Source organism: Diadema antillarum, unplaced genomic scaffold (assembly GCF_040938485.1).
Source record: "Diadema antillarum isolate AM-2024a unplaced genomic scaffold, OU_Dant_1.0 seq00000705_RagTag, whole genome shotgun sequence".
NCBI lineage: Eukaryota > Metazoa > Echinodermata > Echinoidea > Diadematoida > Diadematidae > Diadema > Diadema antillarum.
In genome coordinates, this window is record NW_027271610.1 from 641,370 (window position 1) to 704,493 (window position 63,124).

The 63,124-nt window shown below is 38.8% G+C and overlaps 2 protein-coding genes across 2 annotated transcripts; one reads left to right on the top strand and one right to left on the bottom strand.

Annotated features, from left to right (window-relative positions):
• The first annotated feature begins 2,522 nt into the window (after nt 1–2,522).
• On the top strand, nt 2,523–15,790 carry LOC139737791 (uncharacterized). Its single transcript, XM_071648468.1, has 12 exons — nt 2,523–2,589; nt 3,673–3,826; nt 4,666–4,751; nt 6,842–7,087; nt 8,185–8,427; nt 9,903–10,184; nt 10,741–11,028; nt 12,122–12,451; nt 13,069–13,371; nt 14,037–14,146; nt 15,023–15,228; nt 15,748–15,790. The coding sequence occupies exons 1-12, from the start codon at nt 2,523–2,525 to the stop codon at nt 15,788–15,790; spliced, it is 2,358 nt and encodes a 785-aa protein (XP_071504569.1).
• Nucleotides 15,791–20,680: 4,890 nt separating this feature from the next.
• LOC139737808 (ras-related and estrogen-regulated growth inhibitor-like) lies at nt 20,681–38,444 on the bottom strand. Its single transcript, XM_071648485.1, has 5 exons — nt 38,344–38,444; nt 27,279–27,335; nt 26,332–26,405; nt 24,123–24,327; nt 20,681–20,868 (listed from the first exon to the last, which is right to left on the bottom strand). Exons 1-5 carry the CDS (start codon nt 38,441–38,443, stop codon nt 20,681–20,683), a joined length of 624 nt encoding a protein of 207 aa, XP_071504586.1. The 5' UTR covers nt 38,444.
• Between the last annotated feature and the right edge of the window lie 24,680 nt (nt 38,445–63,124).

A 63,124-nucleotide genomic window follows, 5' to 3' on the forward strand; every position in this document is an offset into this window, starting at 1 on the left:
TTTGTTTCTCTCAATAAGCTTACCTATACATACAGAAGGTATAAATTACTTGAAATCTGGTTCTTTTTTTCGACAGACGAGTACTCGTATACACTGCATTCTGCAATAACGGATCGAAGTCGTAGCCGCAATAGACGAAAACTGTGCGGTTTGTAAACTAAAATGCACTCAATAGTTTCACACATACTGATGTAAATGACGTTTAATCCATTGTGTACAGGAGAGAGCTATACTATGTCGTGTAAGTGTGTCAAGGTGCTTACCATAAATGTGGTATGTAAAGGTTGTAAGCTGGGTTCATCTTGTGCGCGATGGGGACTACTACCGTATTATCCAGCATATTCGAGTTGATTTTGGCAAGAGACTGGAATACAACCAATAAAACAGTAAAAGTTATTCTTAAATCAGACAAATACAATAACAGCAAAAATGTGGAAATTCAACTTACATTGTTTTGCGAACATTGATTGATCATATCGATTGATGTCGTATGCAAATTGAAGTATAAAAAAAGAAGGGAAGATTCCATCACCTCAAAGAAAAAATCTCGCATTGGTTTGCTTTTTAAAGATTCTTATTTGGGGGAAGAGGAAGGGTGTTTGTTAAAGGTCTACGCCCCACCCCTTCACAGAGTCCTCATCATTTTGTTCATTGCTTGACGGTAGTCATAACAGCAATTTAATCTGCTTGATTTCGTGTAAAACAACAAAATATTATAGTGAAGAATTGTATGAAAACGAATGAATGCGAGCCTATGTGTGACAAATATCATTTCTCTAAGATAACGTTCAAAGCTTTCGATTTCTTAATTCTTTCTCATCAAGGATATTTTTACTATTGATTTACTTTGATGTTTCCTACGTGACTGTTCATTAAAATACAGTCTGCTTACAGATTTAAGTTTGTCCTAAGAGGTTGCCTGACTTTTGAAATTATAGTGGGAGGTCCTGAATAACAAAAAGGTTATTGCAGCTTAAAAACAACAATTTGCATTTGATTAACTTATCAGAATATTCGATCTGTACAGCGAAAATCTGATTAAAACTCTGCTTTCAAAATCCCTATATAGATAGGGGAACAAAATCTAACCAGTGTTTTTCTTTCTCTCCCCTCCCCCCCCCCCCCCAACATGTCGGTAGAGTTTAAAATTAACACGCACTATCCCGACACGAAATTCTATATTTAGTCAAATATCGCTCTAAGAGGGATTGACAACGCCACTGGTGTTGGGTCTCACTGCGTGAAGAGTGAACAATGTGTCAATGTGTTAGACAGAACGCAGAAAAGGGGAGATAGCGGACCTATACGAAAACCTACTGCATGGATCATGTAAAAAATAGAATATACTATATGGGAACTTTATGATTCGATAGGGAACGACTTAACCATGTACAGATCCGTGAGTCATTAGGATCATGCACGACTCTGGAGACATCCTACTCAAGTTTCAGCGATGATAGATCTTATCATATCGCGATGCGATAACATTCAAGTAATGGTATCGAACATTAACTGATATCTTGAAGAGATAGAGTCGCGAAGTAGTTATTTTAAACCATTTCTCAATTCGATAAGGGGGATAGTCGGAAAAATCATAGTAGAATTTAGAATTACAGTACTTAACAACAACAAACGAACAAAGTAAAAATTACACACAATTGCATGACCCTTTGTAATCTGCTGTTGGCTCTTCATATAAGTCACGTGTCTTCTGCGTGTCCAGGCGTTTTGGAGACTGCACGCAATGGTAGAAACAGGACTCAAAATATGCGTATACAACAATGAATCCTTTCTCGCCACTATTCCCGCCCCCGTGCCCGACGGAGCCTTCGGAGTTTTGACATCTTCACGTGCTAACTGTGCTTAAATTTGAGACGATAATAATTGTAATTCAAGTTGTTATCGTAGTTCGCTAATGTTCTTTATAAGTTTGTAAATGAGAGTTGATTTTGAATATTTTAACCCCTCGCGTGCGGAAAGTGGACGTGACATGTATGAGAAACTGTATTATTATGATATGAAACTATGCATAGCGGTAAACAGGGCACCGTAATGCAATGAGGTAGGTTTCATACATTCATTCATTCATTCATTCATTTCATTTTCCATCTCCAACAAAATATGTAAATACAATTTCTTTACAGAAGATGTAAGTGCATTATATCGACATTACAAAATATGATAAGCGAAATTTATGAATACACCCTTGTATACCATAAATACGGTAAAAAGAAAACCACAAAAAAAACCACTCTGAAATTTTGAAAATGCTGGAAATGGAGAGGAATGCTTAAAAAAGCAAAGCTTGTAGGGTGTATTGCCCCGAAACATAGTAAAACAATATACATGTATCACTGACTTTCTATTTTTGTACAAAAAGTGGTATTACGAAACCCAATTACACGAACCATTGTTATTGATGGCTTTACACTCTCTCTCTCTCTCTCTCTCTCCCTCTCTCTCTCTTTCTCTCTCTCCCCCCCCCCCCTCTCTCTCTCTCTCTCCCCAGAAATCATTTCATCATGACAGATTTCCTGTGGAGAATATGTATCCTCGTGGTTCCTGCCATCACCTATGCCTACGCAGTCGGTATGTTTGTCAAAATTTCAAATCTCACAGAAATTCATTATGTGTGCGTGAGTATGTTCTGTATTCACGTCCAAAGAAGAAATGAAGAATAGGCCTAAAAATGACTATCCATTTATTGTCTATAATATTAGTATACTTTTTTTTTTTGCAATGAGGATTACAATATTGTATAACATAACATTGGTAAACTATGATATACGTTATATCCATAAGTTTACATTGGCAATGTACATACATATGAATTCAAATATAAATATGCCCAGTTACCAAGTTATAAAAGTTTTCGATTTTACCATACTAGCAGACATATGTATATTTTTTTTAAGATGGCCCGAAAAAAAAATTCCTCCGATTTTTCCTTCACGAACATGTGTCATAAGGTCACACACAAAATATGAACTGGAAAGTTTAGTTTAGTTTAGTTTATATGATGCGAGGATACTGTCGGGTGTACATATTGTCGCCAGTTTCTGTAACTAGAATGATTGTTCAAAGTCAAAGTATTTTTATCAGCGATGGCGGTGTCAGTAATTATATTTTGTTTTCTACCTTTTGTATGTTATGGACACTCCATGGAAATTACTCCGGACAATTCTTTGGGGAGTTTCATCTTTGCCAAGATCATGTGATATAGGCTTTGATGTTACTTTTCTGTTTTGCTTTCAAATTCATATTATTGAACAATTTGAAAAAAAGAATCAAATCATTAATTACTTAGTAAAAAATATATAATTATACGGTTAACTATAACATCGGAAAAACAATGTACACTTTGCAATAGAAACCAAGAATAATTAAAGCAATGGAAAAGAGTGATCCACTTAGAAGCAAAGCTTGTAAAATGTAAATCACTAAAAAAAGAATATGCAAATAAAATGTAATATCCAACATTACTCTAGATATGTTCCGTTAAGGCATTTCAAATTGATCATGATGCTACTGATATCAAGAATATCATAAACAGTATACTTGTTTTAAAGTACAAGAACACGTAAAATTAGAATAACATAATTCTAGGAAGACTATCAGGTTTTCTCTTTTATATGCAAAGTAAAATCAACAGCTTTTACACTATTTATTCAGGTCCAGAGATCCAGGTCAGGGGTTGCCCTGGGAATCTCGTCGTCGGGACCGACGCCGGACAGAGTGCGGCCAGCGTGGAGTGGCCTGAGCCAAAGTTCCTCGATAGCGATCAGCAGAGAGTGGTCCCGATCCGATCACACTCACCCGGTGACAAGTGAGTCATGGACACCCCTTCCCCCTCCCTTCCCCCTCCCCCTCCCCCCCCCCCCTCCATGTCTATTCCCGTGAAATATACTCAGGATATCTCCGCTCCACCTCCACCCCACCCTGCACACACACACTTTCATGTTACGGTATAATATGCTCCTTAGTGCTACCAGAGTGTTGGTCTCACCTCCCTGGTGCTATCAGAGTGCATGCGTCACAAACCGGACAAGAGAATTATGACGATAACACCAAAGAGATATCACACCAAAATGGCTCCCCTGTATCAAACATTGTTATCAAAGAATTGGCCAGTCCGTCCTTGTGAACCTGATAATTTCACTATGCATAGATGAATATAATATACATAATTCCATCAGCGTCTTGCGTAAACGACCCTTATTTAGATATTGTTGTCTTAAATCCTTTGTCACTGTCAAGTGGTAAGTTATTTGTATTGCAAACTTCCCCTTACGCAATTTTTGGATGATGTAGCAAATCTTTAAGACAATGCATCGAAACTTTTCCTTTGTTGGTTTCACTAGAGGAATGAAATCCTCAGAATCCAGCTGTTTTATTGCGTGATTAAACTCATATATCGCATCAATCAACTTACCAAAATGGCAGAACATGTGAAGCTTTTCCTTCGCTTGTACACTGATTCGCATGATATCACAGTATTAAACAAACGTGTGATACTGAAAAAAGTGGTCTTGTTCTTAATAGTTATCAAAGGTTGCAGAATACGAGGCTAAGCCGTTAGATCTCGTACATTTCATCGCCTGAAATTTCAGATCAGTTATGCGTACAATACATTTTAACCGAATCGTTATTTTATGACTGTTTCAGATTCTTCCTCGGTGAAACGACTGTCCGCTACACTGCCTACGTCATGGGATCAAAGGCAACGTGCTTTTTCAAGGTAACTGTACAAGGTAGGCAAATTTTGATTAGTTGTAATGCCAGGTAAATCTATAAGCTGTTTTGTGCTTATAATCAATCATAAGTGCCATTGAAAGTCAGATCGGCTACAAGCACCTATCTTTATTACCCGGCACAAGTGCGAATATACATAATTAGGGAAGTGATTCGGGAATAAGAACTTTGAGGAAAGAAACCAGCCATCCTACGGAGTTCCAGCCAGTTTATTATACTTTTATTACTAGTTTGAGCTTTCGTGATCTTGTTGGTTCGACCGAGTGTGCGCCAAAGAGCGATTGAATTGTCTTCCATATGCCCTGTTTTTCTTGTGCAAGTGATGTGATGTGTGTGTGTGTGTATGTATGAGTATTATACACACTTTGTGTGTATGCGTTTGTCTATGTGTGTGTGTTGAATCTTTGTGTTGGGGGATTATCATCATAACAGAAAGGCACTGATTGGACCGTTGAGATGCTAGAAAGGAATTGGTATACAACCTTGTCAAATCTTCTTGATATTCGGAGAGGACTGAAAGATAAAGAAAAAAAAAGAAAAGAACAAGAAACCAGCCCACCTTTTCTGCCTCGTGCAGAGCCGTACTGATACAAGCGTAACTACATTATCACTTGATAAGTAGGCTTACGTCATTACATTCCTTACCAATATCGTGAGTGAGTTTAGATTCATTCTATGTAGTTACCTACATAATTATAAGGAAGCACCTAAATACTTATGAGCAAATGACGACGGGGCAGACGGATATTAATGTCCTTCTCCGAAGTAACTAGAGAGTAAGAAAGTGAGATAGGTATTGCGATACACATCTAATTTCACTTGGTCTCCGTTGCCAAGAAATTTCGTCAAAGTAACTCGCCATACGTATAGGATATCTGAGTGTACAGCAATGTTAGGAAGATGGGAAATTTTCAGCGGAATTGAACTGATGAGAGATAGGAAAGCGTTGACAGGTTGTTGGCTGGAGAGAAAGAAGGGAATTGATAAGGAATGTTTTAAAGATCCATTCCTTCATGATAATTTTACTTTCTCTCATGTATAGTGAGGTACCCGCACCTCGTCAGGGGCCCTGATACCGTCACCCTGCATAAAATTGCTACAAGCGCACTGAACAAAATTGTACGCAATTGTATTGTGTTCTACTTCAGCACGCTTGAAACTTTGCAGGGTTACCACAACCAAGCAAACTGAGTTGAAAACCGAACAGGTTTTCCTGAAAATCTTACATTTATATTAGGAGTACGTGTTATAAGTATCATCACGGTAACCCGCACACGTATTTGACGTGCTTTGTCTATGGAAGCGCGGGGTGACGAGGTGCGGGCCCCTTATTCTGCGTCGTTCGCATTTGACGACGATGGCTGCAAATTTCCGTTATCGATCATTGAACCTCTGGTTCCATTTGAATTTTCAGCATTTTCCTTTATGTGAGTGGGATTTCATAGAATTTCAGTGACGAAATGTGATTCAAACATGCATAAACATTAACTATGACGAGGTGCGGGTCACTCTACTATAACTGATAGCATCTTTTATCTCGATCACATGCAGTCAATGCACTTTTGGGGCATCCTTCTTATCACCGAGTTGCCAATGATTGTTCGCAAGTGCAACCTCCGCTTCTACTTCTACGTCTGCTACTGCTCTACTATTACTACTACTACTACTACTACTACTACTACTACTACTACTACTACTACTACCACTACTACTACTACTACCACTACTACTACTACTACTACTACTACTACTACTACTACTACTACTACTATTACTACTACTGCTACTATTACTACTGCTGCTACTACTACTACTGCTACTACCATAACCACCACCAGGGTCACAGAACGGTTTACAAGATGGGGGTTCAAGGTCATGGTCATGGTTCGAATCCTGCCTTGGGCTTACATGGTCGGTCAAAGTGATTCTACCTACCATCTGACCATGTTCCTTTGACCACCTTGCTATACTCAATTAATGATTACAATATTTTCGAGTAGTAGCAGTCCTAACACTGCAGTAGCCATTCATGGTAGATAAGACTATTATGTCATCATCAATAATATCAAGTCCCCCTTTTTCCTCGAAGACAATGAACCACCCGTCATCGAAGGCTGTCCGCAGCGAGTCTTCGTCGTGGCGGACCCCGGCCAGAGGTTCGCCTCCACCGTCATGTGGGATCCCCCGAGAGCCGCAGACAACATTCGGCTGGTGGAGTTTCGCTCGCGTCCACCGATGGGGGCGCGCTTCCTTCTAGGCGTCACCAAGGTGCTCTACTGGGCATTGGATCCGCGGGGAAACAGAGCCGAATGCACTTTTAACGTTATAGTAGAGGGTAGGTTGTTGGATTCTTCCATCCATGTCGATTTTTTATCCCTTGTCTTTGCATATATTTGAACTGAAATGATAATTACATTTAGATTGTAATAATCATGACATCATGTTCACTGAATCTTTCAATTATTTTGTACTTGGGCGTATGTTAGGTATTACAGAATTTGATTACAAGATCGTTGCTGATAGCAACTATGCAGCAGTCAATTCATTAAGTTGCATCGCTAAATGCGTGCGAGAAAGAAAATAGACATGTGGATGCGCTGTTGGTATGGCGAAGAAGGCTCTAGACTAAAAAAACGCGAGATCATGATTCGAATCCTGAATGACGCGTAAAATCGTGGACAAGATGTAAAAAAAAAAAAGTGTCTGGCAATGCTGTAATAGTAATAATAGCAGGACTCTGTATAAGAAAGCGATACTCCAGCATTACTGAAGAGGCTAACCTTGCAAATTCAAGCATAATTCACCATATCGTATGTACACCTAGGGGATAGCACTTGTGAATAGTGTTGAATTGTATGTATTTACCGTTCATCTTTAATAGTATTCATGGTCTTCTTTAACCAGGTTATCCTCAAAAGTGTTGCCACTGCTCTACCAGAGGGCACTGTCATTATCATTTCCCTAGCGTTGCCAGGTGCCCAGATATACATCTGGATCGAGAGGCTACATGGTGGATAAAAACATCTTGTCCAAGGACGTCGGCACCTAACGGGATTCGACATCGGGCCTGTGGTTGAAAGTCAAGAGTTTTATTCACTATGCCATAGTTTTATCCACCGTGACAGTTTCACTGTTACTCTATCAATGTTTTACCAATTTTTTACCATAGCATGTCTTTATTATCTATTTATTTATTCATCTATTTATTTATTCATTTATTTATCTATTTATCTATCTATCTATCTATCTATCTATCTTTCTATCCATCTATCTATCTATCATTTATCTATCTTTCTATCTATCTATCTATCTATCTTTCTATCTATCATTTATCTATCTATCTATCTATCTATCTATCTTTCTATCTATCTATCTATCTATCTATCTATCTTTCTATCTATCTACCTATCTATCTATTGTGTTTTCGTGCAGACAGAGAAAAACCGACATTTCATCAATGCCCAGGAAATATCATCACAAGCGTAGATCCGACACAGACTCAACAGAACGTCAAATGGGCCGAACCCGATGCTCGGGACAATTCGGACATCGCCAGAATATCTTCGACACACCGAAGTGGAGCGATGTTTCCACTCGGAACGACGAGTGTGATGTACACCGCCGAAGATTTCTGGGGAAACGTCGGGACGTGTTCGTTTTCAGTAATTCTTAGGGGTAAGAAAGGGCAAGTGTTGGTACTAAATTGACAAGAACATTCACATAGTGTATTCTCAAAGTTTTGTGCTAAACATGTTAGACTGCGAAAACTGTAAAGCAGTATTTTTTTTATGTAGACCTAGATTGTTTCATAAATGAAATGAAATGAATGAATGTATATTGCAATATTATTACATTATCACACATAATAGGTACCAAAGGCTTCCATCACGGCTGGATTGAAATGTACAGTACAACGCTGATGATAATGATAATAAAATGGACTGTCTACTTTCGGGGGATACGACGTTGATTGTCCTCAGTAGAATGTTGCCCTCGTCTTCCAATCATACAATATAATCATAGCTCGGGCAATAAATGTCGTTACCCCCTCAATGCTAGTCCATATCATATCGATATTTTCAGATTATATTTAATGATGGGTCCGAGCCAAGTAGTGTGTCATGATATAAAACAGATGTGTATGATTGTGACGTCAATATGGTAGTTCCCTCAGTTTAACAGATGAATGTTATGATCTGATAAAAGGACATTTCATCACTCTTCACCTTCAAACCTGTTCTGTATTAAAATCACTAGGCCTATAGGCCTATAACATACGACTAGGCTTTCAGTTCTTGACATTTATTGGCTAATTTCTTGTACTTAACAGTAGACGGTTTTCTCTGCTAAGAGGGAGTTTTGACTTTTTTATATACTGGATAAATTGCTTGAACCTCAATCCTTTCCAAATAAGGCTAAAGTGTCACACTATCATGTGTTTGGATCTCTATCTCTATCCGGGGGCTTCCTTGAAGGGCTCACACAGGTAAATAATTCCCCCGCAGAGACGTGTGTTAAAATTCAAAATAGTTATTCAATAAATTCTGTAGAATAGCTGGGAGAAATGAGGTGTTTCATCTACACTAACCTGGACAAGTGAGATATATCCTTTCATTCATCAAATTTCCAAGGCGGGTTCTTCAGTTCAAACTTTGTCCAATTAGGGTTCGCAAAGCCAGACTACGAGTTCTTTTCACTCAAAAACTCAAAAACTCAAAAACTATTTTCTTTACAATCATGAACCCGATGAAATATAGTCCCTTCAAATTCCATGAGAAAAGCTTTCATCTTCCAACCAAACTGCGGTTTGTAGAGGAATTCATACTCAATATCTGCAGCTATTCAGTTTTCCACCAAACTGTATTTCTGATTTTAATTGATTTTTTTCTTTTATTTTGGTATCTTTGGTATGATTTTGTGAAGGGGTCAGGGACATTCCATTTCATTTACAGGTGTGAGCCCTGAAGTGTATCCCTCCCTATGTCTTCATCATAGAGGGCGCTCTACAAAATCTTTATCACTAACTCTCTTTAATACTAACACGAGTCCTTGTCACTTCACGTCTATAGGTCCAAGGCAAGGGAGGAAATGGCGGCATGTCGATAAGCTGTTTAGACTTACGATCTCTATCTCTGACAAATTTCTACTAGTTAGGATGCCAGACAAGCAGATATTCATCCGCAACTACACCACCAGCAGTCTGGAGCTCGCCTGGCCGGAGACGGAGGACGTGAAAGCATCGAGCTACCTTATCTACGTCTGGCCGGTCGGGGAGTCGGAACCTCCGGCCTCAAGTCACCTGTATCAGGCGATCAACCGGCACGAGGGTTTCGCTTCCAGGCGGGTGGGTTCGCTCCTACCTGGAACGGAATACAACGTCAAAGTCGCCGTATCCGGTACCGACAAGATCTTGAGAACCACGCAGGCAACTGGTGAGTGTCATGAGGCGGGAAAATTGAATTTCACAACCAAACATTTTATTAAGCACCTTTTGTATTAAATCCTACCAACAAATCATGCATCTATAAAATCATCGATGCAATAATTATTCATTATTGAACCTTCTTTAAGACACTCTTGTTCGCTCCCGTACATTCATTCCTTGGCTTTTTTTCCCCATTTCACTGAGCCACTTTCTATTTCACTTTCCTATTTGATTGCACTCTTATTTTATGTTAACAGACCAACTATTGTGTCATGTGTGCACATGCAAAGAAGTAAACCTTTCAAGTGTTTAAATGCGTAAAGCAACAATCGTTTTAACACTCCGATCCCAGTACAGTTCACTCTTATAGTCCTGCATCGAGATGTCACTGCTGCAAAGTATACACCCCCCTCAAAAAAAAAAACAACAACAACAACAACACACACACACATACACACACTAACAAAAACAAAAACAACAACAAAACAATAAAGGAACATTTCTCCTGATGGCACACCGCTGAAATAATTATGATAATCGATTGAAATTTGACTTGGTTACAGAACCTATGCCTCCAGGACGCGTGTCCATAAAACCTGGTACTCTGACACCAGTTGCGTTCACACTGCTTTGGAAACCCGGCAAAGGGTCTGCCTCTAGATATGCAGTCTCGGTCCATCGAACGTTGGATAATTACGCCGTTCTGCAGACTACAGTTGGGCAGGAGACCACTCACTTAGAAGTTTCGGGATTGGAGCCGGATACCATGTACGAAACCTCCATCTGCGCTCTCAGTGGATACTCCGATGACGCAACGAAAAGCGAGAATGTCACCATCTTCGCTACAACTGGTGAGGATGAACGCAGTTTTTATGCTGCTAACAAGAGATATTAAAGTTCGCCAGGACTCTGCTTTCTCCCAGTCAGTGTTATTGTTTCTTCATAGACTGCTTGCAATTCAAATTTCTCCAAACAAAGAACCAATGATTTTAAGGGTATATTCAGCATGAGATATTGCATTGTTTAAAATTAAGTCTTTGATTTAATGTTGATAATGTTCTGATATAAAAATTTCACTTACCACACGCCTAAGTGTCTCCTTTTAAAACTTCATGGAGGGTTTTTGTGTTGCACCTAGGAGGTACTAGGGGCTTGTCTTGTGCCTCCGTGGTTCCACTATAAGGATTCGAATTCGAATTCACTCAGCCCAACTAAAACCGGCCCCTACAGATTACGGACTAAACTAGCTTAATTTGGTACTATTGTGTCTTTTGCAAAGTCGCTGATAAATAAAACACCTTCATCCAGTGAGTAAGAGATATCAAACTTTGGTTGGTCAACTGCAAATATTGTCACGACAAGACACAAAGGCCTTACATCAGAACCGGTAATATCATGTAGCATGATTTTCAAGGTTGAAACTTTAACGTTCTAACCATTATAGTTACTTCAGTAACTGCTGTACTCGCAGATGATTGGTCAATGTTCTGCCATGGATGGTGCAGACGTTTGATACGCCAATGCAACACTTATTTCGATGTCTTCGACAACCTCTTTTCTCAAACGCAGTATATTATGGTCTAACATCATTCATTCTTCAAAGCCTGTGTTTTAATATTTTGTGCGCGTATCCCGAACCGGTTTGTATTCTGACACTAATATTTCAATTCAATTCAATTCAAAGTTTATTTCATTTTTCGACAAAACATATAAGTTACACTTCTTTTGACAACAGAGAATAAGGTAAACAGAACCTCATGTATCGAAGAGAATGTAAAACGATTGAGGAGGACGTTATAGTAATTATACATTGTAGTTAAAAAAAAACAGAAGTGATCGAAATAAAGTACATGTATAACTTTGCTTAAAGTGCGAAAAATGGAGAGACCCACTAAAAAGACAGAGCTTGTAGATATGCTTGAACACTACATCCCTTTTAAACAGAACCGATGCAGACATCGGGTATTCTAGTCCAGGAAATAACATCGGACACCATCACCATCATGGGAAATCTACTTCCGCTTGATGAACAGGGAGACGAAGAAGATGACGATGACGACGACGATGACCTCGACCCACAGCACCACTCGATGCCGAGCGATCACGCCAGCATCCTGTTCATCTACTCGGACAAGACGGATCTCTTCACCGATGTGATATTCCTCCGCGATGTTTGGAGCTATACTTTCCCTCGCTTGAAGCCCGCCACCAGCTACACGATCAGGGCTGTCAACAATCACAACGGAATCGCCTTTGAAGCCAATGCGACTACGCGTAAGTCTAGTCAGTTCCCTCATGCAGAATCGGCCAAATTCTGGTTCTGAAAAGCATAAGATTTATATTGCCAGAGATGGCGCATTCAGCTTGCACTGTTATGCCTGCATGCAGTTATGAAGGTGTATTGCTGTGATTAAGATGGACGAAATCAATGTAATTTGTAAGTGAATTTATGAGCAAATGATGGACTACCAGTCAATATAGTAGTTTGACGCCTTAGCATGGTAGTTTGTGATATGAGACTGTACGTGTCCAGCATTGTACCCAAGATACCTTTAAGTCTAAGCGATAACGGAATGTGACGTTTCCAAGAGTATCAAAACTGAAAGTCATAGCAGCTGATTTTGCGGTGCACGCGCATACACACGCATACAATTTTTTATGACTATTGGAAAGAGAAGCAAACACTTTTTTTCTAGGTATAGAAATAATTTGATATCTTTTGATGTATTTTGAGATGAGTCATCAGCATCTCTATCTGCAGAAGTCATACTAGTAGAACTATTATTGTATTTCCATAATTGTAAAATAACCGTTGATATTATTGAGTAGCTATATCATCATTATCATTCACTTGATAGAAAACAAAAACAAACTCTTCTGATCTCTTCCAGGACCGGCAGCAGTCACGGATTTACATATTTCGGCCATAACACATTCGACCGCAACCGTTCACTGGAGTCACGCCATCGGACCTCGCGATCGCTACGAAATTACTTTTCGCCCCACGCCAAAGCACATGCAAAAGTCTCTACCAATTATGACGAGCAAAAACGTCTTCACTTTCACAGGCTTGACGGAAGGGAAGACGTATACGATGTCAATTAAAACGATCACGGGAAAATTACAGAGCAACGTCCAGACCTTGCAGATAACCCCTGGGGAAGACCAAGCGATAGCAATGTATAAACTCAAAGGTATAAAATATGTGACAAATATATTGCACGCATCTACAGAGAACATGTACGTATCATCAGACAACAAAAACAGAAACTAGTAACCTATACAAGTGCATACTGCCTGCGTTCTGCAGTCGTAAAGGCATACAGACATACCCACTGACAAACACATCCACTGGGGATGTCAAAGGAGTTTGGGTTTAAAAAAAAAATCCCAACAGAAACGTTTGTGAAAGCCAAGGAGTCATTTTCCTCTCTCCTATAAGAAAAGTGATAGACTTCTCATCTCCTTAAGTCAGTGAACAATGCATCTATACGATTTATTATGGACGTAAATGCAAATGAAATGAGAAAACGTGGGCTACTATTGTCATACGAATAATATTGTTATGTACTTTAGGTACTAAGCTAAATAGAAGCGCGTCAAATACTAAATCATGTATCGATTGTTCAACTTCTTCACAATGATAGCGGAGATATGATCGTCTTGTAAGATTTTCATGTCGCTAATCTGATGATCACTATTATTCTAGCATCATACTCTTGCACATTGATGTCAGTGTGTTAGTTATCATTTCAGCATAATTGCAAAAGTCATTAAATCACCTTTGTGTCCGTGTTTGCATATTGTTCTCATAATATATATTCTTTTCATTTCATTTTCATTAAATTGATCTTGACAGAAAAATCGTGCTTATCACCACTTATAGCGTGTGGGTTTCTGGGATCCGCCCTACTACTTTGTGTACTATCATTCCTAGCAGTGTTCATCGTCAGCAAAAACATACCTGCAGTAAGTATCAGTCCCCACTATCTTGTTGAACATTGTTCTAGATCCATGAAATATGATTAGTCAAATGATTGAAAATCATCTGATGAATCAAGTATGCGTCTTCGCCTTATTGCTCAAAAAGAACCCCCCCCCCTCAACAAACAACTTCCTAAACAGTCATAATGTATAGTTTTTCTGCATTGGCCCCTGATGCAAAAAACGCCCACACTCGCACTGCCGGCCAATGTCGTATCAGAGAAGGCAGTTTCACACATTCATGGAGTATTCGAAAGACGATGATCATCAGAATAAGTATAAAAAGAAATAAAAGGAAAAATGTTGGACAGAGCAGCAAGTCATTCCACTTCAGACGTTTAAGCAGGTTTTTTCCGACCTGCGTTAATTCCCAGATTCAACAGTTTATTGCTTCTCCATGCTTAGAAAGTGGATTTCATATCCCCAAAACAGGATAAAGGAAATCTAAGGTGCATCGATCAAAACTTAATCCGTTTATACACTTTTCGATGCGAGCGATATCAAAATGATATAGATATTTTCTTTTCTTAGGTGTTTACTCTTTTGTTCTTCATTTCACACATGCAATGAAGGTTTTTTTTTCTCTCTCTCTCTTTTGTAATAGGGCATTGCAGATCTGTCTAGGTAACATATATTTGATGTTCTGTTTGATGTCCTTTCCACAAGATCTTTCTGCATTTTCTCTTTCTGAAAAATGTTATGACGATATTTCAGTTACCATAGATAGCTTATGTAATTATCAACAGCAGTGTTATCAAATCAAACATGTTCTCTTCAATTTTACCACATATAATGACAAAGCATATTTCCTTTTGTTGTTGTTGTTGTTGACACAAATGTCATAATATGCTCTCTCGGTAGAAGTTACGTAATCGTCGCACGTCGGAAAACGAATACGAGAACCCCTCCCATCATCAGTACTCGTCCTACCTCAACTCGCTCAACAACAGAATAGCGCACATGAGGAGACCAGAAAGCAACACGTACAATTTCCCGCCACTCATCAGGTGCAGCAGGACATTCAGCCGGCAGCTCGGGAGAGCGAGATCACACGGCACGCTGCAGAGGTGGGTTAGACTCTCTGCTGATAGATCAGTTATTGGGTACCAGAATTATGCTATGAGCCTGGCTACTCCCGCCAGTCAGTTTACCAGCTCGGTTGATTTGTGCCGCTGCGCTGAGTACTGTAAACTCACGAGATGAAATTCGAGGAAAACTTCATCTAGTGAGATTCGAACCCGAACACCTACAGCACTCAGCGCAGCGGCACAGACGAACCGAAGTAGCCACAGGCGAGCGCAATCATTCTGTATCTGTACGGGAAGCGACACAACATTAACCTCCTGCGCAAGCGCAATTTTCTGGAGATGACATACGGTTATTCCAGTAAACAATGAATGTTACAAGTTTCCATTATGTAACAACTACTCCCTGCTTATCAAGGGAGAAGGAGACCCAGTTCCACATGCTCGTATTTTTAACTCAAAGTCATTCAACGAGATACATGTATTATTAGTTGTCTTTTCGTGGCACTCTTTTTAATGACAGCGTATCTCTGTTTATTGTTTTTCATCGTTTCTTTGCAGAACACAAAGTGAGTCGGTGATCTACTACAATCTATCAGACTAGAAGGGGAGTGTGGAATCATGAATTCTGTCCCGACTGCATAATCCAGAGGGTTCATCTGAGGTCATCAAAATAGGAGGAACCACTGTGCTGATTCGCCATTTGCGGTAAACGGACGCGCGTCTCCATTGATGGGCGGTGATTGCTGCATTCAAAACCTTACGAGTGTCGCGTGTGAGAGCTACGTTAACCCGTCAGGACCACTACCAGATACCACCGTTGACATCTAGCGCAGCAGAGTTGATTTCAAGATGGAGCGGGTTAACGTGTTTTACGAGGGGGTGATGGACCCTATACGGAATGATGATTCATCGGGATACCTTGACAGCCAGAAATTTCAACAACGTAATATAGCAGCTGACTAGTGCCAAATGATGTGCTGCTTTTGATGAAATTGCTTTTGATGAAATAACTTGAATTGGACGTCGAGGATTCCGAGAAGTACTGCTTCAGTTCACATTAAGGAGTGGAAAATAATCTGCCCGCTGGAGCAAAAATCTATTGGAATATACCTGAGTAACTCTTTCGAGTTATCAGTGGTTATTGCCCGAGTCCTGCTTGCCAGACAGCTTTTACGAGAATTTAAAACTTCTGCCGGGCGGATTTCGGAAGTTTTGTCATGGAGTACGGGTAAACAATAAGCTAATCTGAAACGTCTCCTGGCTTTTTGCCATAAAATTAGCCATGATTTTGAGGTGATGACTGGATATGGAGAATGCTGTGTTTACCATCGTTGAGTAATTATAGAAGAAACACCACCCTTTTGCTCCACGTGTAGACGAATTTGTTTTGCGCCGCGAAGTCTCAGCAACTTTGTAATTCTCGGATAAGACAGACTCGGACGCCTACGGCTCCAGACGATAAGGCTTATAGGCGCGTGGTTGAACGGAGCCCTGACATGAGCAAGATTTCACTCATCCCCCATTATTTTCCTATTATAAAAATCAGAATCAGCACTCTTATAACCGTTTTGCAGCGATTGTCAGGCAATCAGAGCAATCAAGTCAAAAATTAATTCAGAGCAACCGTTCTGTTTGCACTCTGAAACAACTCGTGTGATATTACAACTGATCTAATATTAAAACAATGATATTAATCGCACCTTTTGTCATCAGGTTTGCATTCATCCAAAATAAAATCATTCATTTGAACGTGTAGCGCATCGTGATACTTTTATACCCCTGCCATTCATATCTTGAATTATGCTGCAATCGTAAATTGACGAACGTGTTAGTCCAGCTAATTTTCACCTTGAATTGACTATCTTCGTGTCATGAATGTTAAAAAAATACAGCTGCAGTTCTTCGTATGTAAAATGGCACTAATTAATCGATGTGATTTGAAACCAAGTAAAAACAAAACAAAACAAAGCAAAACAAAAAAGAACCAGGAGAATGACGTATACCCCAATATCCCTACCTTTACTTTTTTCTAAGTTATAGCTATTTTATTTTCGTCATCGGTCTGACATGTGGCGACATCCCATTTTTAGCAATCATTAACAGCCCACCGAATCTGATATTCATCATTTATTATTCTGAACAAAAATAAGTTGCACTTAAGCCTTGTCTTAGAGTACCTCATAGTTCTCTGCTATGATATATACTTGATACTGAACTATAGTGCAATAATCATGTCATTCGAGATTAAAAACTTTGTAATTTGAAGTATACTTTGTGGAATTAAAGATGAAAATCAATACATCCTTGAGTCTCAATATGTCTTTATTTTCTTAAACTCGTCCAATGTTATATCTGCTTATCGTCATTGGATCTACCGATTGAAAAGTGCTGTGGGTTTCTTTTTTCGTAGAAACAGTGATCGACGTATCTTTCCTTGTTACTCCCCGTAAGTATAAGATTATAAGTTCAATCCGTCTCACAATAAACCAGATAAAACAAACAGAAGATCCAACCCGGGATTTGAACCCGTCACCTTCTGCTTCCTTCTTTTTAGTTTTTATCTAAATTTATATAATCATAATGATGGAACATGCAACCTTTTTAACGGAGAGTTTACAGCAAAGGAAGTGCCTATATAGTTCATAACATTTGAAATGGTACAAACCCTGTTTACGGATGGATAATAAAACATGTTGTATTTCCTGCTCTTTCGAAATCCTGAAGAGACACTTTTAATTACCTAGTATCAATGAAATCATCTCCAAAGAAGAATTTCACATCGAGATTTCTCGTCGAGAAGAGTATAGTTGTAATTGTATCGTGTGTGTGTGTGTGTGTGTGTGTGTGTGTTTTAAGACGGCAACCTATTTACCGATGCAGCAATGCCGAAATTAATGCAATTGTGTCGCCTTTACTCCCCCCCCCCGCACCCATTTCCCTCCCAAACATCAAGTTAATGCCACAAAATCCATCAGCGCATGCGCACATTAAACTATCTCGGGATCATTTCAGACAGGTTTCCTATCTATACGTCACGCAAGTGACGAGTCAACCATAATTGCTTGTGACCTCGTATACTTCGTTGCCAACTCACTTGCAGACTTAATTCCCATAAACCACACAATATTTCACTGCGGCATTGGTTGTCATTTCCACATATTTCATCAATTTAATACTTTTTTATACATACACACATAGAAATATACATAAAAGTTTCGTACGAGCCATAAGCTACATCAATCACAAAACTGATGAGCACTCTGTTTTGATACATGGAAAGGAATAAATCTATGTCTAATTTAGTGACCATATGGCTTTAGTTTGTCCTTCGAACGATGATGACAATGAATCATCTCCAAAAGATCATTTTCAACATCGTGAGCTCCCCTTAACATCCATGGGTCCACCAGCTTTAAACGCCATGCAAGGGAATTACCTTGCTCATTTATGTTGCCGGTGACTTTAAAAGTTAAAGATAAGGCCAATGCTCTCTTGCAACGAATCCAAGATGTAGAAATGACAAAACCACATCAATTTGTGTTGTTCCAAACTAAAATGTAATTCCAACAACGTTCATGGGCCCCAGTTGCAATAAATCCTTTTTAAAACAGATTTTTAATCACCTGTCAAACAGAGTAGAAAAATGTTCTTCCATCTAAAAAGTGGAAGTCGTCACTATGCATTATCTGGCATGATAAGAAATTTGTTTATTCCCACTTAGAATAGAAGCGATCACTAGTAGACCACTATTTTCGTCATCTAATGAAGAAATTTATGAAGATGCCGTTGTATATGGGAGGGAGTAAGGCTAGGTGAATGTTCTCGGTTTGGCAATATCCCGCAAACTCGATACTATTTTTTCATTGATCTGTCCCTTTTTGACACAGATGGACAGATAAGTATCTGACATAGATAAGGGAAATAGAAAAACAAGAAAAAACTGTGGACGTCCGGTCCATCTGTATAATTTGTGCCACTGCATAAATATGACCACATCGTGATTAAACTGTCTCCTATCTATACCAGAGAAATTTTGCGCTTTAACAACCCGTATTCTTTAACATACAAATATTGAAAACTCCTTTCTATGTGCCCTTAAAAATATACTGCATACAAAGCTGTTATTTTCTCAAACAGAAATTTTCGCGAATGGGGAGCCCAGGGACATTTTCGCGAGATATTTTCGCGATTTGACACCGATGCTTATCGTAAGTGGACTATTGAATATTTTGCCTGGCGTATGGCGACATTTTCACGTGTTGTTAAATTTCCGATCCAGGAGTGATTCGCGAAATTCGCGAAAATTAAACCCTCGCGAAAATAACATCTTTTACAGTATACCACTGTCTTCCAGTTACATTCTCCCAGTCGCATTCACTAAACTACATCAGCCGCATCATAATACAAATGATGATCGAAAACTAGATTGCGACAGTGAATTGGTATATAAGTGCATAATGTCCATGACATAACGTGTCATGGTAAGCAATAAGGAGACAAATATTTGTTATTTTTGTTGGTTAAAGGCGACCCCTGACTTTTATGATTTGAAACTGAGGGCGGGCTATTATCTTCGAGCAGAATGGAGAACGCCTACGTCACAGAAAGAAGACTGTAAGGTTAACGAAATACTAGTAGTTATGTTTATTTCTTATCAGCAAAGACATTTTACTCGTTTACTTATTTACTTATGTGTACTTATTTCTGATCAGCAAAGACATTTTACGAGTTTGGCTTGTTCTTATCAGAATAGTGTTACCAAATACCACATTTGTGGCATGTATTTTGGCACGCGGGTGCGCACGCGGGTGCAGGAAAGACTTTGGGAATGATTATTTCAAGGGACGCATAAATTTTGCCTGCTTGGAGGGCTATTCTGTCAAAAACACACGTGCACACACACGCACACACAAACACACATACACACACACAATCCCTCAACACTTGTTCAAGAAGTGAAACAATCCTCCTGTATGTTTGACTCAGTATTATTGGTCATCTATATCATTCCGGAAATAGTGTAATTCCTTTACGTTTCTTTTTCTTTTCTTTTTCTTTTTTTTTGTGTCTCTTCAAATAAGTACAATAATGGCAGGGTTATCAGTTACTGTTGGCATGCTTTGAGGTGATTGGCTGTTGGCTCGATACAGCCATGCCAGATGCAGTTGTAAGCGGCATACACCCCCCCCCCCAAAAAAAAAACAACAACAACAACAACAACAACAACAACAACAAACAAACAAACAAACATACATAGCCTTGACGTCATATTGTCATTTAGCATGTTTTGAATGCAAGGACTCCCAGTGTCAACGTTTGTTGTAATCCAATTACCTGTACATTTCGTACAGATCTTAAAGATATCTCAAAATATACATTGTGCATTATACACTGTATAGATGGCAATAAAATTGTTGTCATTCTAATGTTTGTCCATTGCTATACATTGAGATCATTATGCGGCCAAGATACCACTACGTATTACGTAATGCTACAGTGTCATCGTCTTCTTTTCTTTAGCATGGCCGAAGACCCGACCAAACAGCGATGATTTGGTTCCAAACTTGTAGAGTTTTGACTCGCGGTAGAGTTCCTGAAAAACGTCCACGATTTGCTGGTACGTCTCGGCTGCGGAGATCTCGACGAAAGAACAACCCAGCTCCTTGGCGAACCTCTCTCCTTCAGACGGAAAATAGGAGAGAAAAAAAGAGAAACGGTAATGGTTAAGGGCGGACGTCCACTTGGGCGCGGACAAGCCCCGGAAGGGTTGCGGAAGCAAATTTTGTCATTTCGGCATCCTGTCCGCGACAGACGCGGAATAACTTTGTGAATCGGCTTGTCCTAGGACATTCCTAGGACTGTCCGCGGACTGTCCGCGGATTGTCCGCGGACTGACTGCGGACATTCCTAGGAATCACTCCGGAAGAGCGCGAAATACCTCGGAATATGCTAATCGTAGCCGGGCAGCGCGGAAACATCTAGGATTACACCAGGAATGAACGCGGACAATCAGGATGCCTTCCGGACAACACAAGTTAGGCATGCGGACAAACTGCGGACAATACCAGGAAAAAGGAAAGGTATAAATTTGGCGCCGACTTTGACTTTTCCTCATGTGACTGCTAGCCGTCATTGATGCTCCTTGTTGTGCTTCCGCAGAAGCGGCTGATATTATATCAATATGATTGGTCAATATTATTTGATAAATGTGACCACCAAAAGTCGAAGAATAGGATTGTCTGCATGTCGGCTGACGACTCATTTTTTTTTTTTTTTTTTTTTTGGATTTGTCTCATCTGGGAGAACAATTTTTTCTCTGCCTATCCAGTCAGATGGATGATATTCGCAAACTTTTTGAACCATATATATATATATATATATATATATATATATATATATATATAATATACATAAAAATGTAAATGCATATACATATATATATATGTATATATAATCATGTTGATAAGGTACTGAGTAGTCCACGTGTGGGCAAGATAAAAAGATAAGTAACAAAACTGCAACAAAGTTCATGCTGTATTCACCAACGATTTATTTCTTCACAAGAAATAAAGCGTTGGTGAATACAGCATGAACTTTGTTGCCGTTTTGTTACTTATATATATAAATATATATATATATATATATATATATATATATATATATATATTCTTTATTCCCTTTTTTTAGACCTGTGCTTTATCCATCGTGAAGTATATACATGTTTTGTCTGATACTTCTGTAGAGCATGCCAAAATGATCCTAATCATTAAATTTGTTTTTCTTTCTCTGATTTTTACCCTTGTGCATCTCTAACCCTCTCTTGCTTTGATCACTTTTGAACATTTTCAAGTCCGAGATTTTTTTTCATGCTTAGAGCTTACTAGCCTATTGTCAATGAAGTGTAAAAATGGGGAAATATTTGTAACCTACTTTAATTTACTTTTTTTTGGGGGGGGGGTTCAGCTGGGCTGTCAAATTGGACAATCGAGTTTATTTGCAACTAAAACAAAAAGAGAAGAAAAAAAATATTTTGTAATAACAACTACGAAAATCATTCAGGTAAAGAATATTTCTGAAATGATTTGTGATGCTTAATGTATACTTAAATATATACACTCAGCAAAAAACAAAACAAAAGAAAGACAGAAATTTAACACTTCTTCGAGTTCATGATTTATTGCTTTTTCTCTCATTTCACTTGAATTTTGAAGTGACAGAAAATTCTTCATTTTCCTCCATCATCTGTAGCTTTCATTGTTATTTTGGGCTTCAAAGATATTACATTGTAATGACACCACAGGTATATCTTTGCAATTGAATTCATGCTTTTTAGTGTGATGAATTTGTCTTTTGTTCTAATATGTTGTATCATTAGAAAGCATTTACGTATGAATAACAACTTGTTCATGTTTATATAATACATTAACATTTAGCCAAAAATTCTATGCTTTTTTTTTCTGAGTGTAATTCCACCTACTTTTGTGATTTTTCAGCTGGGCTGTCACATGGGACAACCTAGTTTGTTGGCAAATGAAATACGAAAACAACATAAAGGAAAATGTACTATAGTAAGTAATAGGAACCAGGAAAGTCACTCAGATGAAAAATAATTTCTGAAAAGATCAAATCAAAACAAACTTACTAGGAAGTTAGGGGGCTGATTTCACTTCTTTCTGGTTGCTTTTGGCACAGTCTCTACTACCTTCTTCTTTGCCTTCTGGGACCGGAAATTCCTTAGATTTACCTGTTCTTCATCACTAGACGAAAGGAGTGCCTGTGATGGGGATATTTGCATGGGGGCCTTGCCTCCCTTCTTGCTCATTTTGCGTTTCATTGGCATGACGCTAGCGGAAAGTGTCGACATTTTCTTGTCTGGATCACACAATTTCCGCATCGGTTCCGGACACTTGCATATATAGATCCGCATCGGCTCCGCTCTGTCCTAAAACATTCCTGGTGTCTTCCGCTTTCATTCGGGAAGCTTCCCCACACCGCGGGATTCTTTCCGGAACGTGTGCGGAAGGAGCGGAAGGGTTCCGGACAAGCGGGACATCCTCAGGACATCGTCAGGACAAGTCGCCGAAGGTGTCAGGAAGTTCATTTCCGCGTCCAAATTTTGGTCTCGATCAAAATTTGGACGCGGAAATTTTTCTCTCTCCCGAAGGTGCGGAAACGCCCGGACGTGTTTAGGACAGTGAGCGGACACGTTCAGGAACGTGCGGACAGGTTCCCGAAGGAGTGCGGAATACCAAATTTGCATTCCAGGGCTTGTCCGCGTCTTGTTCGCGCCCTAGTGGACGCCTGGTCTTAAATGAGACCTCACAAGGATAGTAAAAAATGTGTGCATGCTATTGTGACTCTCTGAGGTGATCTTAATACGTTGTGTTGTTATTTTTGTTTGTTACTGCTACTGTTGTTGTTCGTTGTGTCTATCTGCTCGAGGTAAGATATACATTTCACATTAATAAATTGTGGGTTATGATCGACTTTGAAGTATTATATAGATGTTGTTTTCAAGATATCAATCCGCAGGGTCACTGCTGGCTTATTTTGTAGTTTTCAACACAGCATCACTTTTATTTCATTGTGATTGCTTAACTGTCTTCAAAGCAAATGCATAGTATTACGCAAAACATCTGCTGTCTGTCATTCTAAAAACTGGTTTCAAATCATTATTTTGGCTCTGTACGTGTGTGAACCCGCATGCGCGGTAGTGAATGTAAGTACAATCAAACCTGCCTTAGCGGCCACCTGTCTAAAGCGGCCACCTGCAGCATAAGGCCACTAATATATCCTCTCCGAGAGAAAAGTCATGTTACACACCCTGTTTATAGCTGCCTTCTGTCAATAACGGTCACCCTTTTTTTTCGTCTCCCATGGGTTGAAGCCATAGACAGGTTTGACTGTATTTTCACGTGATTTATCCCCCATACCTTCCAATTGGCTGACTTTGCGGGCGTGTATGAGATCGGACTTATTTCCTACCACGGTGAAAGCGAGAGGCACCGCTTTGGCATTTCGCGCCTCCTCCAGTTTTTGCTTCAATTGTTGCAGCGCCATCATGCTGTCATCGTCCGTTATGGAATAGACCAGGAGAATGGCGTCTCCCCAGTTCACTACTTCCTCGTTTAAGACATTCTGGAAAATGGACAGGGAGAACAAAATAGTTGTCGTAAAGAGTCACGTGACAGCTTATACTCGAGAAACTGCAATCATGCAATACATTCTAATTGATCGTCATTAATGATATATAAGCACATATCAATGCCCCTGCAAGTAATTCACTAAAATTTACCACTCTGCACACTTATGAAAAGTTTGAAGGTTTCCGTCGCGGTAGAACTTTGGATGGTAAATAGTTTAACGGTGCACCACGTGTTTTTTCTTGGGCACGTTTGAAAAGGGCTTACCCCTCCCGACGTTTCTGCAAGCATGTTCTCTTAAAAGCGGCAAGAACATACTTGCCGAAACGTCGGGACTGGGTAGGCCCTTCTCAAGGTCACATACATACCAAAGAAAAAATACGTGATGCACCGTAAAGCCTTCTGACCACCCAATTTGCACACTAACATGCTTAGCTTCTCACGTGTTGTTTTCCTACCCCACTCTCTTCCATTTGTTGACTCCATAAAGTTAGCCCAATACACGTTTTAGTGGCAAATTGATCATTTCAGTGCATGTTTCTTTTGGTTGTTGTTTTTTCTGAGGCCGTCATCGCAATCAAACATTTGCTCAAGATGACAGACTCCTGCAATTTTTTCTTTTCCCTCTCAAACTGGAAATAAGCGTATCGTTGATATCTTTGATTTCATTGTATTTGTTTGAAAAAAAAAACACTTTAAGAGTATCGTGATCGTTAAAACGTGAATCTATTATATAGGGCCTACATTTTTGTTCCAATAGGCAATACAATTAAATCGTGACTTACTTTCATAGAAAAATTCAGAAATAGAATCAAATTGAAACCGAACCCCCCCCCCATGACTTACACTACCATTGCATTACATGAAAGGACATCATAAAGCATGGCAGTGGTAAGATTCACATGAATATTTAGCCGATTGCGTACCCTAGGAAATATGTCAGTAAACAGACTAGCAGACAAGTCATGAAGACTTATCTACGTTGATAACTGATGGAATGCATTATCATTATATGACAGATGTCTCTGGCATTGTTACCTTGCGGGAGGTTTTGCAAGTTCAGTGGCACGGATTCGAATTAAAGGTTACTGTTTTATTCATCATCCACAATGTATGCATCATCTCTACAACATTCCCACCGCAATTACATCTGCGATTTCTTACCTGGTTATTTGGTATTGCTGGGACAGAGGTCCTATACTCATATTAAAGAAAGGCTATTTGGGGTTCATTTTGGTTATCTTGGTCTATACAATAGGGTGTAGCTTTCTCAAAGTGCTTTGAACTTTCCTAAAGAGGCACTAAATTTAGATCTTTGCTCTATTGAAAATTAGTTTACTACACTGATCCTTCCGTAGAGTGACCATCACGGACACGCTGTGCACCTAGAAATGGTCGACAGACTCCTCCAACCGAGTGCATCGCAGCACATCATAACAACAACTTTTCAACTTAATTTAAAAGATATTCCTCGGTTGAGACAAATGTGTGTGTGTGTGTGTGTGTGTGTGTGTGTGTGTGTGTGTGTGTGTGTGTGTGTGTGTGTGTGTGTGATTCAGCAGCACAAGTGAGAAGAATACAGCTGCTTTATTTTTGTTTATACTAATTTCATTGTGAAAATGAGCCTGACATTGAATAAAATTCAAATAAAGTATATCATTTTAAAAAGTGTGCGTGTGTGTATGTGTGTGTGTGTATGTGTGTGTGTGTATGTGTGTGTGTGTGTGTGTGTGACGTAGTTGTTATTTTTAACCGGTTCGAACTAATATTATCCAATTGTCATCTTCTTTTCAAATGAAAGGGATCATAATTATATTGACGTCACAAATTCCCATGGATCATCAGCGATGCTGATATCAACGTTGTTTTTTTACTCACCGTGCACACTTACATAAGCTTCAAAACTAATACAGAATGTCAGATAGAATACTGAATGCCACACACTGGTCACCAAACGTTACATCAAACATTGAGACAGTTATGCTGCAGCATCTTTTACCTCTGGTCCCATGTCCAGTATTTCCATGGAAACCAAGTCATTGTCGATCTTCGTCTGATGGTGGTATCTGCATTCTGAACAGGTTAAAAAAACACAGATAGTGTATGATAGTGATATAGAAGAAAGAACATGGTGCTTCCACATAAGGCTGAAAAGTAGGCTGAAAAGTGTGTACGTTTTCAAAATATTGTCATTATATTCATTCCAGTGATTTCTCTGGTATTCCTTAATTGGAGGTGAATGAAGGCAAAGAAGAGGAAATAGCGATGGGAACAGAAACACAGATGAATGTTTTATTAAGTCTTGCCCACAGTACAAATGGAACAGAGGGAAAACGATACAACATCAATGCTTAGTAATGAATACAGGAAAAATCACGAGAAATCACAGTATTTCATGTTACTATAATGTTCAAATCTTCAGAAGATATGAATATGGAAGATGAAAATGATGTTGAATTCTGCACGTTGAAAGTGATGAGACGTGGAATTCGCACATGTTTACATGCAATTTACAGAATGAGATAGAATCATCCACAACTACTACAAAGAATTTTGTCTCATTTTCTGAAATTGTTGAAACGTTCTAAGATTTATGGAATAATCAAGTCTTGGCTACAATAATGGAGATGGAATCTGTTGCAACTGTGTTTGGTAAAGACGAAACTGGTGACCTCAGAAGTTAAGCGTTTTGTCGTAGCTTAGAATGGTGATTTCTTTGTGTGTCTATGGTAAGGATTGATATCTGTCTGCATATACATACTAATCTTTATTTAGGAAAACAACACATAATACAAAGTCCTGGTACATGTATCATTGCATTGTCTTGAATATCACTGTCACTGTTCAAATAGTCATTCTAATTTTTTGTTAAGGATGAATGTCAGTGCTTTCATTAATGAACACCAGATTTGGTTTTGTTTGCTGTAGACAGTAATATGGACGTACCTGTCTCCTGACCGTATTCCCCAATGAAGCGCTTGGTGAGATACCTGACCGTTATAGCTACACAGAAGAGTGTGTAAAGAGACAGGAGGAAGACAGAGAAATAAATGTTTATAAGTACATGGAACCATAGATAGCCGGGCAGAAGGACAGATAAAAATGATGATAATGATAACAATAATGATAATAACAACAACAATAATGATGATGATAATAACAATAATGTATTGTGCAGCGTGCAGAGTTTAACATTGTTACACTGCAAAAAGTCCGGTATTAAATAGTGAACACCGAGCTGGTGTTAAATTTTCGTTGCTCATTTATGGTGTTAAATTAACACCTCCGGGTGTCATTTCCAAATTTTTTCCACAATTAGACAAGAATATATTTCTTTGTGAATGGGTTTCGGTGGATTTATATTTTTCATAACTGGGAAAAAAATTATGAAATAAAGCTTCAAACGGTTGTAAGTACGACTACGACTACATGAATTATGGTCATAGTTCCTACGTGATATGATCTTTTGGGTACTAAAGCAGTTTTCTGAGTAGTACCCTGCGATTATAATTCTCCAAACATTATCATTTGCACAGATATGTCATTTTTTCCGAAATTGTAAGTGATGTATATTTAAATAGACCATGCAATATAGCAAATATTGCATTGCCTATTGTTGTAATAGAAGCACTTGACAATCCCTTGGGAAATTTATCCCGGTGAGACATTGTGTTGACATAATTAGATGTAGGAAGTATATAACTCCGTGTGGATGCATCGCACATCGCACATCGCACCTCTTAAAAGACAATATTCTCTTTAGTGCACAACCCCCAATAAGTGACGAATAACTTCACACGCGCATATACGCACAAATGCAAACTCCAACATGTTCGCATACTATCTTTTTTTTTCCCTCAAGAGATGACCAGGCAGCGTGGTGGCTTTGAGACTCAGATCTCGAATCAATTACATCGCATTAACGGGTCATTCAAGTCGTAAGTCTGCTACCTGTATAAAATAGAGGTCTTTGGCCATCTGCAATACGACCCTCCTCGTGATTATACGAGGATCACCCTCCCATTCGTCCTCGCCATCTTGCCATGTCTATAAATACAGATTCCAGAACTATCTGAGGGGATGGAGGAAAGCTGATATATACCAGGAGCACGCAATCATCTGTGGAAACGGGGAAACGTTAAAGTCTACACCACTAACGGTAGGATATGCTTTATATAATTGCAGAAAGGTGATACTTCGTCTCACTTCCCTCATAATAGGCCGCACCATTTCAATGAAAGTGTGTGTGAGTGTGTGTGTGTGTGCGTGTGTGTTTGGGTATGTGTGTGTGTGTGCTTGTGTGTGTGGGTGTGTGTGGGTGTGTGTGCGTGTGTGCGTGTTTGTGTATGTGGTGTTTTGTATATGTGCGTGAACTTGCTCTAAGTAATGGAAAACGAACAAGTGGAACCTGTTGTAATCTGAATCTGAAAGAAAAAAACCACAGACACAAACAAATAGCCCTGATGAAACTGTGCACTTAAGTTTTGACTCTGCTATCTTCAGGGGTAAAAGCTTCACAATTTATCTTAAGTACGACACTGTCATAACTGTCTCGTACCATGTAATGAAATGGCGGTCATGGCGCCAGGAAAGAAAAAGAAAAGGTAATGCCACAGGTCATGAGCATTACGTAGAAACCTGAAAAACATTTCACAAGTTTTCGGGGAGCCTTTACGCGCGTCGTCCTTTTGAAGGATACCCCATATGCTCGAACGAGTGTGTATGTCATTATGTGCGTGTGTGCGTGTGTGTATGTGCAAGGAGAGCGATAGAGAAAGAGAGATAAAAGATATCACGGTAAATAAGGCAGGAATGAGACCTCAATCGACACACTTTAGTCAACGCCCGTGATATTGCACGGCCAGCGGAGCAGTCATTGATTTATCACGCACATATTCCAGAATGAGGCTTAGACATCTGGAAAATGTATCGTCTGTTGTCTTGATTGTTACGTCTTGAAAGATGCTATTTCTCGTGGCAGGAGAGGCTTTCACGCAAGGCAGATTTACCCCGAAATGCGACACTGCTTAAATGGGATTCCCGCGGGAGGGTAATGATACATCGCCTCCATCAACCTCGGTCATAACTATCTGGTCCGCGGCTGCTCGGCAGGTCGGGATGCGTGCTCTGCACACGTACATTACGAAATGTTCTGTGATTGTATGTGACGGGGACGGTGCATTGTTATTCATGTGTAGGCATGATGGGTGTATGGACGTCTATAGGCATTGAATTAATCAGTTTTGTTTTGTGGTATTTTTTTTTTCCTGGAAGGGGGGGGGGGTTGGGCTCTGTGTGTATTGCTTCAATATCAAATGTCGTCCTTTATCTGTTTGTGTGATATGCGCCTTTCTGTTCATGTACGTTTATCTACATTTCTGTTTATCTACATTCTATATGCATTGATCGTAGTTTAATCGTTGGGAAAGGTCCTCGTTGCTATGTGCAACCGGAAAACATAAGCATAAAAATAAGGATATACGTGCAGTCGCGCCATCTTGATTGCCTGTGAAAAAGTGGGATGAGTTTGTGTCAATTTTGCAAAGTGAGCATTAACATTCGTAAGATTTTCACATGAGAAGGTTTACGCAAAGGATCATGGGTCTACAACGATAAGGATCAAACGTTAATGTTGATTTGATTTGATTTGATTTATTTCTCTGTATGGCATCATTTACAATTCTTTTTTTAGCAATATAATGAAACATAAAACAACATTAAAACAACAAAAAATATTAACAATTCAATTTGGATGCTCGAGTATAGTTCCGGAAGCAAGTAATAGTCAAACATTTCTTCTGTAAGACAAACATTTCTAAGAATTCCTGTTTCTGAACAATCACATTTCCCCATGTTTCTCCCTTTCTCCATTCAGAATCAATAGCGTACATGTAAAGAATACATTATTTTAGTCTCCCGTCTTTACGTTTTCATCGAAGGACATGGTATCAAAATTCAATATCGATATGTAATCGATCAGTCAGAAAATTTAATCAAATTTCTTCTCGAAATACATCACACCAAAACTGAATGGCTCTTTAAGCTCATGATATACAAAGCAATGTTTATCGCTAAAACAAGCGCACACAAACTTGCCCAATCACACACGGTTCTACGTAGCTGTCAATACATCAACCTTAACGCGAACACATTGAACTGTGTTCAATCCTTGAATACCTTGGCAGTATTTTGTCGTTCAACGCTACCATAAATGACGAAATCAACTACTGAATCAATTAGGCTAACTCCTCGTTTGGTCAACTGTGTTCACAGGTGTTCAAGTCACATGACATCAGACTTAAGACCAAAGACAAAGTCTATGAGGCCGTCGTTCTGTCTTCATTGCTGTATGGCTGTGAGATATGAACACTGTACAGACGAGATAACAAGACCCTGGATAAATTCCACTAGAGGATGCTGAGAACTTTGCTGACGATCAGGCGGCACGATCACATCACCTTCCAACCAAGAAGTGCTTGCAAGAGCCGACACAACAAGCATCGTATAAAAATCACCAATATCCAGTTAAGATGAGTATAGGTCATGTGGTAAGGGTGACTGAAGACCGATTGCCAAACAAGTCTTCTGCTGGAGCTAGACCCTGGCAACAGATCTGTAGGGGGACAACGAAAACGGTTTATGAACACCTTAAAGGCGTCCTTGAAAAGTGTATCATCGATCCCACCACCTGGGAAGACAAGATGACCCACAGAGGTAACTGACTGGCGTTAAACAGTAAGAGCAAGTGTGGTGCTCCTAGAGGAATCCAGAAGAGTTGATGCTTAGAACAAGCATGCTTCGCGTTTCTTGCTTCAACAGCAGCAACAAGCAGCCCCAGCTCCTGCAAACAATGCCTTTAACTGCGATGTGTGCGGCAGACATTGTCACTCAAGAATAAGCCACTTTGGAGTTAGCTCATGCGCACGTGGGTAAATATGACCTTTCCTTTTCCTCAGTTGGTTAGGCACTTCGCGCGTTTTCAAAGCCACATTTAAATGCATAACCTCGCCAGACGTAACCATTTACGAAATTTATCAATCATGTTCAAACGAAGGATGAAGACCAGATGATCAGAAGAGTCTGTCAATGAACACCTTAGAAAGCATCCATTTCATTTTTTTTTTTTTGCATTGAATGTATCAACAAACACTTTCTATTGATATCGCCAGATACCACTTTTTGCGGTTAGGTGATTGTGCTGGCAAGCAACATTTATAAGGATTACTTGAATAATCGTCATATCCAGGTGCTCATCTATGTGAATTTAAAAGCCAATACGCTCTGGTGGAACAAATGACCTTTTTCTGCTCATGCTCAAAGTGGAACCCCAGACTGGCTTATATGTGTCCATAGAGCCACCATCGCACCAACTAGCATTGGAGTCATAACTTTTGTGATTGTAATAGTCACGAGTCTTCGTCGACACGACGGACGTCCAGAAAGAGAGAGAGAAGTAGAAAGAGAGAGATCTTCGCCATATAGGTATATACAGATGTATACATGTATATTTGTATGTGCTTTGATGTTAAAGCTGTGTCTTTACCTTGCCTTTTAAATCCGTAAAAGCATGTGAGAAAAATTCGTAACCCCAGGAGTGAAAGGTTTCTCTGTGAGTCAGGAAGATATAATCCTCTAGATTTGATAACTCCATGTAGCCCCAAGAAGAGACTACATTATTTTGCGCCTTTATACGCTGCCTCCAGACGACAAGCACTATTGCCCGGGCAACTTCTGTAATAGTAGGGAGCTGTGCATGGATAGGAAACAATGAAGAAGGATCGGAGGAGGGAGGCACGTGTGTTGAAATGGATCTTTGTCCCTCATAATTCTACCTGAAAACATTTTGCATGAAGACGATTGTTCCCTTCTGGTGGCATTCACTGTGAATGTCGAGAATAAGTTCAGTGCCTTCCGGAGTATTATGGTTTCTTCCAATATCGTCCACTCGCTTATACAGACATCGTCATGCGCGTCGTGCCACCCCTGTTGGCAGCATTATGAGTAAAAATACTTGTGCATGATTGTTTAAAAATCAAATAACTCTAGTGCATGTTGTATAGTTATAATTTGGTTTCCTGCACAACATCAGAACATCTTGTAAGACTATGATTTCTGCGCAAGCGTGCCATCCCTGATCTACTTCGTGGTCTGATATATGACAAAAGGAAAGTGTACGCTTTCAAAATCAAAATCAGTATGTTATATCCCTCTTTACAAAAGAGGCGTATTAACCACAATCTTCAACATCTATACGGCATTACTTTAAAAACATGCCATTTTTAGTGCTTTTATTTCTTTTCTTCAAGGAACGTGTATTACAAGCATGATAATGCTCATCGATCAAAATTTCTAGTATGAACTCTGTGAGTACATACGATATTTCTTTCTTTATCTTTCTATTTCTCTTTGTATTCCGGCATGCTGTCTTTAAAATCAGAATAAACCAGTAATGCGTGTTTCAAATATCTCTCACAATATCAAGATCAACGTTGTACTAATAAAGTCTATGAATATATGTCTGTAACCTCACCTTAACTTCCTCAACAATTTTTTTTTCATCATTCTACTTAATGCAATCATGAAAGTGGCTTACATTTAAATAGATTCTACGACATGTGTCATGTTGTGGCATAACGTTTTTCTTGACATTTCTATATAGCTCTTCCGTATTGAAAGGCACATTATTATTCTTTTTTTCAATGTCATACTTCTTCCTTTTGAAATGTTGCTGCATATGCATTTTTATGTGCTTTTTCTTCAGCTGAAAATAGAGAGATCATGAAATGAAATTGATGGTCAAGGCACCTTTTGTAATTACTTTCGTGTCAATGTTGGAATACCTGCAAATACCTCAACTGCCCTTCCCCAAGTAGTAATTATCATGTCTAGATAAATATATGTAAATATATATAAATAAATATATGTAAATAAATATATATATATGTGTGTGTGTGTGTGTGTGTGTGTGCGTGTGTGTGTGTGTGTGTGTGTGTGCGTAAAAATATACGTAGGTCTATACATAGTCATTTTGAAGTATATATAATAAACATAATACTTTATATATACTTTGCTTATACATATATATTATATAAATAGATCTATAGACTGTATATATAGCTCCAGAGGAGTGATTGCCACTTCCTGAATAGCCTCTTGATGAGAGAGCAAAATATGCGGTGATATATTCATATATTATCTTCACAGAAGAAAGATCAGTGGTTGACTGCTCAGATAGGATTGATTGGAGGGAACCGTCGTAAATCTGATTCGTTTGTTGGAGAGGACGGCGTATATGATATATCACGCTCGGGAAGGCAGGCGCCCCTTTAGCCCCGTCACGTCCCGACCGATAAACTCGCTGCCTCAAGCCAAGGATGTCACGTGGGCGAAGCGTCGCCGCCGTGTTCATCCCACACAGGTCCTGTTTGATGATGCGGATTTCAAGGGGTAGGAATCGGATGGAATTGAAGGGGGGGGGGGGGTTGGAAGGAGAGGGGGTCTGAGGTGCCCAGGTTGGGGTGGTCATGCGTTACGGCTGATTTTTCTGGATGAGTTTTGTGCAAACGTTTGAAATTCAGTCTTGGGAAAAAGTGCACGAGCAGACCCGCATATGTGGTAGACTTGTTTTGTTCCTTTTGTTCTGATCTTTTCTTTTTTGTTCATGAAGAGGGATGGGGGGGGGGGGAGGGGGAGAGAAGCTGAGAAGTGAATTTTTTGTATATGTGCGTAATCTTGAATTCCTGCAGCAAAATCCTTCAAAACATACGTCAAGAAAACAGGACAAAAACTAACAGATGAGACTGAATAGGAACTTCTCAATTTCTCGTAACAAAACACAACTTTGTTGCAATGGGGGAAGGTGAGGGGTAAGAGAGAGGAGTGTCATCAGTGTACGTACATTGACTGAGTGGGGAGATGGGAAAGATTCTTCTCCCCCCCCCCCCACCTCTCTGGCTGATTTCTCTCTTCTTTTTTCGTTATTATTTTCGCACCACAAGTACAGCAAGGACATCTTGGCCTTCAGTAATTCATTCCAAGAGCTAAACAGAGAGTTTGATGAAACAAAGGGGGAGGTATAGGGACGATGGCGTGTTAGGGTCGTCACTGACAATTATCAGCCTTGTTGCCAATTGGCTCTACAGTCATTCATTTTGCTTCACTGATTAAAGAAAACTCCTATATGAAAAAATTGTGATGATCAGCCAACCAGCCCATACAACTCTTCCGAAAATTGCTTAGTCGCGACTAAGTCGCGCGTTGTAAAAACGCCATCATCCCCTTCATGTCTTTTTATCCACGTCATATTTTTTCTTCCTCTCACTTCCTCCCCCCCCCCCCACCTTCTCTGTCTACTCTCAAGAACACGAAAGAGAAAGGAAACCGAAAAAAGGCGACTTTAGTATCACTCACTGGTAATAACAAGGGGGAAATCTTGATCACTGTTGATCGATTGCTTGACAAGTGTTTATGTCCCCTTAAATAACAGCAGCTCGGAATGCCAAGCGGATGCGTATGTCTAATTGAGTTTCGGAGGAAATAACAGTCATTCTGAACTTAGAACGAAAAGCAGGATGCACGTAAAGTATATATCTCCATGCTGAACAGAACAAGTTTTGATTTATTGCCGTCTTTCAAATGCAGTAACGACTTGAATCTAGGACATTGCACAACACCCCTGTGTCTTCGATCCCAAACTTTGTGCACTTCTTCTATTTTGTTGGAATTCAGTTTGTAAATTTACCTAGCAATATTTGTCATCTCATTAACATGTTGAACTGTAGAAATTTACCTAGCAATATTTGTAATCTCATTAAGATGTTGAACAGTAGAAATTTACCAACAATATTCGTCATCTCATAAAGATGTTGAACTGTACAAATTTACCTAGCAGTACTAAGTATTCGTAATCACATTAAGATGTTGAACTGTAGAAATTTACCAACCATATTCGTCATCTCATAAAGATGGTGAACTGCATAAATTTACCTAGCAATATTCGTAATCTCATTAAGATGTTGAACTGTAGAAATTTACCAACCATATTCGTCATCTCATAAAGATGTTGAACTGTAGAAATTTACCTAGCAATATTCGTAATCTCATTAAGATGTTGAATAGTAGAAATTTACCAACCATATTCGTCATCTCATAAAGATGTTGAACTGTAGAAATTTACCTAGCAATATTCGTAATCTCATTAAGATGTTGAACTGTAGAAATTTACCAACCATATTCGTCATCTCATAAAGAGGTTGAACTTTAGAAATTTACCTAGCAATATTCGTAATCTCATTAAGATGTTGAACTGTAGAAATTTACCAACCATATATGTCATCTCATAAAGATTTTGAACTGTAGGAATTTACCTAGCAATATTCGTAATTTCATAAAGATGTTGAACTGTAGAAATTTACCAACCATATTCGTCATCTCATAAAGATGGTGAACTGCACAAATTTACCAAGTAATATTCGTAATCTCATTAAGATGTTGAACTGTAGAAATTTACCAACCATATTCGTCATCTCATAAAGATGTTGAACTGTAGAAATTTACCTTGCAATATTCGTAATCTCATTAAGATGGTGAACTGTAGAAATTTACCAATCATGTTCGTCATCTCATAAAGATGGTGAACTGTAGAAATTTACCTAGCAATATTCGTAATCTCATGAAGATGTTGAAGTGTGGATGGAGTTGTGTGTGTGTGTGTGTGTGTGTGTGTGTGTGTGTGTGTTTAACCCTGTCTTTGTTTCAATTCGTCACTCAGTGCCTGAGCGTATGATTAGTCATTAGGTTGTCTTCCTGTGTTGCACTACCTGTCAAACTGAATTTCCACTGTAAGTCATTTGCATTATCTTTCTGAACTTGCGCATTCCCCACTGTGCATACGCAGTCATGATATAGACCTCGCAGAAGGAATAACGTCTCTCTAGCGTAGCCATTCCGAAAGCGGTATGCCGAATAAACAGCAGCTGCTTACCCTAAATCATGCATTGGGCGAAATGTAATTAGAAAAAGGATGTGTGTTTGTATGTTCGTGGGTGTGCTGGGTTGTGTAGAATTATTGATTGACACTCTATATATTGAACACATTCATAAACAAATGAACTGAAGACTGTAAACGCAACTGATGTGTTACGAATCGTCATGGTAAAGTGCGGGATTTCTGGATATATCCGCGCGTTGTGACTCACCTCGCATCGAAATATAGACTGATCAACGTAATTCTACGAAGCTGACGAATAGTCAATGGTGCGTACCTATACCCTGCCTGCACACAGTAGTTTATGATACCGGTGAAACTTCATGGGATAATGGCAGAGTCAACGCTCGCTGAGTTCATATCGTATCTGGTTACACGAATACGGCACTGAACTTTCTCGAGACCGCTCTATCAAACACGACAGTTTGCAGTTCATTAAGGAGTCTCAAGGACAGTGTCGCGCTCAAGTATACTGATGCGAGATGCATTGTCATGCTTGAGAGATTTCGCTTTCCATAAGAAAAGTTAGGAGTGTGGAGAACATGTGAGAATATAAAAGAAACAGCCTAGATTATAGACAACGCAGTGGGGCGTGATTATGATGGTAAATAACACAATCATCACTTTCCTCTCCGTAGCCGAGGGGTCATTTTAACAGGATTTTTATTGTGTGTCGGAAGTTTTACGGATTTGTGTGTGTGTGTGTGTGTGTGTGTGTGCCAGAAAATATTCCAAATTACAATTCTCGCACTTTGATAGACAAGAATATTATACGATGACCTACTGGATGTGTATGTGTCATGTTTTGTAGATGTGCTTCTTTGGCATTGGACAAGTGAAAATATGGACTTAATTTTCTTGTAATTTCAATGAAAGCAAGCACACTGATCTCTCGCGAAATGTTTGAAGTGCAGTCCGGTACGTGTCCGTTTAAAGTCACGTGACATCATCAACCACATGGGGATTTTCGATACGCTGAAACAGTTTACAGTAATAGCGGCTATGACGTCATTTTCATTTTCAGTACCTGCGATAGCATTAAAGTCCACAGAGTAGCAATCATAGGACAAACGAATAGAAGACTGATATGTTTAAGTTATAAATAGATTACACCCGTAAATTCACATTACTTTGCTCGAAAACATCGAAATTATTTTTTTTCCTCTTAAGGCCCATTCCTTTAAAAAAGGAAGAGGATATTGAAATTCGATTTCTACTAATAACCGACATATCACAGCATTATTGCAACTTTACTCAAGCTGAAGTAGATGTGTAACACTTTGAAAAGTGTTTTGATTCTTTTAATTCATGCATTTTAAAAGTGAGTAAACTGAGATACGAACATACATACATACATATATACACAGAAATACATACGTATAAAGGGAGAAAAAGACTCATACACACACACACACACACACACACACACACATGACACACGTAGAGGGAAGTACACACAAACAGAAAACCCACCCGCACACTGTCCATCTTGAAGATTGAATGCTGGATTAGTTAATGACAGACGTGATCGTAAAATAAGCAGTGTTTAAAAATAAACCGTCGGAGTTTAGGCAGGTATAAACATGGCGAGCGTGCCGGACCAGTTGGACGCCACTGTGACTGGAGAGGTATATATAGGGCCTAACAGGCACGCGGTACGCTGAAACAGCTTCATTTGTGTGTATTTTTATTGCTGTGTTCATTTTCGCGAAAATTATATGATTTATGTCTGTTTATCAAACAAATGCTGTTGTTGTATTATTCTTTCAGCTGCGTGTTTGTTTGTTTTTTCTGGGTAGATACAATTTTGTCCGTTGTTCACAAGAAAGAATTGAACAAAGTAACGTTGATATCCGAAAAGGAAATTAAAGTCGTAATTTTTTCCAGGTATCAAGAAATGATTCTTGGAACACCATTTCAATGCTTTCACATGCTGAAACACACACACACACATACAGACACACAGCATATATATATATATATATACATACATAGATATACATATAAGAAAGCACACATACTGACCTGTTTTGCCAACACCTTGTTTTCCGGTAATCGCAAGTTTAAAGTCCGTCTGACCAGCAGATTTCTTACGACGTCCGAACGGGCTCGCATTTGTCATCATTTTGAAAGCTCGAAATGCTTCAAATTCCTCGGATGAAAGAGAAATATGACAAAACAAAAATAGACCCTCAAACTTGAGCACTGTCTTCTTATCCTCCTCTAAAGTTGCTCACGATCGGTGTCATTTTGTCCCGAAAATGCATTCCATCTGAAAAAAAAAAAGGTCGCATGGAATTTTAGAGAAAGTCTCGCGGGGATCCTTAGAGATCACAGGTAAAGTTAGGCCCACAGCTGCGCGCTCTTCAAACTACGTGGAGAAGCTACACACGATGGGGTGGTGTCCGTGCTCCAACAGACGACAGAGAGAATCTGGCGGGAAAATAATGTCAATCGCGAGGTAGCCCAAGACGATGATCCGTCGTCTGCACGGTTGGTCGCGTCGAGCGATGGCAGACGGAGGGATGGCGTAGCCGGTGATATCAATTTCATGGCGGTGACGGGGCAGCTGTTGGCAGGAAACACAACAAACAACGATGAAGAGAGATTTCTGCCTTCTCCGTGCTCTGTGACTACGCGCACGAGATTCCCATCTCATTCTACTTCTTGCTGTAACAAGCTTTCCATCAGACCAGGGAGGTAGAAGATTGAACCTTTCTTTTTTTTTATGAGATTGAAACCGGAGTATTGTAGCATACATTTTTATATACATTCGTAATAGTATACGCATTTGTAAACTACAAACGAAGAAACACACACACACACACACACACACACACACACACATACACACACACACACACACACATTATAGACACAATTTATCAGCTTGTATCTGCTGTACATTCATGTAATGGTTATGCAAGAGAGACACACACACACAAAGAATACTTGAACACGTTTGAACAGGCGGAGAGAAATGACTCAAAATGGGGAAGAAGAAAACCCAAACTCGTAGGGACATGACTAGTCATAAGTACTAACTCAAATAGATGATGGTCACATTGCTGCTGATTTGGTTTTTGCTTTTGTTTTGTTTTGTTTCTGTTGTTATTGTTGTTGTTGTTTTTTATTCATGTTCCATATTCCACATTTCATACAAATTTTATATTCCATTTGATTTGAAGAAGAAATGTTTTTCACACAATGGTCAGTTTGAACCAATAATGCACAAATGTATAAGGACTTTTATAATTGACGTGTAATAAGAGGAACCCACTAAAAGAAAAGCTTGTAGGATGTGGGCTCCAAAAATAAAACATAGGGTTTTAGTACAGTATAGCAATGTCAGAAGTGACGTAACATGCAAAATATAAGATATCGAGAATATTTCAAAGTTTACGGGATGTACAAAGTATAGTATATAATGTTTAACTTATGGTATAAATGCTAAGAGAAGTAGCAAGTTGATCAAACTAATGAAGTCATCCGAGCGAAGCATCATTATTATTGAGTATGCAAAAAAAAATTTCAAGTGATTACGGCAAAATAATTAAACATAGTTCTATGTAGAACTAAAATTAAAACTATGTAAAACATAGTTTTAGTTCTATGTTGATAAAGAGCCAAGACTCTTTGAACTATAATATATACCCATTTCCTCTTCCATAAAAGAATCCATAGTATTTTGAAGGAGTGGAATGACATTCGAAGAATTACGGTAATGTGAGTCATTTTGTACGTCGGTCATCAGTGTTTGTGGGAGTATGTGGCAACGGTGGCAGTGTGCATCTCACCTTGCTATGATACAGGTGTGTGGATACATGGTGTCGACATAGAATGGTCGACATGAGGGAATGAGGGAATTACACATCAGCACCGCCTGGCTAAGTTTATACTCGCTCAGTTCAGCAAAATATTATCCCAAAAGGCATTGTGTGTGTGTGTGTGTGTGTGTGTGTGTGTGTGTGTGTGTGTGTGTGTGTGTGTGTGTGTGTGTGTGCGTGGCATTGTGTGGTTACAGGCCTATGAGGTTTAACGAGAAATGCGTAATTATCAACACTCCATTTCTAAAATGGAGAATAAGTCATGATTTGAGTATGATTCAGAGGTTTTCGAATCTCATTCATCTGTCACCGTTCCTCATCCTCACCCCATAACTCTCTCTTTCTCTCTCTCCCTCTCTCTCTTCATCTCATTCTCTCCTTGTCTCTCTCTTCCTTCCTCTTTTCCGCTCGATAAAGACGTAAAGATATGAATGTCTCTGTATATCCGTGTTAGTGGTTGGGAATACTGCCGTCAATAATCATAGTGAGATATCAATTTAGATGGAACAAGTCTAATATACTTATATATGTTTGTGTGTGTACAAGCACACACACATTATATATATATATATATAAGTTTATATATATATATATATATATATATACATAAATATATATATATATATATATATATATATATATATATATATATATATATATATATACATTCGTCGGTTGAGAATGATAAGGACGTTAAGTTGCCACTAAACCCATAGTGTTCGAGACAACTTAACGCCCTTCTCATTCTCAACAGACGTTATATAGATATATATCAAAGGCAGGAAATACCACACAGTATTGATAGTTTGCTTTAGTAATAAGTCAAGATCACATAGTTCTGCATCCTGAAATCAATATCTTAGTGCGCTGAGATGGTAAGTGTCGAACAAAATCTCTGCGAAGTCATTGACACCAAAAATGCCTTCTTTGAATATGAACTTTAAACTACATTATGCCCTTTAATTACAACCCTCCTTTATTGGTACGTTAATCCTTCTTTAAGATATCGACCAAGGAAATCATGTTTTGTATATATATATAATTATATATATATATATTTTTTTTAAATTTATATTTATATATATATATACCCATTTTCGCCTGTAAAGTGTGATTGCCTTCTGACAATATTTAAGACCTGCTCAGTTATGATTTGAACGTATATCCAAACCTGCGTTCATGTAGTGTAGCGGCTTTCTCAACTGAAATGAGATGTCATTTTTACGCCGGAAGGGTTCCTGAGTAAATCTCAAATATTTTGGGCGGGTTTATGTGTGTGTTCTGGAGACCAGCCCCATGCTCAGCGCCTTTTTTCGCCCTTCGCTGGCGATCAGGCGCGAGACTTTCGGAAGGAGGATTTCATCAAGTACACCTTGGCATCAAGAAAATGAGGCGACGACATAAGGAGAAGGGCAAGTAATTGGGAAAGGCCTGGCGGAAGCACGTGCTTTGCGTGTTCATTTGGGATCTGTGTTGATCCGCAATCAGCAGGCCCGTGGATTTTGTTTGCAATCCAGAAAGCACTGTCACCTTTGGTGTGTACGTGGAGAAGACGCAGCGTACGGGAGGTCCTTCTCAATCTGTATTAATTTCTTTTTTTCAATCCTAACTCTTTTTCTCCCCATCTCTCTCTCTCTCTCCATCTGTCTATCTTTCTCTCTGTCCATCTATCTATCTATCTATGTCCCTATCTATCTCCCTATCTCCCTCTCTCTCCCCCTCTATCTGTATATATATATATATATATATATATATATATATATATATACATATATACATATGTATATATATATATATATACATATATATATATATATATATATATATATATATGTATCTTCTTTTCTTCCTCTCATACTTCTTCCTGTCCCTCCTTTTCCACGTCCACTTCCTTTGACCATATCTTTCCTCTTTACCTGGTGATGATTTGTAAACGACTATAGCTCATTATTGTCTGTGCCTTTGGTCTCCTGTTTATTTCAGGTGACAGCCTAGGCTTCGTATGTTACATTGTTTATTGACATGATAACATAGAATGTTGTACAGAAAATATACATACATACATTCATACATACATATAAGATGATACATTCAGTTTGAAAAAAAAGAGACCCTTGTAGACCTGAAGAATGATGTAAGTAGTACGTATCACTGAAGTCAATTTAAGCTCGATTGCCACGATGACAAAGATCGATGAAAAATTATATTTGTGTAAGCATAGACTGCACTCTATACTATATACTATATACTATAGAAGTGTATTCATGTGAAAGAAGAGTTCATTACGCGTGTTGCTTGGTTATTGTTCCATGTGTAAGAGTGGTGTGGTTCACCATGAAGCTTCACCTTAGATCGTTGGGTAAGGCCATGTTCTGAGGTGACTTGACAGTGCTTGAAGATGACTGCCACAGGGACGCGATTAGAGCACAAGAAGATTAAAACTTAAAAGTTTTATTTGCAGTTCCTTGTACGAGGTCTTCTGAAACGTCCTCTTCAATTACATATTCTGATGTAAATCAATCACACAAATACCCATTTCCAGACAATATAAAGTGTAGGTGACCCCTCGATTTTGCTGGTTTTATTGGTATTCGTATCCTCGGAACACCTGAATGCGATTTCAACATAAATTGTTGCTGTTTGTCCTCATTCATCCTACCCCATCTCAAGAAATCTGTCCTCTCGACCCTCCTACGCGTAGAGATTGGCAGCGTAAGAGTTAAAGTCTTGCCGGTATGATTCTAGATTGCTCCGAACTTCTTCGTCGTCCAGCACCGTCCTCCCCTCGCTGTACATGCTTGCCATCAGTAGCACGAGGTCCGTCTTCTGCGCCTCCGCCATTGCCCGTGACGCGGCCTTCCTCAGTTGCTCGACGTCGTCCGTCATGACTTCCATGTCGTCTTCCTGAATTCGCAGCCGAGCACCGTCGACATCGTCCAGTCTGGAATCGATGTCGTCGAGTTTCGTCACCCGAGATGCGAGAGCGTCGACGGTTTCCTGCAAGGCAGCAACCATGTGCTCAATGCAACGCACGTTCTGCTGTGTCAGGCGTCTTCGGGAGGGTAAACATGTAGAAATAAAGAAAGGCACATCACTCATTGCATATTGAGCATTTTCTTCGGCACATTTAAGGTTCCGATAGTCTCCCATTAAGCTTTGAGCATTCGTACGCTTGCGAGTTTTATTGTTTTCCAATATGTTATATCATATCGCTTTACATAATGGATGCGAATGGTTTACACTGACATAACCTTGGATTTGAATGCGTTCTTTTTCTAAGTGATGGTACCGAGGAGTTTGACAGCACAACAACCTATTAATTCAAATCGAATAAAGTAATATGCACGTGTGTGAGAAAGGCATCTGCAGAACAGCACTAACTAACTTGGCAATAATTAACAAGATCAAAACGAGCTGTGCTTATTACAAACAACGGGGTTCATTAATCTAAAAAAACACCACTCATATTGATTTTTTAAAAAAATTGTGTGCTGTATAGAGAAATTTTTATCTGCGCGTAAAGTGAGATATTTCTAATTCCACACAGTATACACACAGACAACACAAACACTAGCATCCATGAACATGATATACAGATAGTAGGACAGACAGATGAATAGACAGATGGAGTCATGATAAATGAAGAGAGATTAGGCCTAAATAGATAAAGGTATCCATGATAACTGCTAAATCAGATGATCTTCTTCAACCATTGCCAACGGTTTTCACGTTTGTTTGTTTGTTTACTTTCTCTTACCTCAAAGAAATGAACTGTTGCTTCAAACTTGCAAAGTCTTCCGTCAGAGGATGGCGCCTCTTTTCATTGAATCGATCAAGCAACGTCAGGGTGATCGTCTGCAATAAGACAGATTCACATTAGGCTGGTGTCAGAAAGAGTTTATTACAAACTATATTTTGTTTCCCTCCGTCCTAGAGAGAGTTTATTACAAATTGTATTTTGTTTTCCTCTGTACATGGGCTTATTTTGATCCCTTATTCTTACTGTTACTGTCACGTTATACCATTGATAAATGAGCCAGAAATCAAATCGACCGATTAATTTTCGTCTCCGAACTGTGTCACTCGTCTCGCCAAAGTATGCCGTCAAGAACTGGAATAATTGATCTTCATGACCAATAAAGCACGACACAAACAGTATGGTGATGTATTTCCCTATAAAGACATGCATTTATGGTTGAATAGAGATGTATGAAGTAATGGCCACAGGCAAAATCTCCGTGCAGTTGCCTTCATTATTTGGAATAGGTCTGAGATCATTGATGGGTTTAATGGGGGAGGGGGAAGAAACGACAGCTAGATAGGGGTCCTTCCCACTTAACTTTGTTCGTGTTTTTTTCCCTTTGGAGAAATGCTGATGCTGATGATAATTATTATGGTATATCTTTGGCCAGGTATAACAGCCGTCCAAGAACACACCCACAGTCTTTGTGATGGAATCGAAGTTGCCTACGAGTTTTGAGCTATCATCAATGTACCTCAGAGCCCAGCACATACATCTTGTCCTTCGAAGGTCAGGCTGAAAAACACCATTAGCATTTGAAGTCTTATGATTGAATGACACGGAGGCACGCTTTGGTATGTACCGAAAGTCTCACGTTTACGATTTGACTCTGCGAATCGGTCCCTAATTGACAGTTATTGTGCAGCTACACAGAGCTTTATCAAATCATTCTTCACATGTTGTGAGGGGGGGGGGGAAGAAGAAAACAAAGTGTTATGTTTAATTACCTTTGCGGCTGTCACATGGCGCGTGGAGGTCATCTCCATCTTGAGAGGAGAAAAAATAGAAATATGCCAGCTATGTTCTTACATAGCAATGATCGTCAATAGACCAATGCGTCGTCTGCATTACATCATGTTTGACATTACGAGTGAACCCTTGAACTTTCGAGTTAGAGAAACAAACGGGTGGGAGACACGATTTAATCAAACTGCTGACCTCACATATCGTTGCAATTCGTTGTTTTTAATTTCAATTCCAACTTCAAGTTCAATCTATATTAATATTTCTCGGTGAAAAAATGCATCAAATATAACAAAATGAAATGATACATGATATCCACCTAGGAAGCATAATAGAATATTGCAAATACATGGAACATACATGTAGTGGTCAATGTATGAAAGTTTAAATCTGAAAATAATTAATGCTAAAGAAATATGGTGGTTAACTGATTTGTTAATGAACGTAATAGGACGTAATATTACCATTCAATATCCATATCTTTCGAGTGATTTTAAGCAACATCGACTTAACTTACTTTCTCCTCACCTTTCTCTTATTTCTCCATCTTCTTCACTTTTGTTTTATAATTATTAGCATCATTTGTTCTTTTTTTTCTCATTCTTATTCTCGTTCTGTCTCAACATCCTATCTGTTTGTTTTTGTTGTTTTTTTTTATTGCACCGCTTCCTTTCTGCCTTCTTTATGTAGTATTTTCGGTCACATACTACTCTAAATGGACAACATTTATGTCTGGTGATGTCTGTGTCGATGTCGACGTAATTTACAGTGTATACCTCGTCTCTTCTCGTGGCATTTCGGTATTTGAAGCACCGCTTGGCCGAGCCTAGCAACCAGCCGGATGTCGGGAGCAGATTGAATGGCGGTGGGAGAGCTACCCCTGGCTTCATGAAGTGGAGCCAATGCTGTGCTCGGCCAAACTTCCATTCAGTGTCACTATTTTTCTGCCGTGTAGATACAATGATAATAATGATGATAATGATTATGATAATGATGATGATGAGGCGGATGAGGAGGATAGTGACAGTAAGAATGATATAATGATAATGGTATGATAGCAAGACAATAGTAGTAGTAATTGTGATGATAATAATGACAATAATGATAATGATGATAATGATAATAGTAATAATAACAAAAATAATGATAATGAAAACAATAATAATGATAATAAAAAAACGATAATGAAAGGCCTTTATACAAGATAATTGTGTTCATATCCTTCACAAATTTTAACTTTGCATTATTTTCATTTGCATCTCGTCTTTTCCTACACAAAGAAATACAATGCAAAGTATAAAGCGTATACATTTTTGTATTTCTCCTTTTGACGTAATCACAATATCCGTAATAAAGAGACACACAGAGAATGATATAAAGCGTCTCGTTTGTCAAAATTAATTATTTGGAAAACCACCTAATAGACTCATTAACATGCCATTCGTTCTGCAGTGTCTAATGATGCAGAAGATTGCCGGTGATAATTTCTGACGCATGGGTGTTCTATACAGCCCACGTTAATTGCACGCTACTAACAGCGTATAGGTGTCAAGATTTGCACCTCTAAGTGGGGTTGGTAGAAACAGTGCTTATTGTCTGGGGAGCTATGACCCGCGGGAAATAGATTGTTGATACATTTCCTACCAAATATGAGGGGCATTCACGTCATTCCAACTGCCATTATTTCATCGAGAAATATGACAAATGGAAAGGCAAAACGTCCATGAAAATTCTCATAATGCAGTTCCACGCATCACGAGAAGTAAAGCCGAACTGCACTAAACGTTTTATATTTGGATATATTATCCGTAGTAACGATTGCGACCACTTTAGTCGGGAGAAGCTGCTAGCACTCTAACTGTCTAATGTAATCTCAATTATATGACAGCGAAAAATGTGGATGTCTTTCGCGCGCTGTGTCACCACTTCGCGTTATTGTCACATCTGGGGGGATTTTTGGGAACTTTTCAATCTAGCAAATGCATTTCTGATTCTTTCGTTAATGTTTAGGCATTCATTTTGTATTAGTTTAATTTGCTATTATCTCTTTTCCTTTAGTTTTAATTTTGGCGAGCAATTTTAAGACTACTGCGAAAATAAATCAGTACAAATGCGCCACGCCAAGCATTTTAGATTTGCTTTGAAAGTGTCAGAAAGCGGAAGTAAGTGCAAAGGACTGGTATATCTGATCACTGAACCTTCAAAGAAAGAGACAAAGAGAGAGAGAGAGAGATGATCATAGAAAGAAAGAGAGGGTACGGAATTAAAAGAGAGAAAATAGATAAAAGAGATGAGATGAGCTCTGAAAGTGATTGATACGAAGGAAGGTCGTTGAAAGAGAAAGGGAAAGGAAAGAAGTATACCTACCAATAATTTTTAGATGGGTTATTTGGGGAAAAACGTTGAGGTTGTAAGAAGGGGGAGGGAAACATTTTTTTTTTCTTCCTGATTTGCTCTCATGTCATTTGGCATTGGTTCCTTTGATTTTGTTTTATATTTCTGTTTGTAGTTTCATTACTTCATTATTCGTTCTCTTATGCATTTTCTGAGGGTCCCATATCATATGAATTTTGCTTTTTAGTGGGACCATCCATTTCCATTCCCATCCTTATTCAATTTTTACTATGCATATGTGTGTATTAAAAAGAAATACAATCATATTTTCTTCATCTTTTTTTCATTTTCATTTCATTTTATTTCATTCTTCTCCCTTTTCCAACAGAACATAACACAGTATAAATTAGGAAACATATCACAATCGTATACATACAACTTGCAAATGATATCAAATGATACAATAATAAAGTTACATATATATACATGTATACTTGCAAAATAATACAAGGTTATGTTTTAGTTTGGAAAAAAAAAAAGAAATGAGAGGTCCACTAAAGAGCAAGCTTGTAGATTGTGAACCACTCAAGAAAAATCTAATGAAATACTTATTTGCATATGCTTAGCACAAGTATAATTTAAGACAAGACGGAACAAAATAGGAGACACACAGCAACATGACACGACTAGACAGAATAGATGGAAAAATGGAAGGAAGGAAGGAAGGAAGAAAGAGAATGCCTACACGCTGATCAAGGAAACGAAAGAGGGAATTAAAGAGGGAATTGAAGAGGTGCTTCAAACAGCTGGTGGCTGCATACAGCCGTGCAGAGATTATGATGGCTATTTCATTATAATGAATTCAGAGATTGATTGATGGTTGGATGATGAACCCTGTGGTTGTTGGGACTTGGTTAATAAAGACAAAACATCAGAGAGGGTAACTTTCGCTTGAAAGAATACAAAGAAGGAGAATTTTTTATTTCGCAATGAATTCCAGAATCTAGGGCCTCTGTATATAAATGTATCCTGAGCCAATAATGTTCTCAAAAGGGGTAAATTTTGTTACTCAATTATAAGTATTTTGTTGATTTACGTTTTTGCGATTATTACAAATATGTTCAGCTTACACTGTACATTGCATATAATTTTCTCTGTTTATCTGACGAAAATGAAAACAAATGTGAACTTTGAACTTTGAACAGTAGAAGTAGATACCTGGACCTCAGTGAGCTGACTTGACATGAGGGCGATGAGGAGATTTAAGAGTACGATGACCCCCAAGACAAAGAAGAGACCGAAGAAAAGAGAGTAGACGTAGGTGTAGGTGAGCACCATGTTGTCCGAGTCTATGTCGTAGAAGAATACCGTGCGGCTTGGGTTCGCGAACAGCTTCCAGTACAAAGTTAGGATTGAGCTCGGGACACTGATAACGTTGTCGTGTTAAAAAGTAGACAGAAATAATGTTCATTCATGTTGGAGATGCAACTGTACAACTACGAAAGGTGATTACAATGTTACAGTTAAATGTATTTATCTACTGTTTATATATTTCTATATTATTCTTTGCGTTTCGTGCCTTGAAATTAGCTTATGTGATTCTTTTTCGTGCAATTTATGTCTATTTTTAGTTCGTATCTTTATACAGTATTTACGTTCAAACTGTCTTCAATCAATATCAGTCGATAAATCATTTCTAGCAAGTGCTTGTTACTAGATAGGACACAATACATTTCTTTACATCAATGTTATGAAGCTTCAATAGTGGGTATGTCATGAACATCTTACAGATACGTTGTAATCTTAAAATAGTTAAGAGAAGCACAGCAGCCTAGACTACGTTGTAATCTTAGAATAGTTAAGAGAAGCATAGCAGCCTTGACTACTCTATTTTTTTTTTTTTGTCTTCTTGAGTAGTAAGTAGTAAAAGTTAGCTGTGACATGATTTGCCCCGTTTCTTACATGTGAAATTGGCTGTGCGCCTGCGAACATCGTTCGTGTTGAGCGTCCTGGCCACAAAGTTCGGATGAAGTTCCATGCTGCATTGATGAGGGAAAACGAATTTACATGGAGAGTGTTCAGTGATGGGCATAATATCGATACATAAATGTCAATGCCATTTGACTTTAACTGCACTTCACTTTTATGATGATGTCATTGTGACCACTTTTCCTGCAGTTTGCCTCGATGTTGTGTATGTCACTCAAATGGACACAACAACTCACTCGTTCAGTGGAGAGCAGCAGTTTGTCGTATTCGGACACTAACATTATGTAAAGCATGGACTAGTTTTCAGAAAAGGCAAAAGATTGAAACACTTATAGAATATTCATCGTATTCTAATAAAAGAATGGTGTATGCATGTCTTTTTCGCTTGTTGTCACTCATGATCAGTTTTTTTTAATATGTGGATGTGGATGTGTCTGTGTCTGTGTTTGCGTGTGTGTGTGTGTGTGTTGTTGTTGTTGTTTTTTTTTTTGTACGAAGTACAATATTGTTAAAGCCATTAGTCAGATATCTCTGAATTTTCTAATGATAAAACTAACTATTCTGGCGAAAGAAAACATTACTGAAATTCAATTTTCTTGCAGTACGTGTTGAGCAACTGATGTTGTATGATAATCATTTCTTGGAACTCACTTCTGACTGATGTAGGAAAGTCATTCCTGTTGCCACCGACAGAAGTACACATCCCAGTATGATGGAAAACCTTTCCCATACTCTCACGGCGCCAATGGTTGACTTCCAAATAACGTAGATGGCGTGATAACTCGTCAGGATCGTATGAAAAGCACGCAGTATGCAGAGGATTACTAGGACGCCTGCGAGAAATAATGTATGTAGGATATACAAAATATTATGTATGTATGTATGTATGTATGTATGTATGTATGTATACACTATACGAAAAAAAGGAAAATTATTTTTTAAAAACGTGTAGATTTTATCAATCTGTCAGTGAAATTAGGGTACATGTGTATTTGCTTGAATTTTAAACTCTTTGTTATCATAAGCTATTACATCAAGACATAGTTCTATTGAATTCGGTTGAATCAAATTTTATTTCCAATATCAAAAAGTCTTTCAAATACAGCAATTTAAATGTAGCGATGTAACCTACGATATCATCCGTCAATTGTCATCATCAACAGTGTGATCACAAGTACCGAGATCATGGAACCTACACCTCACCCGATAAGGTATTCGAGATCACTGTTGGATCTTGCCAGTGCAAACTGTGTAACGCCGTATGTGCTGATGAAACGGCCGTGTGCTGTGGATGACAAAGTTAGACAGTGACAAATGTCGTTCATGTTGTTTTGCTTTATCTCTTGCAAGTAAATCAAATGATACAATGCAGTGGCGAATCCAGGGGGGGGGGGGGCACAACCGGCGCACGCCCCCTTTATTTTTCGTTAAAAACAAAGGAAATAAAAAGAAAAAAAAATGAAATGAAACCCGGAAGTGGCACCATAACTATTAGTTACGCCCCCTCCCCCTTTACAGAATTCCTGGATCCGCCCCTGCAATACCTCTATTTTCTTTTCAAAGGGGAAGGGAGGGTGAATGTAGGAACCTATCCAAGGTTATACTAGAATGGTAATGGTATATTCGTGATAATTATGTGAAAGGAGAAAGATCTAGAACGATCGATTACAATATAGATAATTGCTTCTATCTCTGATATCTACGTTACCTTGATACCATCTTCTTCCTGGCTTGTCATGATTTCGAGCAACCCTATGCGTTTCTAGACACAATTCTCCAACAATTACATTGTACTTTGGATAACGCAAGACATTCGTGCAATATTGGCTGACGTCCATTGATTTATTTTTTAACTTTATCAGACATGGACATTATGGAGTACGGAGGGAAATGATATAGAGTGGAATCCATTGAAAAAAAAAAGTCTTTGGTCTTTCACTTATATGATTTAATACTTAAAGTGCTGATATGAAATTCTTACCTTCACTCGTCCAATCCATTCACAGGCAACGACTATGTAGCAGACGATGATCATGACCACTTCTAGCACATTTGTGTGCTGTTTGCTGAATCGCCGGCAACCGCTGCTGTACAGCTCTCGAATGTGATTCCAAGCCATTCCTGTAAAACAAAATTAATATGAATGATTCATCGTTCTTCAGTTTGAGATGGGGCATCTCGCCTACTAAAGATCTGACAGATTTGATCTAAATGATGGTTCTACAGTCCATATATGTGAAGTGTTATCCTAATCGAGGAAAAGGTACGGGATCTTGATAAAGCTATTTTCACTTTACATTTACTTTACTATTTACTCTTGTATATTTACATTTATTTCTTACTTCCCTTGTGTTTTGTGTTCGAAATTATGTCTTTGATTACCCGTTGCATGGAGTAAGATGAGAACTAAACAGACGCTTGCTGAATGAAATCCATTCTCACGGACTCCCGGGTACATGGCTACCAGAATGAGTAGCATCACGTGAGAGCCAAAAGCCATCAGCATCTTGATATACCTTGAGGAAAATCACAAAAAAAACCCTCTTGTTTATCTGCATTAATTTTCAAAAAAAAAGTAACATTATCAAGAAAGACGGCTTCATGCATTATCATGATATTAATCCGCTTCAATCACTGGAAAGATAACCCCTTAATTTTGTCTGATTGTGGTGACAATATCACATTCAGCCTCTATTACGCGGAGAGCAAAAGATCAAGAAAAATCTATCGACGATGCAGTCCGATTTTTGTTGGGAAAGAGCATTTTATAGTAATTTCGGTTGAGGACACTAGACTATTTGCTGAATACCAGAAGTAACCATGACAACGAGAACATCAAACTTTTTAGCCTCTACTGGCTTCTTATTCTAGCTTCAGAATCTGCAAATGACATTTCACCTCAGTTCGACTTATGTTTAACTCATGGTTCCGTTATTTTTGTCAAACTAAACTATAACTTGGCTATCGTTCTTATTTAAGGCATGATGGTTCTTATTGTACGTACTGTTGTAATATACTATTCAGAATTGCATGATATAGAACATTAACGGATTGTACCTTTAATAGTGGAATAAAACAACAGCTTGTGATATATTTTTGCTGAAGTGTCGATTCTTCTTTTGATTGGGTTAAGTCTTTCAAACAGCGGAAACCAAAACGCTACAATTAAGATGTTCTTTACGGTGTCTTAAGCAACTTTTGAAGAAAGGCGGCTTGGAAGATGACGTATGCAGAGCAGATGAACGGGTATAAAACGACGACTGTGAGTGCAACCAGAAAGGTGACCAAACTTGTCCCCGCGCTCGTGGATTTAAAGTACGTCAGCGACAACATCTTTTGAGAGTAGGCGTGGCCAACAAACTTGAGACACGGGATAAAGAGAAGAGAAGAAAAGGACGAGAGAGGACTAATAAAACATCAAATCAGGAGGGTTTTGTCAGCTCAATAGAATTTGCTTGTAAACGATAAATGAACTTCTCTGGAAAAGAAAAAAAATCGGCAATTAAAAGACAGAAGGATGACTCATTTTGTGTATCGATTGTCTCTCTATTTCACACTCGTGTTGTTATGACACCTTATTGTCAAGAACACATGCATCACATCTTTCTTAGATAGAAGATGCTCCGAGATGCTCCAAGCAGACAAAATGGAGAGAAATTCTAATTTTGGAAGAATACTGACCTTTAACTTTGTATCCAATTCATTGTTATACAAACTGCAACCTGTTCCTACCCTCAGAACCCGGGCAACTTACCTGTTTCTGTTCGTAGGCGATTGCCGATCTAATCAGCGGAAGTGGATGTTTCGTTGAACTCTCATTCTGCTTGAAAAGCGTTTGGAGCTATGCCGATGAAGATCAGAGAGAACATGCACACAAGATGATATTCGAGGTATTAAAGGAGAAAAAGCTACGGCGGTAGAAAGATATTAAAATTCAGAGTGGAAACAGATCGCCATAACATTTGCTTGCTGTCGTGTACTGGTATGGTATGGTATGGTATGGTATGGTATGGTATGGTATGGTATGGTATGGTATTTATTTCCGTATAAAAATAAAAAACGGGTGGATTGCCCATATTCAGCGTTGCCAACATGGCAACGCTGTTCTTCCATGGGGTCCACATACAATGAGTACAATAATTATGGACACGTACAAAACGAATTATACAGACATGCAGGTGGAAACACATACAGTAAAATGAGGGAGAGAAAAAAGAACAACCGATAATAGAAAAGTCTTAAAGGCAATTAGATATAACAATGACCAAATCAGAATATGTTTAGATATGAAATGGAGTGTTTGAAAATAAAATCCTCAAACATATCTATGCAGTGAAAGAAAAAACAGATTGTGGTAAAATAATTACTTTGATAAATTTGGATAAAAATACGTAGTAACGAAACAAAAAGTAACTGGAGACTTGTGTAAAATGCTTACATGAATCTATGACAATTTCAGAAAAGTCAAATTCGTGGCAAGTGATATGTCAATTACGGAAAACTAACGGTGAGGTATATAATGATTTTATCGAAATCAAAGAATAATAATTCAATGGATAAAAACAAGTGCAATTTGTAAAAAGTTTTAAGAAATATTTTGAAATATGGAATAAGTTGGAGAGCTGATTCAAAATTTCAGATGTCATGAGTTGTTAGAAAAACGAAAATAATAAAATATTATTACCCCGTTGAGGACGATTTGATTTTGCTACAACACGCATTTCCCATAGACGCTTGCCCGAGTATACTGGGGACTCGTTCTCAACGGGTTAACTGATACGGATTGCGTACAATGTATATACTTATTTACATGAGGTTAAGATCATAAGTAAATGATAAAAATTCAAAAGCAAATCCAAAGAATGGATAAAACAATTGAAAATCAATACTGAGCATGCAATCGCAACATTACGATGAAAAGAAACAAGTTCAGAAAATACAACACCAGAACAGATTATATCACATTATATATAACTTAATGAAAGACAATTGAGTGAGATTTGAATAAAAAGTACGAAATATATACAAGAACAGTAAAAACACATCGAAATCAAAAGATAACTTCAAGAAAACAATTGACTGAAACTTGAATAACAAGTATGACATAAATCTGAAAAAAAAACGCAGTTAGAAAATCAAATACGAGGGCTGAATTACAATAATTGTTAGCTAGTAGGAAATATGAAGTGGTTATGGTGAAGATTTGCACGGTAGTTGAATAGCTTGAACATTTTACCTCTTGGGCTGAAAGGATAATAACAAACAAACAAACAAACATATGAACAAATTTAAATTTGTTTAAAATTTTTAAATTCTCACGGATTTAATGCTACTCATCTTTTCATTCATTCATTCATTCATTCGTCACATGTTCGTTGTTTCTGCATGGTACAATTAATCAACGAAACACATACACATACACATTCATTCATCATTAACCATGGCTGACTCAGCACATGAAAGGTAAGGAAATCATTGTGAGAGAAGGCATAGATGTGATAAAAAAAATCAAAGTACACCATACAGGAGGATCCCCGATGAGCAGAGTTTAATATTTGGGGCCTCATTAAATACACAAAGAAATACATTAACAGTTTTAACACGCTATCGACCTATTCAACTATACGGCAAACAAATTATTTCACACATCTTTTGAATAAGCAAAGCATTCGTGACTGAGTCGCTGTAGATTTAACCTACAGAGAAGCCCATCTGGTATTATTCACATTTTTCTGTAATGTACTTTCTTGTAATTACAGGGGTTAATTACCGGTTTATAGTCAAAATACTCCATTTCCATTTTTGTTTTTAATCATAATATGAGTGTTTTACAGTCACCCAAATGGCCAGACAATATTGCCGCAAGCCCTAGATGGAAAAACATCTATTGTGTGCTTTATCCTGAGGGAGTAGCTCGTTGTCTACATAAGAAGTGCAATCACCCCGTTCCCTATGAGGACATCCCAATTGACACTGCAAAGGACCAAACGGATGATGGGTTTAGTTGTGTTTTTTTTTTTCTTTTCTTTCCAGGAGCTTGTTTGACAAACTTGAAAGTACGTCGTGAGCAGTGCACTTTACAAGGCGTTAAGACATCCAGAATTATTCGTCTAAAATTGCGAAAACATCGTGCATCCTCAAAAGTACTTCATTTCATTTCTATTTTTCCGTATGAAAAAGCAATCATCTTCGTACCGAGTCTATTTAATCACGTACATTTTCATTTTGGATTTCTTAAGATTGCTTATAGTTGTTGTTTGTTTGTTTGTTTTTGCTTGTTTGTTTGTTTATGTTCTCTCACCTCGGTAGGGGATGACGCTTGGTCTAATAGCGAGGCAGCAAACTTTTCAACATTTTCGGCCATTCGGAATAGCTCAGCGTTGAACTCTTCCAAGTCGCGGGCCACCTCTCTGAGCTCCTGAGTCAGCCGGAACGCGTTGCCGAGTGGGTCAACGTGAGCATGGGCCAAGTAGGCTTGGGACGAGACTGCGCGATAATACTCTAGCAGTTTCACAGTGTCAGTGAGATCATTCGAAGACTTCTCACACCTGCCTGGTCGACACAAAGGAGCCGCGCCGGCCTCTAGCAAATTCTGTGGAACCATTAAAGGAAAGTCATCCCCTCAGCTATCTTTTTTTTTACTGAAAACAACAACAACAATAACAACAACAACAACTACAAGAAGTATCAGACTGAACAATGGAGTTTAAAAGAAGCCTGACTTTTTTTAGGCGTTTATTATATACGAAGGAACTGTTCACGTGTAGGCCTACAACTTGTTTTACACGAATGTCCATCTAATGGCATCGTCTATGGTTGAATATAGGCCGTATTTGGCTATAACTTCAAGTGTTCATTCGGAAGAAATCTATTCGATTCGAAATTCCATACAGCTTCTGCCAATAGCGATCGATCGTGATAGAGGCATGAATATTGATAGAAAAGGCTCCTGTTAATCTTTTGCATAAAGATAATGTTAGACAGGCATTTGGCGAAATCGTAAAGGTTTAACATTCGAGGACAAAAATATGATAAGATTGTGATCTATAGACGTACATACCTCGACCATGACAAAGTTATTCTTCATCGCCGCAAGAAGCAATGCTGACTGGCCTGAGTGGAACCCAGTCATGTTGCTGCGACTGTTCAAAATGGCCTCTCTGTCCTTCTTTGTGTAAGGCACACAAACATTATATACACAAGCAAGCAAAGACACACACACATAAAGATGGTTGGTTCCATCTATATCTCGACACGGAATAACCCCTTTTTGAGTTCATTGTATTCATTTCAAATGAAATCAACACCAGATTTGGGGGAGATATCTTTTGAAATGTTTTAACCTTAATCAAGATAACTGACAAATCATATAGTTCTCTTTTAGCCAAAAACCTGTTTCATATGTCATTCGATATTGGTATATTGCTCCCAATAAATGTGATGAGTGCATTTGTGAGTTAGAAGGATTATACAAGAAAGATTTGATTATTGTGATCATAGTCATGTGGGGAAATAATTGTGGCAAAACGTTCATTTACAAATCTCAAAGATTACAAAACCGGTCGTTACGTATACTGTTCTGAACGTCAGTCATGGAGGTATGCAACAAAATAAGTATATGATCAACAAAGTATTCATAAAGCTGAAGTGAGACACAGACATAAGTATACATGCAATGCATAAAATGGTTGTAGGGCCTACCCCAAGAGGCTCTGTCAGTTGTTTTCACTTAAACATACAATTTGTTATTTTACACTCGCCATGCACGTTAATGTTTGAGTTATGTAAATCCTCGACCAATTTTGTGTGCAGAAGTTAACAATACAGAGAGAGTAAAGATGAAATGAAATTCCAGATGATATTCAAATCATAGGTTTCAGTAATTTCAAGTCTCATTCAAAACGTACTTGTACAAAATTTAGTCCGATGCATGTATTTATCACGTACTGAGGACAATTCATTGCGATAAAGTTTAATAATTATGTTATGTGGCGACTACCATCGTTGTTTTGTTTCATGTCAATCTTTTGTCTCTGTTCGTATTCTGTCCATGTTCTGTACATATCTTTTTTTAATGTTCTTTTCTTCATAATTTTGTTTTTGATTATCATTTGTTATCTATACTCTTTGTGAAGTGTTTCCACTGTTAACAGCCACTGGCTGAGCAAATTCTTTTATCATGAAATGATATAAAGATATGAAATAAAAAGGACTGTGCCGTTCAAAACATGAAACTATGGTTACAGATTTTCTCATTTTTTAGAAATACGAGAAAAAAACCCATTATAATGAATTAAATTTCATTAGCAAATGTTACTACAACTTCTGCTCTCAAATCAACAGCGTAATGAAGAAATTGATGTGTGATAACAAGAACAGATTTTTCTGTTGAAATGAACCAACATCATCGCAAAAGTGCATACCTCAGAATTCAGTGTCCTCGCATACTCGCAAATCGCGAGCGCACCCGAGTCGAAGGACGCGGCAACACATCGGAGAAGGGCTACATCTGGCAAGGGAATTCCGGCAGTCAACATGCTGACAAACAGTGCTGAAAAAGGGGGATGTAGGTAACAACAGCAAGAAAATCAAAAATTCTTGTCTTTAAGCTGCTGTCCTTCGTATTCACATAACATACATACATTTGGCAATCAACGTATTTCTTTAAAATTGCATGTTGAAAAGACGATTCTATTCTAAAATATTTCGCGGGGTTTCCTAACAATAATCATTTTCATTCGTTTTATTTCCATAATTGTTACAAATATAATGGTATTCAGGAAACGAAGTGACGTTACGACTCTTTCTGCAGCAAGATGATAATACGTTTTCTAGATCATTATGTTGCTATACCGCTTCAAACCATAAAATCCACTGACATAATGATTTCATCTCCATATTCTACGAGCTCACACTTTTATGATAAACAAAAAGTTATTTCAGAAGAATTAAGAAGAAAGAAGAAAACAACAATGATTAGTTCTGGAGCACAAGTTAAATACGAACCAGGGCTGGGGATAGGAGTATCATTAACACTGTAGTCCAAGAAAACATTATCTTTGCATTTCTTTGTGAAATTGGTGTGCGAAAGGTACTGACGTCTGAAAACGCCATAAACTGACAGTCGTTCATTACATCTCACAATGACCACTGACTTTTGAAATCTATTGTTGCGGGAAAATGGGTGTTGTTGCACTGACTACTGGGGGTGGCAGGATGTTTACCGAGCGGGAATGATACCCCCAATAGAAAGGCACATTTTCCGCAATGGAAGAGAGTTAATTAGTTAGATATAAGGTGCATCAGGTACATTCACACAATCCATTCACCATCACGATGAGAGGGCTGCAACATAGTTCAATCGGAAGAGCGTATGTTCCGGGCAAAAACTGCTATTTTATTGGCAGATATACTTCATGTTGACAAACGTACATGATCAATATGAGTTATGTCAGGACTTGTCTAATTACTCTAACTGCATGACACAACGACTTTCGCTAAAGTCCTTAGATTCAAGAAGTCGCTCCTCTTAAGAAGTAAAGTTCTCTCTATTCACGAAGTCCCAAAAAGTTAAGTCCCTTGCTTTGACAGATCAATCGATATTTATACCTCTATGCTCAATGTATTTCTTTAAACTTACAAAGGTATTCGGGCAATTCAAATTATGCGGAAACTATGAGGAACATAGAATATTTGGGGCGTATACCTTCATATTAGGTAAAACATAGAATTCTTTAGTGGACTATACACAACATAAAATTCCAAACGATGTAATGCGAGGAATGGACAGAATTTACGGAATGTGCAAGGAATGTGTATTTTATCAGAGATTCAGTCTAGAACGGAAACCCACTTGTTATGGAATGTGCCCTACTTGGTACTTTATGAGGTAGAGTTATGCCAAAAATCCTAGGAGGAGAAACCCTAGAAAGTGTCGACATGGAGGGGTGTGCTTGGCACGTGCGGAATGTAAACATTGACCCCACGTGAATTCGCTGCGGAGGGTGAGTGGTTTTCATCTACAACAAGGCACTTATTGTTCTGCATGGTCAGTGCAGGGAGGTGGGTCCCTGGTCAGTGGTTTTCTGCTTATCCATATTCGTAACACTATCTCCCCTCCTCGGAAGTCGATGCCCCCATCGACAGAGCGTTATTGTTTTGAGGACTTGTGGACACGTGTAGATAGTACTCACTATTGTACCAATACTAAATGAGCAAACCGGAATGCAATTTTATCATGGCGTGCGTGACTAAAAGCTCACAAATAGGCTACATTGTACAAACCTAACTCTTTGACCTAATTACCGTATGCTAGTGCGACAAATACGAGTACGAAATCACAATCATACTAACACAAAAGAATGACATCCAAAACAATGTACATGATGTACTCGAATGATTAAAAGATTAGAAAAAGAAAGCAAGATAAATAAGGTAAAGAATCAGAGGATTCGAAGAAACAAGAAAGGATAGAATTAAGATAGGGAAAAGGCAAAACATCGACGGTTTGAATAATTATTGTCACGTATGAACTCTAATTATAACAAATAAAGAAACATTAACTTAAATACAACCAGGTATGAACTATAAATGTTGAACTTTACAGTACGAAATTATCGAATCCGTCAGTACAATTTAACTGAACGTCAAAGACTCATAAAACACAAAGCGCATAAGCAAGTAAATTTGAAAAAGAAAACAAACAAATGCATCATAGGGTTTACCGAGTGCCACGTGTACCGAAATGTTATCCATGAATTTTGTCAGGCGAATGACAGGTAGGCCACTTTCAAGAAGATTGTGTCCAATTGACAGAGTTGTTGGAGAGAGGTAGGAAGACAGAGAGGAGAAGGCAATAAATGGGGAACGGAGAACATGGAGTAAACCGTGGACTATAAAAATCGAAACATAATCGTTAACGGGGCACTCGTTTCCCCGAACGCCTGAGAAAACTAGAAAAAGAATCGCTATGAAGTCGTAAAATGCTTGTCACGATAAGACGACTAACACGAGGGAGCTAAAAACATAAATCCGACGAACCGGGTACTGTACTAAACTCATTATAAGAACAATTAAGCTACTAATTTAAACTGTCAGTCGAACTTCCACCATCGGCACAAGATATTATACATTTAAATACATATTACATACAACTGTAAACTGCGATATGAATGCTGGAGACTATTCAAAATAAAGAACACATTTAAAAACAACAATAACGGCAGAAATGCATGAACACAAGATCATTATACTGTTTAATTTGGCAGGACCAAGTTAATGCTGATCAGTGCTTTCAACATGAGGCATAAAATAAATGATACTATATCTTCTCCTGTGTGTGTTTGTGTGTGTGTGTGTTTGTGTAGGTATATAGGTAAAGCTGGTTAATCGTAATACGACTAATAACCGATATAAGCTTGCAAAATCATGACGTGTTCCAACCTCAAGAGAGAAAGAGAGGGAGAGAGAGAGAGAGAAGAAGAAGAAGAAAGACATAGTTAGGTCCTCTAACTGATTGTCACTTATAAAAAAAAAAGGAAGACGTCGAATGTAATGCTAATTACAATCGTACCTTGTTTTGCTGTTGTTAATGAACATTTATGGGTACTTGACCAATTTAACACAATCACAGTAAGTTAGCAACGGTACTTGAATATAAACATGTAATAATTCATCCATCCGTGTCATTGAATTGACTAAAACTTTCTACTAATTCAATACATGAGAAGACATGATTTTACATTTTCAAACAATAAAACGTGGCGAGTGCTAGACGACCTGGGTGAATGAAAAGTGGAATAGAATAGCACACAGGGTTCCTCCTAGCTACTACAATAGAATATCAGCCAGCAAGTTGATATACTTAAGGTTTCATTAAAATATATTCTAATTAACTTGAATGTCCACATTTCATAATTATGGAAACTCCTAGCTTTTAACGAAATGCTCATTCAACTTTGTGGATGGGGAAGAACATGTATTGTCCCTAATAATCCCAGTGGGGATTTTCCTTAACATATCGAATATATTTACAGAGACATATTTTATGCGAGTGTACAGTCCAATCACCTCCATAGAATACACGGCATGACACAAAAAAAAGATAAAAAAAAAACGGACCAATTACATATCTGTGTCGCAGTCCAGTCCACGTTTTCGCTATACACTTGGAACGATCCAGCAACGTTCGTGGCAACAATGGCGCATCACATTCATCGTTCTTGAATCGGCTCGAATATGATCCGGTCGAAAGAATAATGAACAGAACAAAAAAAAAAACCAACAAAAATATATGTATTCGCTGAAAGGATTAATCCACAAGATCTTTAAGAATGTCGGACGCTCGTTTTACTTCATTTTTATGCTTCGAGATTGCAGCTGCCAAAAAGTTTACACCACTTGCAAAATCCTGCTGGACAGCCGTCGTGCACTGGAGTCGACCCTCGCGTTCATCGTCCAGGCGGGCATGCAGAGACCTGACATCGGCGCGGATTGCTGCCATATCGTTCTGCAGCTTCATTTCCAGAGACTTCACCGCAGACAGGATAATGTCAAGTTTGTCATCCTCGAGGACAGAAGTGGTAGCGTTGTCTGCTTTCCTCTTCCTGTTGTTTTCTGGCATCGGTAGGGCGGAAGGAAGAAATATCTGCTCTCCGGGCGATGACGACGACCCAGGCTGCGGCGTCGACCTAGTCATGTTTCCCCCATGGTACCGCACATTTCGGGATGCCGAAGTTGACGCCAATGCTGAATTATAGTCGGGAGGAGACCTTGACGTGTCAGCGGGGCTGACTGGAGAAATCAATGTCATGTCCAGGTAAGACATGGCTGGCATAAAAAAACAGTTTATTTTGGATTAAAGGGGAACCGGATGAAGGAAGGCCAGTGGCTCAAAGTGCTTAATGGTCATACACAGGTGGTCGTGGGAGCGTGTCAATTCCTTCAGGCACGAGACTGAAAGTGGCCCTATCACCATCCGAATCGCTGTGGGGGTTGAGACTGTCGCGTGCTGCGACGGGGGCTAATTGTATCCTTGGGATTAGTCTGCGTTCCGGCCTGGCGTTTCCCTGGATCGCCTCCATCTTTCAACTTCCGAGCTAAATTCGCGATCCATGGTGGAACATCGGTGCTGGTATATGGTTTCAGGCGGTCATGATGCAACAATTTAGTCCTTCCCGCCTGTTTGATTCGAATTTCAAAGTTCAGGTCACTTAATTTTCTAATCACTACGCAGGGACCGACCCATTTACATGGATTTAGCTTTGGTGAAAGTCCCTTTTGTTTCGTGGAGTCTAGAAAATACACTAAGTCACCTGCTGCATAGTTATTTACCGTCAGTCTCGCATCATAGTTCTTTTTCTGTCTTTGCTTCGCTTCGCTTATGTGTTCCCTCGCTATGCGCGAAGCTTCCGTCATGGTTGCAACGATGTCGGCTGCGTGATCGTGCGGGGCATTGCGTTCGTGGTCGTTTTCTGGACGATCAATTCCGAGTGAAACTTCGATCGGCGTGCGTGCCTCCCTTCCCAACATGAGAAAATTGGGGGAGAAGCCGGTTGTCTCGTGTATGGTGCCCCGGTACGCAGATGTTAATAATGATAGATTTTCGTCCCAGTTCTGTTGTTTCTTGTCTACATATGAGGCAATCATGTCAACCAAAGTCCTATTGAAACGCTCGATCATCCCATTTGATGACGGATGGTACGGGGAGGTCCTGGTTTTAGATATTTCCAGTAATTTGCATATGTCCTGAAAGAGTGCAGATTCGAATGTCCTTCCCTGGTCAGTATGTATTTCCAGGGGTGTCCCGAAACGAGCTATGAACTCCCTGACAACCACGTCCGCGACTGTGGTGGCCGTTTGGTCGGGTATAGCGTATGCCTCAATCCACTTC

Coding starts and splice junctions, on each gene's coding strand:
- LOC139737791 (XM_071648468.1), top strand. CDS start 2,523: ATGACAGATTTCCTGTGGAGAATATGTATCCTCGTGGTTCCTGCCATC. Junction 2,590..3,672: donor CACCTATGCCTACGCAGTCG/GTATGTTTGTCA, acceptor CTATTTATTCAG/GTCCAGAGATCCAGGTCAGG. Junction 11,029..12,121: donor CACCATCTTCGCTACAACTG/GTGAGGATGAAC, acceptor CCTTTTAAACAG/AACCGATGCAGACATCGGGT.
- LOC139737808 (XM_071648485.1), bottom strand. CDS start 38,443: ATGATGACAAATGCGAGCCCGTTCGGACGTCGTAAGAAATCTGCTGGT. Junction 24,328..26,331: donor TACTGGACATGGGACCAGAG/GTAAAAGATGCT, acceptor TCCATTTTCCAG/AATGTCTTAAACGAGGAAGT. Junction 20,869..24,122: donor CAAAGTCAGCCAATTGGAAG/GTATGGGGGATA, acceptor TTCCGTCTGAAG/GAGAGAGGTTCGCCAAGGAG.